At 42.6% G+C, this 72089-nt stretch overlaps 1 protein-coding gene across 1 annotated transcript; it reads left to right on the forward strand.

Annotated features, from left to right (window-relative positions):
- Positions 1–16066: 16066 nt before the first annotated feature.
- LHFPL3 (LHFPL tetraspan subfamily member 3) lies at positions 16067–46264 on the forward strand. Its single transcript, XM_044277168.1, has 3 exons — positions 16067–16599; positions 45756–45992; positions 46257–46264. The coding sequence occupies exons 1-3, from the start codon at positions 16176–16178 to the stop codon at positions 46262–46264; spliced, it is 669 nt and encodes a 222-aa protein (XP_044133103.1). The 5' UTR covers positions 16067–16175.
- Positions 46265–72089: the final 25825 nt, after the last annotated feature.

Below are 72089 nucleotides of genomic sequence, written 5' to 3' on the forward strand. Positions count from 1 at the left end.
GGGATACAGCAAACAGAAAAACACAAATGAATGCACAACACTTATCTTGTAGAAGACTGGGAAGTAGGATCAGCATGCACACACTCCAGGAAGTAATATAAACCGCAAACTGATGCACTATGGGGGGGAATTTAAAGGGATGAAATCAGTACAACTACATGACAGCTGAGAGAGGCTAACGAGATGAGGAACTGAAAGCAAAACAAAGGAAGCTCAAGGAGGAGGTTCTGAAAGGCATCTGTCAGAGCTTCTCAGATGTCTGGTGGTGACAGATATGTACCTGTGCTCTCTCGGCTGACTGGCTGAAATTGTAAAGCCATCTCCTACTGGGCGTCATTCTATTGCCTTAATAAAGAAGGAGCCTGGAGCCGATTGGGGGAGGGCACAGCAAAACTGAACATGTTAATACCTTTGTCTGTGTCGTGAAGAGATTTACCTTTTCTTTACTTACCTCTACAAAGTCTGATGAAAGCGAATTTCTACTACAAATATCTCTAATACAATGGGCGCTGTTTTAAACTATAGTAATCCTCTGCAGCACAGAGAAATCCATGTAGTACGGTACTCACTTGAAACTCCTGTAGGCAGGCTGGGCGGGCGGCGCCAGCATAATGTCATTCACTACGTCACATACCTGCTTCATTCATAAAGTAGGAGGAGCAGGCGCGTGACGTAGTGAATGACGTTAAGCTGCCGCCACCCCCATCCACAGACCACCATTAGATCAAAACCCACCAAAAGCACACCTTTTGGTTCAAATTTTTTTTTTTCTTATTGTCCTCCTCTAAAACCTAGGTGCGCCTTATGAGCCGGGGCGTCATATAGGGCGAAATCGCAGCTGCCGATATCACAGAAGAGTCCAACCCAGTACAGGAAGGTATAGACGAGAAAGCTTTGTCTTCATTATTTTTTGAACAGTGAGATACAACACCAACTCGATGCTAAATTTCTGGAACTATACATCACAAAAGGTCTCATTTCGAGAGGTTTGCACCTTCGCTTCAAACACTCGTTTGATGCAGAAAAGGACTTTAGCAATGATTGGGACGATCATTTTATAGAATGCGCTAGGGGCATGATGTCCAGACTCCAGACTACTTACAATAAGGAAAACTGCAGCATCGGACCTAGGGTCTAAAATCATCAAGTGTATAACAATATGCTTATATACAGGGATGGGAACACATTGCTTTCCTCAAATTTGACCGTTTAACCACACGAGTTATATCACATGAAAAAGACATACTAAATAAAAAAGCGGGTAAATTTTCCAGAGACAGGGCTGATTTTAACACTGGTAATATCAAATTTTGGCTCAAGGAATGTGTTAACCCAAAGCCTACAGATCTATAAGGATCTACCAGTACCCCACTAGAACATACTTTTGGCTCTCACACTCCATCAGCCATTCACAATAAGCTGCATCGGCCTGCACGCCTCACTCAGCCCAGACCCTGACATAGAGTCACTTTCACACACAGTAGCCGGCGTGGCCCTGGCAAATCCTATCCACCTGCAATTCCCATCGACAAGCCCACATACAACCAACATCCAGACCCAGCAAGAACCCCCCCCCCCCCCGCCCCACACACATTAGCCATTCGTCATCCACCTGACACACCGGAAGCCCATTTCTTCACTCCTGTCACCAGCTCCAGCGACTTCCATTGGGGGGTCTCAGCCCAACTCTCCACGTCATGGATTCACTCATAGCAAACCACCACCAGTTTTGACAATAGACCTCTTTGGCCAAGAGGTCCTTTCCAACTGTGCCCTTCTCAAACTGCCACCCACTGTTTTTCCTTCTACCTCATCCAATACTCACTGTAAACCTTCCATTGGACCCACTCCAGGTTCCCTCATCTACTCCTGTCGATCTTGAACTCTACTCGCTTATCACTCTCCATAGTGGCACCCCCCCATTCTCCAATTACCCCCTCCACTCCTACACACGCATGCCTCACCCTACATGCCAATCCAGGTCTGGAAGATAGTTCCAATATCACACTACCCACCAACAATGGTCCGTCATCTTTTTTATCCCTACCTCCTATTCTAAACCCATTAACGTCGTATCCAGTACTGAAAAGTCCTGGGATGGTATTGATCACAAATTACCAGACCTACAAAAAGAAAAAATTCTGAAGAGGATGTAGAGGGGGCAAGAATAAAGCGAAAAATATAAGACCACTAAAAATACAGGACAAAGAAATTAAAATATTCAACCTTTCCACTTATTGCCTTATTGCTTGAATTCAGATGAAATTACAGTTCTATTGTAAGGTCTCTCCTTTTGCCCGACTAATGAGGCCACTTCTGCCCCTGTGACACCGCATTTTTCCACTGATCTAAAACCATGTTTCCATTTCTATCCCTTACATCATAGGGGTAACTTTATAGAGACTTTCTACCATCTGGTTATGGAAGGTTTTCGTACTATTCATCAGAAACCAGTGCCTAATCACAATCTTAGTGCCAAAGAAAGAATAGCAATCAAACAATTACAAGTAAATATGGATCTAATAATTCGGAACGCTGATAAAGGAGGTGGAATTGTGCTACAGAATAGGGGCGACTACATCAAAGAGGCACTCCGCATTCTATCTGACACTGAGTATTATCAGTTATTGGAGGAAAACCCCATGGCAGAACAGAAGTTAGCATTTAAGACACTTATCGAATTCGGCATCCCATATCCTCAGCAAGAAGAAACAAGAATATATTCTTATCAAAGACCCAGTTAATGCTGTCTTTTACCATTTATCAAAAATTCACAAAGACACTTCCAACCCACTGGGTCCACCTATCATTTCAGGAATACCGTCTCTTGCTTGCAATCTGTCTCATTATGTTGAAATTTTTCTTGAGAAACATGTGGCCCAACTTCCATTGTACCTGAAGGATTTGACAACCCTGATATAGTCACTAAAAAATACCCCATGGAAAGACACATACCATTGGTTGACTCTGGACGTAACAGCTCTTTATTCAAATATCCAGCATGCCTGCGGTCTTGGTGTTGTTAATCACAGGTGAGGGCTATAGTATGTTGCCTCACCTGTGGTTGCTGCTGGCAACATTTTGTATGTGGCAGCAGAGCAGCCTGAGCGGTGCTAGGCAGCTTGCTGCAGTAGACATGCGGTTGCACCTGGCAACCTCTCTTTATAGGTGTGCCTTTTATCGGTGTGCACAGGGTGTTATATGTGTTGTGTGCACCACCCCTTTAAGTTGATGTCTTCCCTTCCCTGGTGTTGGAAGGGTTAACTTCCTTCCTAGTGTGTGTGTCTCACTGTGGGTGTGGCTACTTGGCCCTATAAAGCCTCAGTGAATAGCAGTAGTCAGTGGGGGTTCTTCAGCCATGCTTGCAGGAGACATCCTCCTGGTTACTTACCATCTGCCAGTGAGGGCCACCGTGGCGGTCATAAACGTTATGTCTGGTGTTAGTTTATGGTTTATCTGTTATTGCAGCATATGGTTTACTGGGTTCCCGTGTGATGTCTGTTGTGTGCTGTGTCCTTTGTGTTGGTTGTGGATAGCAGCACTTGCACGAGGGTTCCAGGTTGTGTGTCTGTGGCAGGTAAGTGTGGTACTAGTCTCATTTACCTGTCATTGCCATATGTCTGTTTATGTTCCCCTTTCTATGTAGCTTGGCCAGTGAGACTCCTGTTCCTCCGTGTCTAGGAGGAACGGGTCGTCTTACCCTGCCTAGTCCAGGGCCACCCTGAGGGCGAGCAGGAATATCAGGTTACGGAGTCTGAGCCCTCCTACCTTCAAGGTTGGCTCATACGGATAGGAGACAGGGTCAGAATTAGGGATGTGTAGGAGGTGACCTTCTCCCTTATTCCTGTCCTGGCCATGCTCTGATCACCCATCTGCTGATACCGCACGGCTGAGGGTTTTCCCCATCCGCAGCCGTGACACATGATTTAGGTATCAGTTGCACTAAACGCTTTCTTGACAGTGACATCTCCATGCCAGAAGAACAGAGATCCTTCATCCTCAGATGTATTCACTTCATCATCACCCATAATGTCTTCAAGTTTGAAGATTGGCTGTACCTGCAGACCAAAGGTACCACTATGCGTACACGATTCGCACCCAGTTTCGTGAATCTGTTAATAGGGGCATTCGAGGACACTTACATTTACAATTCTGGGTACTGGACCAACAATAAAGTATTTTACCATTGATACATTGACAATTTGATCTTTATATGGGATGGTGATACTATGTCCATTGATGAGTTCACAAAATACCTTAATAACAACGACTGGGGCATAATGCTCTCGGGAACCCACAATAATTCTACTGCCAAATATCTGGACTTAGAACTGAATATAGTGAGCGGTAGAATAACCACCCGCACCTATTTCAAGAAAGTGGATTATAATAGCTATTCAGATTTCTCCACTGAACATTACAAAAAGTGGAAGACGAGCATTCCCTTTAGTAAGTTTAAGCATGTAAGACGAAATTGCTCTGAAGACTTTTATAGCTCAGAGTGAAATAATCCGTACCAGGTTTGTACAAAAGGGTCTCCACCCTGTGCTAATAGAGGCAGCCTTCAACAAAGCCGGCGCACTTACGCAAGAAGACTGCCTACCAAAAGAGAAGAATGTAACCACTAAGAAAAGATGCTTCTGGGAAACAATACAGTACTAACTTCATAACCACTTATAACAGCAATCACAATATGATCAAATAAATTATTTCCAAACACTGGTTCATCCTGAAGCGGGACCCCTTCCTAAACAAGATCCTGCCAAATAAACCTTGTCTTACATTTAGGAGAGCCCAGACTCTAAAAAATCTACTGGCACCCAGTAAACTTAAACAGCATTTAGGTCAAGTAGCGCAATCAGGCGACACTGGACCAGTAGGGAGCTTTAAATGCAACCAGCTAAAGTGCCTATGTTGTAAGTGCATAAATACTGTCACCTCGTTCCACAGCCCTAACAGAGACACTTTTCCCATTAAGGAACACTTAAATTGCGGCTCTATGAACATCATCTACCTGCTCGAGTGCCCATACAGCCTCCAGTATATAGGACGGACGATCCAGACCCTCCGGAACAGATTAAACAAGCACAGATCCAACGTCAAAAAGAGATTTTTACAACAGCACAGTGTCTCTAGGCATGCTATGGACCACCAGCATGGCTCATTCCTTGGGTTCACCATCACCCCAATTGAGAGGATCAAATCCAACACTTAGAACACCATCAAAATTTTGCAGAGGCGCGAAATGTTCTGGATTTACAAGATGAAATGTTTGAACCTACGCGGCCTGAATGAGGCATTTGAGATCAATCTCTAGACCCGTGCTCTGACCCTTTGAGCATCCACCAACAACCCCGGGTCAGGGTACCAGCAAGAACTCTCACCTACTAACGGGGCCAAACAAACCACCGGTAGTCTACTCCGAACATGGGTGCACTTGAGTTTTGCACTTGTGACTATATAATGACGAATAGTTTTCACCTATAATATATAATGAGGATCCTTTTATTCTGTTCAATATATTTTACACTACACAACATATTGTACACATCCCTTGAACCTTAGCACATCAGCGTGCCTATATACACTCTAGGTAGCGCTATTTGTGCAAACTTATATTAATACTTTATGTGTGTCTACACAAAGTATTTTAGATCATCTTTTTGTACAAAGCTCTCCCTATTGTTTTTTCATTTATGTACATTATGATTGTATGTTTGATTACATGTCCTCCCAATATTTTTTATTCAATGCATTTAATTATTTATTTATATTTATTGATTCATCAATATAATTTTTTTTATTTCCACATGCATTTTTGCATTCATGTATTTATTATTTCATTTTTTTTAACTCCATAGTCTGTTTTGCTCAACATTCCATGATTTATGAGAGCCATGTCCTATCATATTATTTCCCTTTTTATCCTTCTCTCTGCCAATAGTGGGCACCTTGACCCTCAAGTGCCTTACTTTTCTGTATTTGACACTACAGTAGCTCCATCATCTCCTTGACCCTCTTATCAGCTACCCTCCACCTTCACCCAGTGTATTCCATTACCCTATCATGCTCACATACAGTTCTTTAGATCGCTACATCTCCTGTGTAGTCGGCGCGCTCCTGCCTCCCGCTTGCCCATACATTCTAACTGGGCTCTGCTCTTAGCGTCCTGTTGCTAGGATGCCGAGCAATGACGTGACCAGACCTCAGGTCACATAATCGCACTGTTTACAGCGATGCTTCTGGCTTCTGCTAACCAGCCGGTCATCGCTGCACCAATTATATAATTTGATGTTTCAGTATAGTTTCTATATTCAACCACTTGTACCACCAATATTTATGTATTAGAAACATTTTACTGTATGTTTTAAATTAATTTGGACCTCCCCCTCACTCCATTTTGAGCCTTTTGGTGTTTTTTTTTATGTATTTAAGAATGTGTTTAGTGTTCTTTTAAGTATAAGCAATCTGTACCTGATGAAGGGGGCTGTTTGCCCTGAAACGCGTTGTACCAGCTGCTATAATGATAAACCAAGTTCCTGTTGACAGCAAAGGCTGGTTCTTTGCGCCGTGGGATTTCTTTATCCTTTAGATATAAGACCGTATAACACCAAACAGTGGGATTTCCTAGTTTACAATTGTGTCAGAGTGGACTTGCACAGAGAACCCAGGGGCTTTTGGGTAGCCATAGTTACATAGTTAATATGGTTAAAAAAAAAAAAAGATATAAATCCATCAAGTTAAACCAAGGGATAGGTGGATATGTGAATTTTAGAAAAAGGGGACTACAAAAAGGAAACTGCTCACCTCCTAAATCTGAACCATGGGTGCACATCGATCCAAAGGTGTCTGTGGAGGCAGAACTCCTTTCCAGGGATCAGGATGGGGTATGGAACCATGGGGTGCAAAGGATCTGAAAACTTCTGTGAAGTCAGACACACCATCCTGGGATCAGGATGGGACATGACCACTACAGACAATAAAAAAGGAATCTGGTGAATGGGCTGTGGAAGGTCTTATAAAGATTTTTTTAAAAAGCTAAATGTTTAAATCTGGCTAGGTTGAAACAGTTTAGAGACAGTAATGGTACTTGGATTAACCCCTTCAACCCCGGGCCTGTTTTCACCTTCCTGCCCAGGCCATTTTTTGACAATCTGACTTGATGTGGTGATAACTTTAAAACGCTTTTACTTATCCAGGCCATTCTGAGATTGTTTTATTGTCATATATCGTACTTCATGACAGTGGTAAAAATGAGTAAAAAAAAATTATTTATTTTTAAAATACCAAATTTACCAAAAAGTTTTAAAAATTTGCAAATTTCCACATTTCAATTTCTCTACTTTTATAATAGATAGTAATATCTTAAAAAATAGTAATTACTTTACATTCCCCATATGTCTACTTCATGTCTGGATCATTTTGAAAATTACATTTTATTTTTTGGGGACGTTAGAAGGCTTTGAAAGCAAATCTTGAAATTTTTCGGAAAATTTCCAAAACCCACTTTTTATGGACCAGTTCAGGTCTGAAGTCACTTTGTGATGCTTACATAATAGAAACCACCCAAAAATGACACCCCTCAAGGTATACAAAACAGATTTTACAAACTTTGTTTACCCTTTAGGTGTTTAATGGAAAATGGAGATGAAATTTCAGAATTTCACATTTTTGGCAGATTTTACATTTTAATCCATTTTTTCCAGTAGCAAAGCAAGGGTTAACAGCCAAATAAAACTCAATATTTAATATCCTGATTCTGCGGTTTACAGAAACACCCCACAGTACGGGCACACGGCAGGGCACAGTAGGAAAGGAACGCCATATAGTTTTTGGAAGGCAAATTTAGCTGAACTGGTTTTTAGATGCCATGTCCCATTTGAAGCCCCCCTGATGCACCCCTACAGTACAAACTCAAAAAAGTGACCACATTTTGGAAACTACAGGGTAAGGTGCCAGTTTTATTGGTACTATTTTGGGGTACATATGATTTTTAATTGCTCTATATTACAGTCAGGTCCATAAATATTGGGACATCGACACAATTCTAACATTTTTGGCTCTATACACTTCCACAATGGATTTGAAATGAAACGAACTAGATGTGCTTTAACTGCTTTGAGGGTATTTACATCCAAATCTGGTGAACGGTGTAGGAATTACAACAGTTTGCATATGTGCCTCCCACTTGTTAAGGGACCAAAAGTAATGGGACAGAATAATAATCATAAATCAAACTTTCACTTTTTAATACTTGGTTGCAAATCCTTTGCAGTCAATTACAGCCTGAAGTCTGGATATGTGCCTCCCAGTTTGCATATGTGCCTCCCAGTTGTTAAGGGACCCAAAGTAATGGGATGATTGGCTTCTCGGCTGTTCCATGGCCAGGTGTGTGTTATTCCCTCATTATCCCAATTACAATGAGCAGATAAAAGGTCCAGAGTTCATTTCAAGTGTACTATTTGCATTTGGAATCTGTTGCTGTCAACTCTCAAGATAAGATTCAAAGAGCTGTCACTATCAGTGAAGCAAGCCATCATTAGGTTGAAAAAAAAAAAAACATCAGAGAAATAGCAAAAACATTAGGTGTGGCCAAAACAACTGTTTGGAACATTCTTAAAAAGAAGGAACGCACCGTTGAGCTCAGCAACACCAAAAGACCCGGAAGACCACGGAAAGCAACTGTGGTGGATGACCGAAGAATTCTTTCCCAGGTGAAGAAAACACCCTTCACAACAGTTGGCCAGATCAAGAACACTCTCCAGGAGGTAGGTGTATGTGTGTCAAAGTCAACAATCAAGAGAAGATTTCACCAGACTGAATACAGAGGGTTCACCACAAGATGTAAACCATTGGTGAGCCTCAAAAACAGGAAGGCCAGATTAGAGTTTGCCAAACGACATCTAAAAAAAGCCTTCACAGTTCTGAAACAACATCCTATGGACAGATGAGACCAAGATCAACTTGTACCAGAGCGATGGGAAGAGAAGAGTATGGAGAAGGAAAGGAACTGCTCATGATCCTAAGCATGCCATCTCATCAGTGAAACATGGTGGTGGTAATGTCATGGTGTGGGCATGTATGGCTGCCAATATAACTGGTTCTCTTGTATTTATTGATGATGTGATTGCTGAAAAAAGCAGCTGGATGAATTCTGAAGTGTTTCGGGCAATATTATCTGCTCATATTCAGCCAAATGCTTCAGAACTCATTGGACGGCGCTTAATAGTGCAGATGGACAATGACCCAAAGCATACTGCAAAAGCAACCAAAGAGTTTTTTAAGGAAAATAAGTGGAATGTTATGCAATGTCCAAGTCAATCACCTGACCTGAATCCGATTGAGCATGCTTTTTACTTGCTGAAGACAAAACTGAAGGGAAAATGCCCCAAGAACAAGCAGGAACTGAATACAGTTGCAGTAGAGGCCTGGCAGAGCATCACCAGGGATGAACCCCAGCGTCTGGTGATGTCTATGCTTTCCAGACTTCAGGCTGTAATTGACTGCAAAGGATTTGCAACCAAGTATTAAAAAGTGAAAGTTTGATTTATGATTATTATTCTGTCCCATTACTTTTGGTCCCTTAACAAGTGGGAGGCACATATGCAAACTGTTGTAATTCCTACACCGTTCACCAGATTTGGATGTAAATACCCTCAAAGCAGTTAAAGCACATCTAGTTTGTTTCATTTCAAATCCATTGTGGTGGTGTATAGAGCCAAAAATGTTAGAATTGTGTCGATGTCCCAATATTTATGGACCTTACTGTACGTTTTTTGTGAGGCAAGGTAACAAAAAAAATTATGTTTTGGCACCGTTTTTATTTTTACAGCATTTACCTAAGGGATTAGGTCATGTGACTTTTTTATAGAGCAGATCGTTACGCACGTGGCAATACCTAATATGTTTACTTTTTCTTATTTATTTAGGTTTTACACAATAATAGAATTTTTGAAACCGAAATAATGGTATTTTAGTGTCTCCGTAGTCTGAGAGCCATAGCTTTTTTATTTTTTGACCGATTCACTTAGGCAGGGTCTAATTTTTTAAAGGGTTTCTACCACTTTGTTTTCACATAATTAGCTTTCAGACACTAGCGATCCGCTAGTGTCTGCTCTGCCAAACAATCCTGCTATAATAGCTTTTGGGGGAGCCGTTTACCTAAAATGACGTCATTTACCTAAAATGACGTCATTTACCTAAAATGACGTCATTAGGCAGGGTCTCATTTTTTTAAAGGATTTCTACCACTTTGTTTTCACATAATTAGCTTTCAGACACTAGCGATCCGCTAGTGTCTGCTCTGCCAAACAATCCTGCTATAATAGCTTTTGGGGCAGCCGTTTACCTAAAATGACGTCATCGGCGCAGGCGCAGTGGAGATGTCTGAGCAGGGAAGCGGTCGGACATTCACTGCGCATGCGCAGAATACAGCCGCGCACGGCGCATGCGCGTGAAGTCGTCCGTTTGATCGAATTCTGGAGGAGATGGGCGGGCTGGAGGGACGCGCTGGGCGGTGGCATCTTGTGAAGGTAGACCGATCCTCTAGGTGCTAATGACGCCCCCATAGCACCTAGAGGGTCATTAGCATATCAATATAAGTTCTTTTTTTAGGTAAACGGCTGCCCCAAAGGCTATTATAGCAGGATTGTTTGGCAGAGCAGACACTAGCGGATCGCTAGTGTCTGACACCTAATTATGTGAAAACAAAGTGCTAGAAACCCTTTAAGGGATGAGGGGACTGTCTGATTGGTACTATTTTGGGGGGCATACGTCTTTTTGATCACTTGCTGTTGCAATTTTTGTGATATAATGTGACAAAAATGGCTTCTTTTTACACAGTTTTTTTTTTTTTTACAGTGTTCACCTGAGTGGTTAGGTCATGTGATATTTTTATAGAGCTGGTTGTTACGGACGTGGCTATACCTAATATGTATACTTTTTTTTATTTGTTTCACTTTAGCACAATAATAGCAGTTTTGAAGCAAAAAATAATCATATTTTAGTGTCTCCATTGTCTGAGAGTGATAGCTTTTTTATTTTTTGACCGATTCTCTTAGGTACGGTCTCATTTTTTGCGGGATGAGGTGATGGTCTTATTGGTACTATTTTGGGGGGCATACACCTGATGTAATGTGACAAAAATAGCTTTTTTTTTTACATACAGTGTTCACTTGAGGGGTTAGGTCATGTGATATTTTTATACAGGTGATTTTACGGACGTGGCGATACCTAATATGTATTTTTTTTATGTATTTCATTTTAGCACAATAATAGCAGTTTTGAAACAAAAAAAATGATGTTTTAGTGTCTCCATGTTCTGAGAGCTATAGTTTATTTATTTTTTAGGGCGATTGTCTTAGGTAGGGGGTCATTTTTTGCGGGATGAGGTGATGGTTTTATTGATACCATTTTGTGGGACATACATCTTTTTGATCGCTTGGTGTTGCACTTTTTGTGATGTAAGGTGAAGAAAATTGCTTTTTTTTACACTTTTTTTTAATGGTGTTTATCGGACTGGGTGGATCATGTGATATATTTATGGAGCCGGTCATTATGGACGCGGCGATACCTAATATGTGTGGGTTTTGTTTGTTTTTTCAGTTTTTTATTATAAAATAAGGGGAAAGGGGTGTTTTTTTTTCTTTTTTACTTTATTAATTTTATTACTTTATTAATATTTTTTTCTTACTTTTTTTTCTTTACTTTATTTATGATGTTCACTTTTGGGGGGTTGAGCCCCTCTGCAATGCATTACAATATATCTGTACTGTATTGCATTGCCTGTTAGTGCATGACACTGAGTCATAGACTAACAGGTTGCCTAGGAGACCCAGCCTGAGGCTGGATCTTCTCGGCACCCGTAGAAGGCAGTTCCCGAAGCTGTGCATCGGGTCCCCGCCACAGCAGCGCGGGGACTCGATGAGCTCACTCACCCGACAGAAACCTGTTCTATGTCGCGGTCAGCGCGGACCACGACATAGAAGGGGACAATCCACCGGCATTGGCTTTTACAGCGATGCCGGCGGATACAGCAGGGACCCGGCTACCACGGACTGCCGGGCCCCTGCCCGACTATTACGTCAAATTGCAGGAACGCAGTGGTTCCCATGACGTAGTACGTCATAGGTCGGGAAGGGGTTAAAGATAAGCAAATTGATTTGTATGAGCCAATTTGTCTCATCAACAAGAGTTTTTCACCTGTGAGGGGCTGTACTCACTAGGGAATATGCTCCCCCGCTGACTAATAGGGCTCGGCGAGATGTCACTACTAAAACGAGGCGAGAGAAGTGCTCGCATATCGTGCTCTTTCTCCTCGCTAGAGAGCATGTAATCGAGATGGGCCCATAAACTTGCTATTGAGCTTGTGTCCTAGAGCGAGGAGAGTGGGCACTATCTGGGCACTTCTTTGACTGGTGGGGGGTCTCAGCATTCAGACCCCCATTGGGTTCCCCAGGAATGATTTACAATAGGCGCAAGCAACCTGTCCTAGAATGTGAGCAGGACTGGTTACCTCCGTCTGAAGCGCTGCCTATCGGTGTGAGGAGCGAGCTTCCTCTCTATTTTAGACTGTGAATATCAAAACAGCCAAGTGAGTGCACACAATGTTCTTTGTCCAGCTGATTCCCGGCATATTTCCCAGGTAGTAGCCGGATGCCCACCGGATGCCATTATAGTCAATGGGGCCAACGGGCATGTGGTAATATCTACTTATGCCAGATCCAGACAGCTCCGGCAGGATGTTCTCTGCCGGAACAGCCTGTTAGAGAGCTCATCACGCAAATGTCTTAAAGGGAACCTGTCACCCAAAAATCGCCTATTAAGCTGTTTACAGTACCTTATAGTGCTGTATAGTCGTTTCCTGATGCACTTTTTGTTAGTTTTGCAGCATGTATGCTCAGTCAGAAATCGATGTTATATTCAGCTGCTGCCCCGTGCTTCAAGTCAGGCTTGAAGTCACGGGGGCAGCGGCCTCGGCGTCTTACATTGTCCTCTCCCCGCCCCCTGCCTCTGTGACTGACAGCCGAAATCCGATTCCGGGACCGCGCTCAACGGCTGCATGCGCAGTAAAAGGCGGCAGGAGCGCGGTCCCGGCTGCCGCGCGTACTACGCGCCGTCTTACTTTCGCCGCACTGCGCATGCGCCCGACATCCTGTATCAAACGCGCCCGCGCCCGGCATCTGGGCGCGGGCGCGTTTGATACAGGATGTCGGGCGCATGCGCAGTGCGGCGAAAGTAAGACGGCGCGTAGTACGCGCGGCAGCCGGGACCGCGCTCCTGCCGCCCTTTACTGCGCATGCGGCCGTTGAGCGCGGTCCCGGAATCGGATTTCGGCTGTCAGTCACAGAGGCAGGGGGCGGGGAGAGGGCCATGTAAGACGCCGAGGCCGCTGCCCCCGTGACTTCAAGCCTGACTTGAAGCACGGGGCAGCAGCTGAATATAACATCGATTTCTGACTGAGCATACATGCTGCAAAACTAACAAAAAGTGCATCAGGAAACGACTATACAGCACTATAAGGTACTGTAAACAGCTTAATAGGCGATTTTTGGGTGACAGGTTCCCTTTAACTGCTTCGTCCTTTCCTTCATGATCCTCAGCTTGCTTTTTTAATCTGCACTACTGCAATCACCGGCTGACTTCACTGGTGATGTGTTGCTTGGGGACACATCACCACTTAAAGGGCATCAGTCAGAAAATTTGTACCTATGAAACTGGCTGACCTATTGCATGTATGCTTGGCAGCTAAAGAAATCTATGCTGGACCAACACAGATATCTTCAACTGCCAAGTGCACATACAACAGGTCAGCCAGTTTCATAGGTCCAAATCGGCTGACAGATGCCTTTAAGTAAGTCACCGGCTGCAGCAGCACACATAACCATGGCCACACTGGAAGAAAACAAGCTGAGGACTGGAAGATAGAGGAACGTAAACCAGTGCGCAGGACCAACACAGTTTGAATCTTTTATGCTACAGGGCATAGGTAAGATTAATATGATCACCAGAAAACCCCTTTAAATTATACTGAGTGTCCACTTCTATGGATCTTCCCTGCTGGGTCTGATCTGTATAACTTGGAAGAAGGTGGTCCTATTCTACTGATGGTGGGGGGCCTAGCTGTAAGACCTACTGTTATAGCCTATAGATACGTCAGAAACATTTAGGATGGGACTACCAGTGGCAGACCACGCCACATCTGAACTTCTTCTTTGTCTTCTAGCTATAAAATCATTACATTTTTCTGCAGCCACCACTAGGGGGTGCTCAGCGCCAGCGGATTATTACCGCTTCTAATTCCACTCAATTGTAAACTCCTGTGTACTGGGGTCCCCCTTGCGGTGGCTGCAGTCAGACAGCTTTGTATGTAATACAGTAGAAGGGAACCAGACTTATCAACCGCCAGTCCTCTGGTGTGAATACATTGAGAAATGTGGCGTTCAGAATAAGCACCATATTTATGGAGAACCTATTCTACCTTTTCTGACAGAAATTGGATAAAGTGGGTGAGGCCAGGTGTCTTTTATATGATAATTTTTTTTTTTTTCATTAAAGGGTTTCTACCACCAGATTTGGTCCTATTTAGCTGACTGACACTAGCGATGTGCTAGTGTCAGCAGCCCATAACAGTGTTCTTATCATCTGTCTGCTGCCGTTCACCTTAAAAACATACTTTTTATAGATATGCTAATGAGCCCCTAGGTGCTATGTGGGCGTCATTAGCACCTAGAGGGCTCCGTCCACTAACCATTTCAGCCGCCCATCACGTCCCTCCAGTCCGCTCCGCTCCTGTTGATTGACTTGAAACTGAAACTACTCAGTATCTCATACCAATTCCCGCGCCTGCGCTGTGCGCTTCTGTATTCGGCGCAGTGAGTGAATGCCGCGCTCCTGGTGCCGGCTTCCTCACTGTAACGTAGTTGGCGCAGGCGCAGTGAGGAAGCCGGTGCCGGGAGAATACAGAAGCGCACGGCGCAGGCGCGGGAATTGTTACTCGATACTGAGAAGTTTCACGTCATTCAACAGGAGCGGAGCGGGCTGGAGGGACGCGATGGGCGGCTGAAATGGTTAGTGGACGGAGCCCTCTAGGTGCTAATGACTCCCACATAGCACCTAGAGGCTCATTAGCATATCTATAAAAGTACGTTTTTAAGGTGAACGGCAGCAGACAGATGATAAGTAAGAACACTGTTATGGACTGCTGACACTAACACATCGCTAGTGTCAGTCAGCTAAATAGGACCAAATCTGGTGGTAGAAACCCTTTAAAATTTCTACCACCTAATAAAAACAAAAAAGTAATCTGGCTGGATAGTTTTCCTATCAGATGTCTGTCCTAACCTGGAAAGGACCTCCTCACCACTGGATAGCAAATTCCATTATCACCATTTTCTGACTGGAAGGTATGTAGCAAGGGTCGGAGGATTGGCCATAGACCTTATAGTGAAATTTCCCGGTGGGCCGATGCCCAAAGGGCCACCTGAGCCCTCCTGACGGCCGGCGGAAGTTTTGGGGGGATGCATTTTGTGCTGGTGGCAGTATTTTGTGATGCACTCTGGTATTTGGCTCTTTTGAGGCGGTATAATGTGCCACAATATGGTATTGCTGGCTCAACCTTCCATTCATTTGGACCATACCACTTTTAGTCATTTTTCCAGGGCTCCCAGTCGCCCCTGGTAGGTAGGTACTGTAGGTCTGATTGGTTCAGCCCTTTGCCACACACTATAACTGAGAGCCAGAGCTGCAGCTATATTTAGAGGCAGCCCATCTCCTCACCTCACACTTCCCGCGCCCCCTCGTCACCAGCACGTGCCCTGGGCTCGCTCACACGCTGCACCAATAGGGGGGATGAGGAGGGATGTCACGTGCACGCCGCGATTGGTACCCTCCTGTCATCTCTGCTCAGACACCCAGCATACGTTCCTGCCTTGGCCGCTCCCCTCCCCTCTCGTCGTGGTACCTTCTGCTCCTGACACATTAGGATGCAGCTCTGCTGCGGGTCGCAGTGACCGTTAACGGTCTGCAGAGCTAGTTCAGAGGACGGGTCTGCTGTGTGTGTGGATAGGGAGTCTCCATGACGGGCTGTGTCTCGCAGCATCAGTCTCTCTCCTCCATGCCGCCGCTGCTGTGATTTGTCTCGTCAGTCAGCAGTGTCCCCCTCCGCGACGTCCAGGATGCCAGACCAAAGCTTAGCGATGCTGTCCCCCCAGGAGGCGGCCAAGATCTACCACGCCAATTACATCCGCAACTCCCGGGCCATCGGGGTGCTGTGGGCGATCTTCACCATCCTCTTCGCCATCGTCAACATCGTTTGCTTCATCCAGCCCTACTGGATAGGGGACGGCGTGGACACCCCTCAGGCCGGCTATTTCGGACTCTTCCACTATTGCATCGGTAGCGGCTTCTCCAAAGAGCTCACCTGCACCGGCAGCTTCACTGATTTCTCCTCCATTCCCTCCGGAGCCTTCAAAGCCGCCTCCTTCTTCATCGGCCTGTCCATGACGCTCATCATCGCCTGCATCGTGTCCTTCGTCCTGTTCTTCTTCTGTAACACGGCCACCGTGTATAAGATCTGCGCCTGGATGCAGCTTTCCTCAGGTGAGTTGCTGGCCTCAAGAGGGAAGTCCATGTGGCGATCAGCTGCCCTCACCTGGCTGATCTCTGCTTGCCTGGCACTGCCCAGTGGGTGAGTATCTGGATTCTTGATCTTTCCATACATTCCATAACTTTGAGGAGAAATTAGTAGCAAGTTTACCTCCTAAAACCCATGTAGACTACAAGAATGCCAGTGTCCCCCCCCCCCCTCCATTGTAGGCCTACCATAGTGAAGAACAATGGGCCTGGTGCCCAAAAACTAGGGCAGGACTGGCAACCAATCAGATCCCATTTTTCATCTTGCTAACCACCATAGGAAAATGATAGCTGGAATCTGATTGGCTGCTGTGGTCAACACTGGCCCTTTCTGTTTGCACTAGTTTCCATGTATTCTGGGTGCTGGAATTTAGGCCATGTTCACATCAGCGCTCGCAGTTTCCATTATACTGGTCCGTTAAAAGGGCAGAAGAGCAAAAATAACATAAGTGCTGTATTTTTGGGTGCACTTTTTGGTGGAACATCAAGCGCAGATGTGAACGAGCCCTTATAAGTGAAAACAGTAATACGGTAAAACTAGATAGCAAAATATGTAGTCAGAGCTTCCTGTGGATTTCTATACATAGGTGCACAATCTTTGTACTAAGTTGACCCCTTCCCAACATGCACCTTAGGGTCCATTCAGATGTCCGCAACTGTTTTGCTGTCTGCAAATTGCGGATCCGCAAAACACGGATACCGGCGGTGTGCTTTCCACAATTTGTGGACCGCCCTGTGATTAAATACCTATTCTTGTCTGCGATTGTGGGCAAGATTAGGGACATGCCCGAGTTTTTTTTTTTTTTTTTTGCAGGACCGAGGAACAGAAAAACGGATGCATGGTTTTCTGTCCGCGTATTTTGCGGCCCCATTGAAATTAATGGGTCCGCACCCGGCCTGTAAAATTGCGGAACGGATGCGGACCGTGAACTTCAGACGTCTGAATGGACATGTACAGTGCATTGAGAAGTGACTTCCCGCAATCCGCCATACATGATCGGATGGGCACAGAAACTGCTCACTTGATCAGTACAGGGGCCTGGCTTTTACCGACAGCATCCATAACGCACTGCTCTTAAAAAAAAAAATCACATGATCTAACCCGTCAGGTGATTGCTGTGAAAAAAATAAAAACTATGCCAGAACACGCAATTAAAAAATCATATGTACTCCAAGTACAAAAACATGATTTTCTGTTCAGAAAATTATATGTGTAAAATCGGTACCTCTGTAATTGTACTGCCCAGCTGAATAAAGATGACATGCCATTTTTCATACACGGCGTACGCCGCAATATCAAAACCCAAAAAGGAGTGACAGAGTTGCTGCCTTTTCTTCATCCTGGTTCCCAAAAAGCGTTTAGTGGTCCAAAAGTCGTATGTACCTCAAAATAGAACTATTGATGACAACTCATCCTGCAAAAATATAAGCCCTCACACAGCTCCGTCAAGAAAAAATGGCTGTACTGGTATCCCAGAGGCAGTTCAAAAACAACATGGCGCCCATAAACCAACCCGTCAAAATCCACATTTATGGCATTTGCGTACCCAGTAGAACCCGCCTAACAATTAAAGGGTGTGGTGTGTCTTAGATGGGACAAGCTGGGCAAGGCATATTAGGTACTGAAATACCATATACTTGCAATTTTCATTTTCCACAGTCCCATGCTCATTAATTTCTGGGAAACACCCGTGTTGTCAAAATACTCAGCCCTTCATAAATAACTTAAGGGGTGTAGTTTCCAAAATGGGGTTTCCACTGTCTGGGTACCCCTGAGGCTGTGCAAATGTTATGTAGCGCCCAAAAACCATTCCAGCTAAATCCGTGCTCCAGAAGCCAAATGGCGCGCCTTCCCTTCTGAGCTTATACAGCAGCTTACGTTCATATTTATGGCATTTCTGCACCTAGTAGAACCCGCCTATCAATTCAAGAACTGTGGTGTGTCTGAGATGGCACAAGCTGGGCACAATATATTGGGCACTGAAATGCCATATATGTGGAAAACTTGCAATTTTGCATGGTCTGCTGCTCGTTAATTTCTGCAAAATACCTGTGGCATCAAAATGCTCACTCCACCCCTTAATACCTTGAGGGGTGGAGTTTCCATAGCGGTGTAACTTCTCGGGGGTTTCATTTATTATTTCACCCCAGAGCCTCTACAGTTGTCAGCCAATAGCCATTGGAGCTCAAATGCACATGCTGTTTTACTCCTGAGCCCTCTCATACGTTTCACTGGATCACGTGCCGCACAGGTGACAGGTCACCGCTGTGACCAGTGATTGGTTGCAGTGGTCACTTGCAGCCCCGTCAACAGGATATTGATCCCCAAAGACCCGGGACCTGCGGAGCCAACCATGAAGCAATGAAGCTGGAACCCACAAATCAATAGTTTGACTTGGATACTGGAGTTTTTTTTTTTCGTTTTTGTGTTTTCGTTTTTTCTTCCCTGTTTTTTCTTTTTCTGTTCACATATCCATAAGAGGCCTTTTTTTGCGGGACAAATTGTACTTTCTAATGCCACAATTTAATATGACATACAATGTAGTGGGAAGCGGGGAAAAAAAATCCAAATGGGATGGAATTAGAAAAAAAATACAATTCCGCCACAGTTTTATGGGTTTTGTCCCTACAGCGTTCTCTATGTGGAAAAACTGACCTGTTCCCTTCATTATCTGTGCCAGTACGATTACAATACCACATGTGTAAGTTTTTTTTTTTTGTGTTTTAATACTGAAAAAATAATAAACTATGAATTATATTTTTTACATTGCCATATTCTGACATACATACTTTTTTTAGTGATGTCTAATGAGCTGTGTGAGGGCTCATTTTTTTTGCAGGATGATCTGTAGTTTTTACCGATACCAGTTTGGAGTGTGTGTAACTTTTTGATCACATTTTATTCCATTTTTGTGGGTAAGAGAAGCGATGTCCATGATGTATATATTTTTTTATTATTTATGTATGTATTTATTTATTTTTTAGTCTAGGGAAAGGGGATGATTTAAAGTTATATATATATATATATATATATATATAAAACACAAATAGTGCAGCAGCACAGTCAGAGTTAGTGGACTGGGTGCAAATCCCCACAGAGGTAGGCCACTCCTCCACGATATACAAAAGGTGAAATAACGAGGCAGCACTTCCAGCTTTAGGTGTACGGGTGAAGACCCCAAACTTTAATCCAAGCGACGTTTCGGCCTGCTCAATGAGGCCTTTATCAAGCTATATATATATATATACAGTACAGACCAAAAGTTTGGACACACCTTCTCATTCAAAGAGTTTTCTTTATTTTCATGACTATGAAAATTGTAGATTCACACTGAAGGCATCAAAACTATGAATTAACACGTGGAATTATATATATAACAAAAAAGTGTGAAACAACTGAAAATATGTCATATTCTAGGTTCTTCAAAGTAGCCACCTTTTGCTTTGATTACTGCTTTGCACACTCTTGGCATTCTCTTGATGACCTTCAAGAGGTAGTCACCTGAAATGGTCTTCCAACAGTCTTGAAGGAGTTCCCAGTGATGCTTAGCACTTGTTGGCCCTTTTGCCTTTACTCTGCGGTCCAGCTCACCCCAAACCATCTCGATTGGGTTCAGGTCCGGTGACTGTGGAGGCCAGGTCATCTGGCGCAGCACCCCATCACTCTCTTTCATGGTCAAATAGCCCTTACACAGCCTGGAGGTGTGTTTGGGGTCATTGTCCTGTTGGAAAAATAAATGATGGTCCGACTAAACGCAAACCGGATGGAATAGCATGCCGCTGCAAGATGCTGTGGTAGCCATGCTGGTTCAGTATGCCTTCAATTTTGAATAAATCCCCAACAGTGTCACCAGCAAAGCACCCCCACACCTCATCCTCCATTCTTTACGGTGGGAACCAGGCATGTAGAGTCCATCCATTCACCTTTTCTGTGTCGCACAAAGACACAGTGGTTGCAACCAAAGATCTCAAATTTGGACCAAAGCACAGATTTCCACTGGTCTAATGTCCATTCCTTGTGTTCTTTAGCCCAAACAAGTCTCTTCTGCTTGTTGCCTGTCCTTAGCAGTGGTTTCCTAGCAGATATTCTACCATGAAGGCCTGATTCATACAGTCTCCTCTTAACAGTTGTTCTAGAGATGTGTCTGCTGCTAGAACTCTGTGTGGCATTGACCTCGTCTCTAATCTGAGCTGCTGTTAACCTGCGATTTCTGAGGCTGGTGACTCGGATGAACTTATCCTCCGCAGCAGAGGTGACTCTTGGTCATCCTTTCCTGGGGCGGTCCGCATGTGAGCCAGTTTCTTTGTAGAGCTTGATGTTTTTTGTGACTGCACTTGGGGACACTTTCAAAGTTTTCCCAATTTTTTGGACTAACTGACCTTCATTTCATAAAGTAATGATGGCCACTCGTTTTTCTTTACTTAGCTGCTTTTTTCTTGCCATAATACAAATTCTAACAGTCTATTCAGTAGGACTATCAGCTGTTTATGCACCTGACTTCTCCACAACGCAACTGATGGTCCAAACCCCATTTATAATAAGGCAAGAAATCCCACTTATTAAACCTGACAGGGCACACCTGTGAAGTAAAAAACATTTCAGGTGACTACCTCTTGAAGGTCATCAAGAGAATGCCAAGAGTGTGCAAAGCAGTAATCAAAGCAAAAGGTGGCTACTTTGAAGAACTTAGAATATGACATATTTTCAGTTGTTTCACACTTTTTTGTTATGTATATAATTCCACATGTGTTAATGCATAGTTTTGATGCCTTCAGTGTGAATCTACAATTTTCATAGTCATGAAAATAAAGAAAACTCTTTGAATGAGAAGGTGTGTCCAAACTTTTGGTCTGTACTGTATATATATATATATATATATATATACTTTTTTTATGTTTTAACATTTATTAAAAATACCTCCTCTTAGTGCCCCCTGTAGAGCCAATGTCCCCTTAGTACCCTCATAATGTGTGCCAATGCCCCTTACTGTGTGCCCCAAAAAACTTGTAGTGCCCCTAGTTGAGACAAGGTCCCCATAGTGCCCTATAATTTGCACCAGTATAAAATACTCCTATATTGTGCCCCAATAGTGCGGCTCCCCTTATCCCCATGGTGCCTGACAATGTGCCAGTATAAAAGGCCCCCATAATGTGTGCCAGTAAAATTTCCCTATATAATGACCCCAATAGTGCTCCTCTCCTCCCTTCTCCATAGTGCCCCCATGTGTGCCAGTATATAAGATAGGGTCCCCAGTAGATGCCTCCATAGTGCTCCCCCTTCTCCATAGTGCCCCCCATGTGTGCTAGTATATAAGATAGGGCCCCAGAAGATGCCCCCATAGTGCTCCTTTCCCCCCTTCTCCATAGTGCCCCCCATGTGTGCCAGTATATAAGATAGGGTCCCCATAGTGCTCCTCCCTCTCCATAGTGCCCCCCCATGTGTTCCAGTATATAAGATAGGGCCCCCATATTGCTCCCTCCCTCCATAGTGCCCCCCATGTGTGCCAGTATACAAGATAGGGCCCCCCATAGTGCTCCTCCGTAGTGCCCCCCATGTCTGCCAGTATATAAAACAGTTATTTTGCATATTACAGTATATAAAATAGGCAGCCCCCCCCCCCCCCACCCATATGTCACTTGATCAGATAGGCCCCCATATCTGTTGCTCAGGACCCCCCTATCAGATGCCCATTCAGCACCCATATAAGTTGCTCAGACCCCCCCCCCCCTCCCCCATATGCCAGTTGCCCAGGACCCCCCCCCATATCAGTTACTCAGGAGGACCCCCCCCAATATCAGTTGTTTATTTATTCAGCCCCCCCCCATATGTCAGTTGCCCAGGAAATCCCCCCCATATCAGTTACTCAGGAGAACCCCCCAATATCAGTTGTTTTTTTATTCAGCCCCCCATATGTCAGTTGCTCAGCCCCCCCCTAATATCAGTTATTTATTTATTCAGCCCCCCCATATGTCAGTTGCTCAGCCCCCCATATGCTCATTCAGGCCCCCCCCCCCCCTTGCTTAGTAAGGAGTCGGACCCCAGAATCAGCCACCTCCATATGCTTATTTCAGGCCCCCCATGATGTGACAGACCCCAGGGCCCCATGATATCAGACCTCAGATCAGACTAAAATAAATAATTAAAACTTACCTCTCCTGCTCTCCCTGTCCTGTCTCCAACAGCCTGTGCTGCACACGTGACCTGACTGCGTACAGCATCAGGTCATAGTGCGTGCTGTACACAGTCAGGCTGGAGGAGACGGAGGGGTAAGTAAGCAAGCGCCGATCTCTTGCTTACTAGTGAGCGCTTCTGGATGCACTTACTAGTATGATACTAGTGACCACTTCCAGAAGCGCTCACTAGTATGAATGGGCCCACTCACACGCCGGGCCCCTATGCAGCTGAACAGGCTGCATCGGCGATATGTCCGCCCCTGATAAGTAGAGATAGGAGAACAGAATATCTTTTTCTATGTGTGCTGTGTATGGGCGACATCTTATAACAGCTAGACTCCACCCCCTCAGGCTAGGTCATTAATATCAGATCGGCGGGGGGTTCTTCTCCCGAGGTCCCTGCCAATCAGCTGAAGAGGCGGCAGAGCTCCAGTATGCCTTGCAGTCTCTTTACAGCTTACCTAGCACAGCTCTGTACATCACTTGAATGGGACTGAGCTGCACCTAGGCCACAAGAATGATGTATGGTGACGTCACTAGCCTAGGAGTGTTGCAACGTCTTTGAACAGCTGGGGCCGGTGTGGGTCCTAGGCGTCGAATTCCCACCAATCTTATATGGATGACATATCCTGAGGATAGGTAATTAATATCAAATTCACATTCAATGATCTCCTCCACATTATGGGGAGGAGTGATCAGCAATGCCATAGCTCGTCCCTGTACAGAATCATTATTTGCTGGCAGCAGAGTGTGTTTAGACAGAATGATCTGCCGCCAGCAAATAACGATTTAGGTGACCACACCAACGATCCCATTACCCGATGAACGAGCGTAATCGTCAGCACCATTACACCGGCAGATTATCACTAACGAGCGTTCCTACAAACACTTGTTAGCGATAATCTGCCCAAACATCGAGCAGTGTAAAGGGGCATTTATAGACACAGCTGACCTCCTGGAACACAGACATTTCTCAGTTATAATTGTAATATGGGACAGAATCGGATCAAAGGGAAGGAATGAGGAAATGAACAGAGGAAGTGCTGGGATAGTTTAAATTTTTGTGAATTTTTCATGTTAAGTATTCTTTTACGGTATAACTATGGATGCGCATATACGTACCTCTTTGCAGTCCAAGTTGATAAGTAAAAACCTATTACAGAGCCCCTGTCATGAAACAACATACTGGCATCTTATTGTAGATGCCTTTATTTGTAAGATTTAACGTGATGTATGAAAAAATAGTCACAAAAAGATCCAGCTACCATAAAAAAAGACACATTTATTGTAGCAAGTTGATAACACCTGATATACAAGGACAGGCGCTGTCTGTCCTTGTATATCGGATTTTATCTACTTCCTGCAAATAAATTCGTCAGTTTTTTATGGAGAATGGATCTTTCCTTGACTTAGGCCTCATGCACATGACCGTTGTTGTGTCCCTCTGTCCGTTGTTCCGTTTTACGTGATTTTCTGCGGACCCATTGACTTTCAATGGGTCCGTGGAAAATTCGGAAGATGCACCGTTTGTCATCCGCGTCCGTGATCCGTGTTTCCAGTCCGTGAAAAAAATATTACCTGTCCTATTTTTTTCACGGACAACGGTTCGCGGACCCATTCAAGTCAATGGGTCCGTGAAAAAACACGGTGGCACACAAGATTGTCATCCGCGTCCGTGATCCGTATCCGTTTTTTTTCTATCATTTGCAAGGCAAATTTGACTTAGATTTTTTTTCTATTTCCTTCATGTCTGGTGATCCTACAAAAATCAAGGAAGACACACAGAAACAAAAACGGACACGGATCACTGAACAACGGAATGCCGTTTTGCGGACCGTTAAAAAAAAATACTGTCGTGTGCATGAGGCCTAAGGCTACATGCACACGAGAGTATGTGTTTTGCGGTCTGCAAATTGCGGATCCGCAAAAAAAAACTATGACATCCGTATGCCATCCTTTTTTATTTTGCAGATCCATTGTAACAATGCCTAAAATGGACAAGAATAGGACATGTTCTATTTTTTTTTGCGAGGCTATGGAACGGACATACTGATGCAGATGGTGTGCTGTACCCATTTTTTGCGGACCCATTGAAATTTTTTTTGTTTATATATTTTAAATGTAAAAATGGGAATGGGGGTGATTTATACTATTTTGGTGTATTTTTTTTTTTTTTTTACAGTTTATTTAATAACTATTTTCCCCCTTAGAACCTGGGATCTTTTAATCCCTTGTCCTGTCCTATTCACCCTAATAGATGTAAGTATATTAGCAAATTGTAATTGTAATTCTTTGCGGTTTGAACCTTGTGTTCCTCCAAAACAGAGGTAGCCTATAAAAATGAAATGAGCCCTGAAAATATTAGACACAAAAATATTTATTCTCCGACCTCTAGGTACATGATTTAATCTGTAGTGAAGGTACCGTAATCTTCTTACCGGTGACTGTATTTGTGATTTATCCCCTCCCTCTGATCCTCAGCTGTGTCATGTGACCAGCACTCTGATCTCCAACTGACACAGGACAGGATGTCAGTTACTTTACTTCTCTATTCTTTCCTATGAGACTGACATTCCACACATAAGATGCTGTGTCAGTTGGAGATCAGCGTGTTGGTCACATGACACAGCTGAGGATCAGAAGGCAAGTTATAACTGACAAATACAGTCACTGGTAATAAGATTACATCATGTACCTTTCTAACAGGCCAGAGAATAATGATTTGTGGGAGTGCTTCTTTTAAGTAGCATTTGTTTATTTTTCAATGTGTCTTCTTAAAAGGGGATCCACCCCAGGAAACAGCCCACCAAGATATGGAATATTTCAAATGAGTAATATTAGCCTTATTTAATTTATCTGACTACCATCAGAATTATTGATTTTGTTTTGGGCTGGGTTAACCTTTAAGTTAATTATTCTTGAATTGATCAGCATGTTAAAGAAGCAAGACATCTGTTACAAGGGGAACCAACAGCCTACTTCAAAAGCGTGAACAGTTGATATCTATTCATTTTTAATAGTTTTATGTTTTGTCTTGGCGTTCATCGTTGTGAACAGATTGTCATCATTCAGAATGTTGTTCCCAGATTCATGGATGCTAGCCTTTATTAGTGGGCTGTGCTTTAAATTCAGAAATTTTTGACTAAGATAATACGGAAAACATTATACACCATAGTTTCACTACCGTACCGTTCAGATTTCTGGGTGTCATGCCGATAACTCTGCGTTATGCATCTCTTCTTCAGATTTATGAATACATTGACAACTGGATGGGGGGAGGGGGTCACTGCACATTGTCATTCTATCGATAAATGCAGACAGTCATACTGTAAATGGGCAGACCCCTTCAGCAAAGTCCCACCCCTTTATCCAGTTGTCAGTCCTCATAAAATTGTTGTATTCTGGTGAATAACAGTATTTACTAAAAATAAATGTCAAGAGAGTTGCCCTATATGTAAATAGGGAAAGACCTGTGAATCAAGCTGGGTGTGGAAAACCATAGGATCTGCCTAGCAGACACTTTTCCGCGTGCCCAGCTCTTTTTACAACTATGGGGGAAATGTTTCAAACTGGTGCAAAGTAAAACAGGCTTAGTTGCCCATAGCAACCTATCATATTCCACCTGTCATTTTTCAGAGCTCCTTTGGAGAATGAAAGGTGGAATCTTATTGGTTGCTATGGGCAACTAAGCCTGTTCTACTTTACACCAGTTTGATAAATGTATGTTTTCTCTGAAAAGCCATCTGCTGACAGTTCCCTTTAAAAGGATTTTCCAGGATTTTTATAATGAAGACCTATTTTCAGGATAAAAAAATAGAAGGGTGCAGCAGCACAACGGTCGCATTTTGTAGTGGTGGTGCCCGCAGTGTCAGGTGCCAGTCTGAAAGCACCCCGTCACAGCTACTGATGGATAAAAGGTATACCACGGCACTCTCAAAACTTCAGCGTCTCAATATCTATTCACCAATTCTCAGCAATGTTTCGACCAGTGTGGTCTTTCTCAAGCAATGCTCGAGAAAGACCACACTGCTCGAAACGTCGCTGAGAATTAGTGAATAAATATTGAAACGCTGACGTTTTGAGGGTGCCGTGGTATACCTTTTATCCATCACTATTCTCAGGATAGGTCATCAGTATCTGATCGGTGGCGGTCCGACACCTGGGACCCCCGCCAATCAGCTCTTTGAGAAGGCGTTGGCGCTCCTGTGAGCACCACTGACTTCTCACAGCTGACCAAGCACAGCGTCGTGCATTGTATGGTGGCTGTGCTTGGTATCGCGCTCAGCCCTATTCACCTGAATGGGGCTGAGCTGCTCCTAGGCCATGTGATCGATGAACGCAACGTCACTAACCTAGGAAAAGTTGTGGGAGGGGGCACAGCGCTCACAGAACTTCTCAAACAGCTGATTGGTGGGGCTCCCTGGTGTCAGGCCCCCACCAATCAGATACTGATGACCTATCCTGAGGAGTAAAAACTCGGAAAACCCCTTTAACTACCCCAATGTATCTGCAAAAGGTCTTGGATTAAAAAAATATAGTTTTGTTTCTGCAGCTCCTATGTGTCTCTGTCAGAAACTCGGTGGTACCTTTCTTCCCCACTTCTTGCTATTCCTACCAAAATTATGTGGAAAACAAATGGAAAGGTCTATAAAAGCAGGATCAGACTACACCGTTTTGCATGTTGCCATGTTGCATTTTCATTTTTTCCTCCCCAGGTTCCAGTAGCCATATCTTTTTTTAATATTCCATTCATATAGCCATATAAGGGCTTATTTTTTGAGGCATAAGTTGTATTTTTTAAGGGCACCATTTATTTTACCATGCCTGTCAGTGGAAAATGGGAAGTAATTCTTTGTGGGGTTACCGGTAAGTCTACTTTCACACTGGCGTTTTGGCTTTCAGGGCTCTCACAAGCGGTCCAAAACGGATCAGTTTTGCCCTAATGCAATCTAAATGGAAAAGGATCCGCTCAGAATGCATCAGTTTAGTCTCCATTCCACTTTGGGGGACGGATCTGTTTTTACTGGCACAATAAAAAACGGATCCATCCTCCATTGACTTTCAATGGTGTTCAAGATTAATCCGTCTTGGCTATGTTACAGATAATTAATACAAACGGATCCGTTCATGACGAATGCATGCAGTTGTATTATTGTAACGGATCCGCACAAAACGCGAGTGTGAAAGTAGCCTAAGGTCCCTTTCACACGAGCGTGATTTCCGCGCGGGTGCCATGCGTGACGTGAACGCATAGCACCCGCACTGAATCCTGACCCATTCATTTCAATGGGTCTGTGTACATGAGCGTTGTTTTTCACGCATCACTTCTGCAATGCTTTGAAATCGCACTGAATCCTGACCCATTCATTTCAATGAGTCTGTGTACATGAGCGTTGTTTTTCACGCATCACTTCTGCAATGCTTTGAAATCGCAGCATGTTCTATATTCTGCGTTTGTAATGCAGGACAGGCCCCATAGAAGTGAATGGGGCCGCGTGAAAAACGCATTGCATCCGCAAGCAAGTGCGGGTGAGATGCGTTTTTCACTGATGGTTGCTAAGAGACGTTGTTTGTAAACCTTTCGTTTTTTATCACGCGCGTGAAAAACGCATCAAAACGCATTGCACCCACGCGGAAAAAACTGAACAACTAACACTGAACACTGACTTGTTTTAGTGCCAAAATCGCAACATTTTCACTGAACGCACCCTGAACGCATCCGGATCAAATCCGTCACGCCCGTGTGAAACCAGCCTAAGGCTACATTCGCAGTGGCGCTTTGGCTTTCCGTTTGTGAGATTCGTTCAGGGCTCTCACAAGCGGTTCAAAATGGATCAGTTTTGCCCTAATGCATTCTGAATAGAAAACGATCCGCTCAGAATGCATCAGTTTGCCGCGTTCCGTCTCTATTGCGCTCTGGTGTCCGTCTGACAAATCTGAGCCAAACTGATCCGTTCTGACACAAAATGTAAGTCAATGAGGACGGATCCATTTTCTATGACACAATCTGGCACAATAGAAAACGGATCCATCCTCCATTGACTTTCAATGATGTTCAAGACGGATCCGTCTTGGCTATGTTAAAGAGAATACAAACTGATCAGTTTGAACGGATGCATGCGGTTGTATTATCTGAACAGATCCGTCTGTGCAGATCCATGATGGATCTGCACCAAATGCAAGTGTGAAAGTAGCCTAAGTTGAAAAAAAAATCCACAATTCCGCCAAGGTTCTTGGGGTTTTGACATCACAATTAAAATGCTAAAAATGACATGACGTACTTATTCTGCGGCTCAATACAAACACGGCAATAACAAACTTGTATATTTTTTTTTTTTTTTTAACTACTTCGCCATTTTCTGACAGCCATAACTTTTTTTGTATTTTTATCCACTGAGGTTTTTTGCTGGATGAACTTTAGTTTTTATTGGTACAATTGGTACAATTCTTGTGGTATGTATGACTTTCTGATCACCGTTATTCAATTTTTTGGAGGGAAGAGGTTACTAAAAATGGTGAATCTTGTGTTTTTCATTTTTTTCCATTATGGTATTCACCGCACAAAAAAAATATTTCTATAGTTCAGACTAGGGATCGACCGATATTGATTTTTTTAGGGCCGATACCGATACCGATAATTTGTGAACTTTCAGGCCGATAGCCGATAATTTATACCGATATTCTGGGAATTTTCATTTTTGAAAAAAAAAAAAAATTCCCACAAATCTGCTGAAAATTAATGTTTATTGTTAATGTGTATTTTTTATTTTTTTTTTTAAATCTTTCTTTTTCATTTATATTTAATATTTTGGTGTTTTTATTATTTTTTTGTAACTTTTTTTTTTTTTACTAACTTTTAGCCCCCTTAGGGACTAGAACCCTTGTCCTATTCACCCTGATAGAGATCTATCAGGGTGAATAGGAGCTCACACTGTCCCTGCTGCTGTGTGCTTTGTGCACACAGCAGCATGGAGCTTATCATGGCAGCCAGGGCTTCAATAGCGTCCTGGCTGCCATGGTAACCGATCGGAGCCCCAGCATTACACTGCTGGGGCTCCGATCGGAGGAGCAAGGGAGAGGGGATCCTGTGGAGGGGCGCACTGCGACTGGGGTGGGGGGGCCCTATGCGCCACCACTGGGGGGGGGGCTTGGGGGGGGGGGGCGCACTGCGCCACCAATGTCTGATACTGGGGGGCTTGGGGGGTCGCACTGCGCCACCAATGAAGCTTAATCCCACATTTATTCATATACAGGAGGCGGGAGCTGGCTGCAGGATCACATAGCCGGCTCCCGACCTCTATGAGCAGTAGCTGCGATCCGCGGCACCTGAGGAGTTAACTACCGCAGATCGCAGCTACAGCTCATAGAGGCCGGGAGCCGGCTATGTGATCCTGCAGCTCCCGCCTCCTGTATATGAATGAATGATAGATTAATCTTCATTGGTGGAGCAGTGGCCATAGCTCCTCCCCTCCTCCTGTCCCCTGTCCTTACATTGGCGGCAGCGGCAGGAGCAGCACAGGGGGAGGAGACACTGCTCCTTCTCCCCTGTGCTGCTAAGGGGAACACGGAGAGCGCTGTCAGCAGCGCGATCTGTGTTCCCCATACACTATCGGAATATCGGCAAAATAGATGCCGATACCGATAGTGTTCAAAATCCTGAATATTGGCCGATAATATCGGTAAATCCGATAATCGGTCGATCCCTAGTTCAGACATTTTCAGACGATACCTGATGTTTATTTTTTTAATTGTTTATATCTTTTATATGTAAAATTGGAAATGGAGTGATTTAATCTTTTAATATTTTAATGTTTTTCGTTTTTTATTTTTTTACTTTTTTTACGTTTATAATAGTAACTTTTAACCTCCCTAGGGCGCTAGAACCTGGGATCTTTTGATCCTTGTCCCATTTACCCTAATGGTGATCTATTAGGGTGAATGGGATTTTGACACATTCCCTGCTGAGCTGTGCCTCGTGCACATCTTACTTACACTGGCAGGCCTGGGAAGCTTCAGAACTTGCATTCACAGATGCTGCGATCAGTGTTGATTGCAGCATCTGCCAAGTATGGAGCCGGCTCACTGCAGCAGCCCGCTCCATACATTAATTACCTCACGTATGTCACAGTGGATGAAGGTGTTGACTTTACTTCTTGTAGATTTTCCAACTACATCTGCTGGAAGTTTGTTACAAGCATCTACTGCTCTATTTTCTCAAATTCCTTCTGGCTAATTACAAATATGTAATTTTTATCTTGGTGTTCATTGGCAATCCCCCACAGCATGGGCTTATGCACACATCTTTGTCTGTATTGCAGTCCTCAAAATACAGATGGCTTCCGTGTACGTTCCAGATTTTTCTCACTCCCATCCATATAAAGGGCTATTCCCATCTGCAAGAATAGGACCTGCTTTATAATTTGCGTAATGGCCACACAGATCCAGTAAAAAATAGGGATGTGTGCGTGGCCCATTGAATTGAATGGATCAGTGTGGTGAAGAAGACTACGTCTGTGTACGTGAGTTCCGTCACAGGAGCTCAATACCGGAAAAAAACTGATCAGTTTTATCCTAATCCATTCTGAATGGAGAGCATTCTGTTCAGGATGCATCAGTTCAGTATGCTGCAGTTTTCTCTCCAGCCAAAAATCCTGAACACTTGCCGGAATGCCGGATACGGCATTAATTTCCATTGAAATGTATTAGTGCCGAATCCGGCATTAAGTGTTCCGGCAAAACGGATCCGGTTTTCCGGTCTGCGCATGCGCAGACCTTTAAAAATGCAAAAAAAAAAAAAACGGATCCATTTTTCCAGATGACACTGGAGAGCTGGATCTGGTATTTCAATGCATTTGTCAGATGGATCCGGATCCGTCTGACAAATGCCATCCGTTTGCGTCCGAACTGCCTGCCGGAATCCTCTGCTGCAAGTGTGAAAGTACCCTTAGCAGTCCTCTCCCGTAAAATAGTTTTGTAATCCTCAACTGTGGGGGAATTTCTGTGAATACAGAAAAAAATGACGTTAGCATCTTGTCACCTATCGGGCCATTACAGGGGTTTGGGGGCATCATTATTAAAGACATCATAAAGTCATGTTTTTTCACTTAAGACATTGTTCAAGTCAAAAGTGAACACTTGACAGTCCTCTTGAATCCATGTGGTTAGTATCTGTGTATAGTCTTACACCATTTTTGTTCTTCTGAGAATAATTACTCTCACCTAACCCGCCCTCTCTCTGTAACGATATACTGACTTCGGGGGCTGGTGTCCACCTTCCAGTCCCTTAAAGGACCATTGCACACTAAAGCGTCCCTGTTTCCAGCCAATATCTACATACCCTAGGCCACATAAGAGTCCTTTCCATGCCACTCTGTCCATGAGCAGTAAGGTCCGTTTGGTTCCAGTCTGTCTGCTTCGGTGCATTTATCTTTGTTTCTTACAGTTTCCACTCAGTTTTTTTTTCTCTAACTTCACGCTCTTGTTTTTTTGTTTTTTTTTACTCGTTTTATTGAAAGAAGAGTAACAAGGCATTCTGTGGTACATTCATGTGAATATGATACAGTGTTACACGACATATCAAATCATGCATTATAAGAATAACATACGTATTCAAGCAATTCGGTACAGGGAGAGCACATCATTTTCTTTTGCATATACAGTAAAAATACAACAAACTGAGTTAGACAGGTATCGCGTGAGACTTTAAATGTTCCCTACCTTTTAAGAGCCAATAGAAACTGCTGATCCCGGTGAAATTTTTAAATGTGACTCGCACCATATACCTCACACTTTCTGGAATTTATCAGGACATTTTCTGTTCACATACAGGTCCTTCTCAAAAAATTAGCATCTTGTGATAAAGTTCATTATTTTCTGTAATGTACTGATAAACATTAGACTTTCATATATTTTAGATTCATTACACACCAACTGAAGTAGTTCAAGCCTTTTATTGTTTTAATATTGATGATTTTGGCATACAGCTCATGAAAACCCAAATTTCCTATCTCAAAAAATTAGCATATTTCATCCGACCAATAAAAGAAAAGTGTTTTTAGTACAAAAAAAGTCAACCTTCAAATAATTATGTTCAGTTATGCACTTAATACTTGGTCGGGAATCCTTTTGCAGAAATCACTGCTTCAATGCGGCGTGGCATGGAGGCAATCAGCCTGTGGCACTGCTGAGGTGTTATGGAGGCCCAGGATGCTTCGATAGAGGCCTTAAGCTCATCCAGAGTGTTGGGTCTTGCGTCTCTCAACTTTCTCTTCCCAATATCCCACAGATTCTCTATGGGGTTCAGGTCAGGAGAGTTGGCAGGCCAATTGAGCACAGTAATACCATGGTCAGTAAACCATTTACCAGTGGTTTTGGCACTGTGAGCAGGTGCCAGGTCGTGCTGAAAAATGAAATCTTCATGTCCATAAAGCTTTTCAGCAGATGGAAGCATGAAGTGCTCCAAAATCTCCTGATAGCTAGCTGCATTGACCCTGCCCTTGATAAAACACAGTGGACCAACACCAGCAGCTGACATGGCAACCCAGACCATCACTGACTGTGGGTACTTGACACTGGACTTCAGGCATTTTGGCATTTCCCTCTCCCCAGTCTTCCTCCAGACTCTGGCACCTTGATTTCCGAATGACATGCAACAGTCCAGTGCTGCTTCTCTGTAGCCCAGGTCAGGCGCTTCTGCCGCTGTTTCTGGTTCAAAAGTGGCTTGACCTGGGGAATGCGGCACCTGTAGCCCATTTCCTGCACACGCCTGTACACGGTGGCTCTGGATGTTTCTACTCCAGACTCAGTCCACTGCTTCCGCAGGTCCCCCAAGGTCTGGAATCGGTCCTTCTCCACAATCTTCCTCAGGGTCCGGTCACCTCTTCTCGTTGTGCAGCGTTTTCTGCCACACTTTTTCCTTCCCACAGACTTCCCACTGAGGTGCCTTGATACAGCACTCTGGGAACAGCCTATTTGTTCAGAAATTTCTTTCTGTGTCTTACCCTCTTGCTTGAGGGTGTCAATGATGGCCTTCTGGACAGCAGTCAGGTCGGCAGTCTTACCCATGATTGCGGTTTTGAGTAATGAACCAGGCTGGGAGTTTTTAAAAGCCTCAGGAATCTTTTGCAGGTGTTTAGAGTTAATTAGTTGATTCCGATGATTAGGTTAATAGCTCGTTTAGAGAACCTTTTCATGATCTGCTAATTTTTTGAGATAGGAAATTTGGGTTTTCATGAGCTGTATGCCAAAATCATCAATATTAAAACAATAAAAGGCTTGAACTACTTCAGTTGGTGTGTAATGAATCTAAAATATGTGAAAGTCTAATGTTTATCAGTACATTACAGAAAATAATGAACTTTATCACAATATGCTAATTTTTTGAGAAGGACCTGTATATCACCTTTTCAAAGGGAATCACCTGCTTAACCAGTCTCTTCCAGATCCCTAATGTTGGTAGATCTTCCGCCATCCATTTAAGAGCAATTACCTTGCGGGCTAGAAATAGAGTTTCGCTCAGAAATATCTTATTGTAGTGGGACCATCCGTCATTGTCTACAATACCCAATAAGCATAACTTGGGGCATAATGGAATTGGGCCTAAGCCCAGTGATAAAAGTATCCCAAGTACTGCCTGCCAATATGATTTAATGTGTGAACAGTCCCACATCATATGCCAAAAACCTGCATTATTATGAGAACATCTCAGGCAGTTGGGGAATTCTCCCCATCTTGTGTAATCTAGTGGGGGTCAGGTAGCTGCGGTGCAACATAAATAGTTGGATTAACCTGTTGTTAATCGAGGGGGATACATTAGTGACCGCCTCCAGCGCCTCTGTCCAGTCCTCTGCTGAGAGATGTGGGATGTTCCCCTTCCACCTGGCCTCAGCTAGTATGGGTTGTGCTGACATGTGATTCTCCAGAAGGTGAGTGTAAAGTACAAATACTATACCTCTAGGTCCCTGTGATTTAATAACCCCAATGAGGGGATAAGAGGAAATGGCCCTATTTCCATCTATAAATTGTTCTTGAAGGGCGTGCCTGATCTGTAGGTATTTAAAAAACTGAGTGCGTGCTATCCCAAATCGTTCTTGGATTTGTGAGAAGGAGCGTAAGATACCTTAATTATATAAATCTCTCAGTGTAACAATCCTGGACGCTTCCCCGATATGCGTTCCCTCTATTCCCTGTAATTGGGGGAATAGCGGGTTGTCCCATAAAGGTATGATGTCGGCCCAATCCTGATATTGCCTTAATTTGGCGTCTCTCCAAACCTGCTGCGCTAACTTGTGTACCTGCAGCAATTGTCTCGATAGGGATCCAACCCTCTCAAGTACTGGCCATAAGTTGGATATACCCAGGTGCTGCTGTAAATAATACTCCATGTTCTGCAGGGGTTTCCCATTGACCCAGCTAACTAAGAACCTCAGTTGTCCTGCAAGAAAATACAAGTGAAAATTTGGCAGCGACGCTCCACCCTGCACCTTCGATCTCTGCAGCGTATTCATAGCGAGTTTGTGCCTGGCCTTTCCCCAAATAAATTGAGCCATTAAAGAATGGAGGCGATCAAAGAAACTCTGTGATATTGGGGTGCAAGCGTGTTCCAGTATATATAACCCTTTGGGCAATAGGATCATTTTAATTAAGTTGATCCTGCCCATGATGGACAGAGGAAGGGTTTTCCACACCTTAAACTTGTCGCTGAATATGGATTCTAAAGGGGCAACATTTCTGGAATATGAGTCTTTCGGCTCTCTGGTGATAACAATTCCCAGATATTTAAAGTGATCTACCACTCTAAGGTTAGGATAGACCTCGGGCCAGTCGGATCGCCATAGCGGCATCAAGGCCGACTTGGCCCAGTTAATGTGTAATCCGGAGAAGTGCCCAAGTTGTTCTATAATCGTGAACGCTTGTGGCAAAGAAATGTCCATCTCGCTCATATACAGTATAAGATCATCCGCATATAGGCCTACTCTGTCCTCTCTCCCCCCTATCCCAACCCCTCTAAATGTCAAGTCTTGGCGAATATGTAAAGCCAGATGTTCAATGGCAATCGCAAACAACAGGGGGGAGAGAGGACAACCCTGCCTCGTGCCCCTCTGCAGAGTAAAAGAGGGGGAGGCCATGCCATTAACTAAGATTCTAGCTCTTGCATTTCTGTATATTATCCAAATCCATTGTAGAAACCTAGGACCAAAGCCAAATTTTCTTAATGCTCTCATCAGGTACGGCCACTCCAACGAATCGAAGGCTTTGGCCGTGTCTAATGAAGCCATCGCCCACTGTCTATGATGGTGGGTTCCAATTTGAGCTATGATTTGCGCTCTGCGAATGTTATTGGAGGTCGATCTACCTGGTATAAACCCAGTTTGATCACAGTGTATTAAGCTAGTTATTATTTTGTTCAACCTATTGGCCAAGATTTTTGTCAGGATTTTGTAATCTAAGTTTAGTAAGGATATTGGCCGATAAGAGGCACAATCCATCGGATCCTTGTCCGGTTTAAGAATTACTACTATGGATGCTTCATATAAGGATTCCGGGAGTTTGCCCAGACAACACGCCTCCTTGAACATCTCCTTCAATTGAGGTCCAAGGATATCAACATACTTGGAGTATACCTCTAGTGGCAGCCTGTTAGGACCTGGAGATTTCCCATTCGCTAATCCGTTATTTTCATCCTGTATCTCCTCTAAAGTTATATCTTCCTCCAGTGATTTGCTGTGATCCATCGAGAGTGTTGGGCAGGTTATCTCATCTAAATAGTGCTCAAGTTCCAACTCCGAGTATTTCACTCGTGTTTGATATAGCTCTCGATAGAAATCAGCAAAGCTCGCTACTATATCCGGGACGGATTCCTTGACCTCCCCACTCGGGACCCGGATGCGCAGAACTGGTGGGGCAGAAGTATTTCTATGGACTATGTGGGCCAGTAGTCTTCCTGCCTTATCCCCTAGCTCAAAAGCCTGCTGTTTGTAAAAGAATAGCTTTTGATTACTCTTTTCATGCAAGTGAACCAGATACATCCTTCCCTTCCGTAACCAGTCCTGCCTATTTGCCTCAGAGGGATCCAGCACAAATCTAGCTTCAGCTTCCTTGACACAAACAGTAAGGGAGTCCTCTTTTTTCCGGGGGTCTTTCTTAATATAAGAAATTGATGATTTAAGGCATACCCTTAAATATGCCTTCAACGTGTCCCACAGAAGCAGGGCACTCGTGTCAGCGTCATGTACTTCTAGAAACATTTGCAGTTGATCTGGGATCCTATCTTGTTCTTTTAGAAGGGTGAGCCAAAATGGATGTATTTTCGTTTTTAGTCGGGGACTTAACTCCTGCGAAACATTAAACTGTGCTATCAGGGGTGCATGGTCAGAGACACTCTGAGGGCCATGAGAAACAGTGGACAGCTCCAGGTAAGTATCAGGGGACCCAAACATGTAGTCAATTCTGGACAAGGCTCCTTGAGATGGAGTGAAGCAAGAATATTCAACTACATCTGGGTGTTTTTCTCTCCAGAAATCTAACCATCCGACCTCCTTGGTCCAGGCCGACAACAAAGTGGGTAGGCTGTGGGTCAAGGAAGCCGGGTGAGCACAAAATCGATCCATCCGTGGATCCATGACCATGTTAATGTCCCCTACACATAGCAGCCTCGCTTGCGAGTACTGAGCTGCGAATATGGCCCCAGTTTGCAGAAGTGCCAAGTCAGCAGGAGGGGGACAGTAAATGTTCAGAATCACAAAAGGAGTACCATTCACATGTGCATAAACAAAAACGTATCTTCCCTCCGGGTCACTTTCAATCGTATGTAACTCCCATCTAACAGAGCGGTTGATTAACAGAGATACTCCCCTGGAATGTGATGTACCGTACGAGTGATATGCACACTGAACCCATGATTTCTGAAGTCTACCGGCTGTTAAGTGAGTTTCTTGCAAACTGAGTATGTGAGGGGCATACCTGCGGACATGTGTAAAAACAGACATCCTCTTTCCCGTATCTCCTAGCCCTCTCACATTCCAGGACATTAGCACTAAGTTGGCCATATTATTCGCATCTCATATCTAAATGCAAGTCTGCACTTCTGCTGCAAATTCGAATAGCTTCCTCCCAACGAATTACCCCTTACATTCACATATCTGTCTATAGTTAATGATCTACCACACAATGCCCAAACAAGGTATACAAGCTTAAGGCAAAACGAAACATGCCATAAACAAACACTGAAATAAAGTGAATATTGCCCAATACGGGAAATTGACTTCCTTGTGGCTGTAAAGTCAGGGACCTGCATATTACAAGGTGGTAAAAAGTTATGCAGGTATCTGACCAGCTCTCATCATACATAGTATAGCATACTGACAGTTAACTAATGGCGTACGCACAAAACAGTGAAACTCGCTCTGAAGTGGCTGTATGCAATCATTACAGAGTCCAAAGCTGCATACTTTCGCATAATGCAAATGACGAATCTCCACCGCCAGTGTTAATAGAATGTCCCATCGGTAAAGTCCTCGGACAAAAGATGAGACAAAGATGCAAAGCTGCTTCTCAAGATGGCGCCACTCTACGCGATTTCCTGACTACCAACTTATCCGCCTCTTTAGGGTCAGTGAAGAAATTTGACTTTTCTCCATCCACCACCCGCAGCCTGGCGGGGTATGCCATGGAATATGGTAAGTTCATGTCCCGAAGCCTTCTCTTTACAGAAACAAAGGTCGCCCTTTTCTTCTGAAGCTCGGCGGAAAAAAATCGGGAAACTAGGACACTTTGGCATTTTCATGCATGATGGTCTTCTTCTTCCTCGCCTGTGTAAGGATAAGGTCGCGATCCTTCCAATTCAGCATGCGTGCTAATAGCGGCCTAGGTGGAGCACCAGGTGGTGGTGGGCGAGCTGGAAGCCTGTGGGCTCGTTCCACCGCGTATGCCATAGAAAAGGCTGCCTCAGGAAAGGTAGATCTGAACCAGGTTTCCAGGAAGGCGGCAGGATCCGACCCTTCCGTTCTCTCTGGGAGGCCCAAAATGCGCAAATTATTCCTCCTGGCCCTGTTTTCCAAGTCATCACACTTTTGCCTCCACAGGGAGACTGACTCTTCCACGGCATGGATCTTGGCAGGCATGGGACGAGTGAGGTCCTCTAGTTCTGAGATACTCTCTTCCGCTCCCCTCACCCGCTCTCTGAGTTGCTGAACGTCTTGTCTAAGGAGGCCTACATCCACACGTACCTCGTCAATCTTGGTAGTGAGGGAAGTTTGACAGGCCAAGATTGCTGACAAGAGTTGTTCATGCGCTTCTTTCGGTGATAGCTCTGGCACCTCCGGTTCATCACTGACTACTTGCTGAGCCGCCTGGCCGCGGGTATGTTGAGTACGGGGTGTACTAGTTGTTGCGGCGCCATGTTGGTTATCTTGGCGCGCAAATTCTTTCAGGCGTTCAGCCGCTGCTTGAGCTTTGCTAGGTCCCATCTTTAGGATCCGTGGGCTCGTGATGTTGTACATCTTTTCTATTGTCAGATTGATCGTGTCAGTGCTCAGGATTGATCAGGATCATAAACGAGAGCCGGAGCTCAGATCAGATGCGGCCGCTCATGTCGGCAGTTATCCACGCCCCCTTCACGCTCTTGTTTGCTGCCTGCACTGGCCTCTCTTTTTGCCTTAGGGCTCATGCACACAAACGTATTTTCTTTCCGCCTCCGTTCCGTTTTCTTTGCAGACCCCGTATGCATAACCATTCACTTCAATGGGTTCATAAAAACAACAGAAGGTACTCCGTGTGCATTCCGTTTCCGTTCCGCATAAAAGTAGTGCATGTCCTATTGTCCGCAAATCACGGTCCAAGGCCCCATTCAAGTCAATGGGTCTGCAAAAAATACGGAACGCACACGGAACACATCCGTATTTTGCGGATCCATACTGTAGAAATGCTATGCCCAGCCCTTATTTCTCATGTGTTTGGTGATTAAGTTACTGTTTCTGTTTCCGATCCGCAAAAAACGGATCACATACGGATATGTTTTGTGGAACAACGGAACTGAAGAGGACTTAAATTATAGCCGCAAAACAACAACGGTCGTATGCATGAGCCCTTTAAACTTATGACTGAACTTTGCTTGGCTGGACTAATCCATTTGACCACGATTCCAGTCTCTGTACTACGATTTGGGAACTGTATTGCTATATCAGCCCATATTTCCAGTCTGCCATTCCCCATACTTCTGATATGCAGTATCCCCAATATACAGCTCTCACCACAGTCACCAATTATCCCCAACATATACCCCTCACCAGAGCAATCAGACATACTGGGACCACAGCAGGCTTTATACTTTAAATTACTGGCTGGCATTCTGGGATATTCTGATTGTGATATTCATTATGATGGCACCGACTCAATTTGCCGGCCGGCACCTTGAGTTTGTCCCAATCGTGATGGTCCAATTAAGCTGTCCAGCCTGGTGCCTGAGGACACCAAGACATGGACCAGCAGCTTAGGTCCTCCTCACTACCATCCTTTACCATTACCATTTAATTATATATTTATTCTCACTATTTAAGGGAATAATAGACCCCTATCCGCTGGTCACACTGAGATTATCCGGATAGGTATTAGTCAATTACACTTAATTGACAGAGATCTCCACCACGTTTAAATTTGTATATCATTTTTTTTATTTCTATTGCTCATAATATTTGCATCATATAAACCATCCGTCAAACCTTTATTCAAGGCAACAACTTATATTGCTGCTAGACCTGCCATAATAGCCCCAATAAGTGCTATCTCACTGACCGTGGCAATATAGCAACCGGGTCAGAGACACGCTTTACCTGAACGGAGAAGCTGGACTGCTTCATTACTATTCACTCTTCGGGGAATCCCGGGGCGTGGTTATGCCCACATGCACCAGGGAATACCTCCCCATCCCTGCCCATTCACTCCCTATACAGCGATGATGTAATGAGTAAGGGGAGATATCAGCACCACCTACCATAGGCATAGGGATACCACTCCACACACTCGGGGGAAGGGAGTAACACATCCCGCAATCTTAAAGCTCCTCATGGGATGCTAAAACTGTAAGTACCATACGCGCTACAGCCCTCCTCCTCGGCTGCATGCATCATTGTGCTAGGAGGCACGTGTACAGCCAAGTTCCTGGCTACCAGGACTTTACTTTCACTTTACTTCCCCAAAAGGGAAAAAACGCGTTGGGACACAGCTGGACATTGATAATTATATTGCTGGTTATCCCTTGTTTTGATCCATACACGGAGCTGGGATCTTTTTATCAGGGCACAGCAGGGAGTCCTAGGAAGAAACAGGGATGGCTCAGAAGGATTGATTGCCCTTATCAGGGCGAGTGCTCTGCTACCTGAGCATGAAGCACAGCTCAGGTCAAGTAGGGGTACTTTAGGGAACGCTACCTGGTTCTGTGTGTGGGCGACCTACCCTACATCCTTTACCGCTTGCTTTAATAGAACGGGCATACAAGAAGGGGTTAAGAGCGTTCCTTTTTAATGAGTGCATTGGTATTACGTTTGCACAGCTCTATATTGTACATATGTTATATCGATCTAACAATTTTGGGGGTTTATCTTTTAATGTTCCTCAACTCCAATCCTTAGGGCCTACCTGCCGGTCATGTTTTCAGGATTTCCTTAGTACTTACTAGGGATCGACCGATATTGATTTTTTAGGGCCGATACCGATAATTTGTGAACTTTCAGGCCGATAGCCGATAATTTATACCGATATTCTGGGAATTTTCATTTTTGAAAAAAAAATTAAAATTCCCACAAATCTGCTGAAAATTTATGTTTATTGTTAATGTGTATTTTTATTTTTTTGTAAATCTTTCTTTTTCATTTATATTTAATATTTGTGTTTTTATTTTTATTACTTTTTTTTTTTTTTTAACTAACTTTTAGCCCCCTTAGGGACTAGAACCCTTGTCCTATTCACCCTGATAGAGCTCTATCAGGGTGAATAGGAGCTCACACTGTCCCTGCTGCTCTGTGCTTTGTGCACACAGCAGCATGGAGCTTATCATGGCAGCCAGGGCTTCAATAGCGTCCTGGCTGCCATGGTAACCGATCGGAGCCCCAGCATTACACTGCTGGGGCTCCGATCGGAGGAGCAGGGGAGAGTGAATCCTGTGAGGGGCGCACTGCGACTGGGGGGAGGGCGCACCACTGCTTAATACTGGGGGGGAGGGGGGGCGCACTGCGCCACCAATGCTTAATACTGGGGGGGCTTGGGGGGGGGGCGCACTGCGCCACCAATGCCTAATATTGGGGGGGAGGGGGGGCGCACTGCGCCACCAATGTCTGATACTGGGGGGCTTGGGGGGGCGCACTGCGCCACCAATGAAGCTTAATCTCTAATTGATTCATATACAGGAGGCGGGAGCTGGCTGCAGGATCACATAGCCGGCTCCCGGCCTCTATGAGCTGTAGCTGCGATCCGCGGCACCTGAGGAGTTAACTACCGCAGATCGCAGCTACAGCTCATAGAGGCCGGGAGCCGGCTATGTGATCCTGCAGCTCCCACCTCCTGTATATGAATTAATGTGAGATTAAGCTTCATTGGTGGCGCAGTGGCCATAGCTCCTCCCCTCCTCTTGTCCCCTGTCCTCCCATTGGCTGGAGCGGCAGCAGCAGCACAGGGGGAGGAGACACTGCTCCTTCTCCCCTGTGCTGCTGCTGAGGGAACACGGAGAGCGCTGACAGCAGCGCGATCTGTGTTCCCCATACACTATCGGAATATCGGCAAAATAAATGCCGATACCGATAACGTTCAAAATCCTGAATATCGGCCGATAATATCGGTAAATCCGATAATCGGTCGATCCCTAGTACTTACTGATAAAAGAATTAGTGTCAATGCATCTAGACGTATTCATTCTGTGGGATGTTCCCTCCACTCCCTGTTTAGCCCTATGCCAAATCCAATCCCTGTGCCTTAGTGGGTCCACATCTCGTCAGAGATTGTTTCACTCAAATCACTCTCATCATAAGATAATTTGTTATTGGGACATAGCTGTAGGAGAAGAAAGGTAAGTTTTGAGGGGTTTAACAAATAAATATAGCTTTTTTTATTATGCATACTGAGATATACCCTGAACAGATTTATTTTCTTCATATGCCTGGAAATATACTTTAGGCGTTTTTTTCTGCCTATGTTTTTTAGTTGATAAAATAATTTAGAAATGTTTTATATTTGGACATTAATGCAATGTACCTGGAGGTTTAATTAACACTCTTTAGCTTATCCTTTGAGGCATTTTCACAAACGGAATATGTCCCTTTTGCTTGGGCGTCATTTTTTCTGTTTATCATTCCAATCGAGTTTGCTGTAAAATGCTGATAATACACACATTCCATGAGGCGGTAAATCTCAATCTTTCAGTGGCTTGCAGAATGAATCCAATTACCTTTTTAAAGTTAAGCTGTTGGTTTAAAATGCAATCAAATCCAAACCATGAATGATAATTTGAGAGCAAGGACTTTGTTAGATGAGGGTTGTCGAAAATTAGTCCACAAAATTTTAACCATGTCTGGACCATGGAACTTTACAATCAGACATCTCAATTTTTAATGCAGAAGAGGATGACTCATAGGAAATAAGTGCATTATATGATATATAATCATAATCCAGATTCTTAGGGGGGAACCTCTGGGCTACTTTTAATATTACTTGATTAAAGCCTCATGCACACGGCTGTTGCCCAGCCGTGGCCGTATTGCAGCCCGCAAAAAAATGTTTTTATCCAGTGAGCCGTGGCCGTATTGCAGCCCGCAAAAAAATGTTTTTATCCAGTGACCGCCTAATGTTCCTCCAGCCACATAATCACAAGTTCTTTTCAGTAGGTGAATGCCTAATATATGGGGCCTCTACTCCAGTGGCCTAATGTATGGGGCTTCCGTGGTGTTTCTGTCCGTGCCTCCGCACCGCCAAAAAATTCATATATTTTTTTTTTTGCGGTGCAGATGGATCACGGACCCATTCAAGTTGCCCGTGCATTGGGGACCGCAAATTGCACAATATATATATCAATGGGGGGTGAAACTGGCATGATTGCACTGAAAGATGAAGTTTTTTTATGGAATTATTTTTTCTAGGTTGTATGTAAATAACGTTTAAGGAGGCAAACCTTTTCAAAAAGTGATCCCTGCTCCTGGCGCCACCAGAAAACCGCAGATTTTTTCTGGGGAAAGCTGCAGCCAGCCAGGCAGGGGCCACTACAGGGGAAATAAATGGCTGTCTATGTAATACAAGAAAGGTTCAAGTTCCCCAGAACAAATGTCCCTCGTGCTTAGCAGCTCTAAGTTCTGACTCTTAGAGGGAGTCCCGGGTGGGGGACCTTCCTCTATGATGTCCATATGTTCTAACTGGGAATATGGAATGGGGTTGTTTTCATGAGAGGCTATGGACACCTTTGAGGGCACTGTTAAATTATTGCATTCCACTTAATTTGGGTTAAAAAAAAAAATTCAGTTGGTCTTTATTCAACATTTTCAGCCACTTTCTGGTATAACAGTGTAATCTGTGTATTTGTAGTGCAGCAGGGTTCCGAGTCAAATCCCATCATCTGACAGCTCCTGTAAATACCTTATCTGTGATCTCTTGAAACTCATAAACATTTAAGCTATATTCTTATCTGTGTTACAAGAATTGAGATGTAAGGAGTATTTAGGGGCTGACAAGAGTTAAAAGAACAGGGCAACAGACTGAACAGGGAGCTCTGCTGGATGACTGGACTTGAGATACCTTAAATAGTTCTGACAATCTACAGATACATGCTCAACTACCCCCTGTAAGTACAAGAACTTCTGGGGGGAAAAAATTATAAACGCCAACTGAAAAAAAATATTTAAGCCCAAAATGAATAGAATGCAATAATTTAAAAATATGGGCCCTGCTTTCTCACACAGGCAGTCCTGCAGTGTCAATAATAGGATGGATTCCATGGCCAGGAATCTGACAGTGGCCATTTTAACTCCTCCACTGATTGTGTCCTAGACAAAATGAGCCATTATAAATAATTAAAAGAATTTAACAGTTTATTTATAATAACATGTTTTTCAGTATTTTCAAAAAAATTTTTTCTTTCTTTTCTTCAGGCAGCTTTTTATATAGCAGGAGAAGCTGAGCATATTAATATATAGTTTTATGGAAAAAGATTCAGTAAAACTTGTAATTTATACATTTTATATTCCTGCTCATTCTGGGCACTGAAGTCAAGAAGTCGGTCCTATCGGTGACTGACAGCCTGCCCTCTATGGCTGTGTATACACAGATAGCTGTCAATCACTGATAGGACCACCTCCTGGACTTCAAAGCCCAGACTAAGCAGGAATTTAGGTGAATAAAAAACAAGTTATACTAAATCTTTTCCCATAAAACTTTATAATCAGTCTGCTGAGCCCTTCTTCTCTATAATCTGCTACCTGCAGCTCAGACACCATGTTAAATGTGACAGATTCCCTCTAAGGTCACTTTCAGATAGCCACAATACAGATGCATTTTGAGCATCTGTATTACAGTCACTGTAGCTCTCATGGTTCTACTGAACCAGCCTTAAATCACCATAGGATCCTTTGTATTTTATGTCACACCATTCTAAATGGCTTTTTTTTTTCATATTTCCCCACTGAATCCAAAAATCTTTTTATGTTTGTTTATGGTGGCATCACTCAAAAGTGTAGTTAAACATCTGATCCGTCATCCAGCTGTGGGCCACCTCCAAGCTTGCACACACAATTATTACTTTTGTTTTAAATGTGAATGGAGACAATAATAGTATAATTCGCACCACTACAGAAGAGGCAAAGTCACGTTGTTAACGCAGAAAGCAGTAAGCTGCAAGTTTTAAACATTTGAATATATTTAGCGTTATATTTTCACTTGCTTCTTACCTTATTAATGTGTATTTCTTTTGCCCCCAGCTGCTTGCCTTGTACTTGGTTGTATGATATTTCCTGATGGTTGGGATGCAGACGAAGTCAAGCGTATGTGTGGGGAAAAGACCGACAAGTATTCCCTTGGTGCATGTTCAATGCGTTGGGCATACATTTTGGCAATCATTGGAATTTTGGACGCTCTGATCTTATCTTTTCTGGCCTTTGTGCTAGGCAACAGATTGGACACCTTAATGGCTGAGCAGCTCAAACTTGAAACAAAAGGTAAGAAGATTCTAATATGCTAATATATTACTACAGTGGCTCACCCTTCCTAGGCTTATGGAGTAAGATGCTCTGTTCTCAGGGCACCCACTGCCGAATTAATATCTGAAATGTTATTAATTTAATTTAATGACAGGCGCTCTGTCCTTTGGTATAGCATGGAAAAGTAGTCTATATTATTTTAATTTGATAAAAACAATTGAAATAAAATCACAAATATTAAATAAATAATCTGTACGTTATAATCAAAATATATTTCCCTAGCTATCTAGATTAGTCCCAAAGATTGCCATTAAAGAATCATGATTCATATATCAATAACCAATTACTATACACCATGATTATATCTCTACCAATTTCATAGTTAATTACACAAGTGTAATTACAGAATTAGATATATACTGGACCCTCCTTTAAATATTTTTTTATAATAATAGATCAAAAATACATAGTATAAAAATATAAAGTATAACAATAAATAAATAAATAAGAACCCGTCCTTCTTGTAAATAGTTCTTGTAACAACAGTATATAATTCCATGATGATTAATAAGTGGATAGATAGGCAGATCCTTATTCATTTTCTTTTTTCAAGATGAAATCCTCTTCTGTAACAAGAAAAAGAAAAGAACAATAGAAAAAAAGAGAAAAAGAAAATGAAGCAAATATACTGTATAAAGCACAGGTCCTTTATGCATGAATTTACTAGACATTTTAACTCAATTTAGGCCTAAAAACTACTCCAATAGATAAGAAGAACCCTTTTCCCCCCAAAAAACATAGAAAACGTACATGCGTTTTTTAAGCTTATGGCCTTTTCTTAGTTTATGCCTTTTATTCTTATTCTTTATTTCTTATTTTTTATCATTTTACCATTTGATAGTGAAATTATATATATATATATATATATATATATATACAGGTCCTTCTAAAAAAATTAGCATATTGTGATAAAGTTCATTATTTTCTGTAATGTACTGATAAACATTAGACTTTCATATATTTTAGATTCATTACACACCAACTGAAGTAGTTCAAGCCTTTTATTGTTTTAATATTGATGATTTTGGCATACAGCTCATGAAAACCCAAAATTCCTATCTCAAAAAATTAGCATATCATGAAAAGGTTCTCTAAACGAGCTATTAACCTAATCATCTGAATCAACTAATTAACTCTAAACACCTGCAAAAGATTCCTGAGGCTTTTAAAAACTCCCAGCCTGGTTCATTACTCAAAACCGCAATCATGGGTAAGACTGCTGACCTGACTGCTGTCCAGAAGGCCATCATTGACACCCTCAAGCAAGAGGGTAAGACACAGAAAGAAATTTCTGAATGAATAGGCTGTTCCCAGAGTGCTGTATCAAGGCACCTCAGTGGGAAGTCTGTGGGAAGGAAAAAGTGTGGCAGAAAACGCTGCACAACAAGAAGAGGTGACCGGACCCTGAGGAAGATTGTGGAGAAGGACCGATTCCAGACCTTGGGGGACCTGCGGAAGCAGTGGACTGAGTCTGGAGTAGAAACATCCAGAGCCACCGTGTACAGGCGTGTGCAGGAAATGGTCTACAGGTGCCGCATTCCCCAGGTCAAGCCACTTTTGAACCAGAAACAGCGGCAGAAGCGCCTGACCTGGGCTACAGAGAAGCAGCACTGGACTGTTGCATGTCATTCGGAAATCAAGGTGCCAGAGTCTGAAGGAAGACTGGGGAGAGGGAAATGCCAAAATGCCTGAAGTCCAGTGTCGAGTACCCACAGTCAGTGATGGTCTGGGTGCCATGTCAGCTGCTGGTGTTGGTACACTGTGTTTTATCAAGGGCAGGGTCAATGCAGCTAGCTATCAGGAGATTTTGGAGCACTTTATGCTTCCATCTGCTGAAAACCTTTATGGAGATGAAGATGTCATTTTTCAGCACGACCTGGCACCTGCTCACAGTGCCAAAACCACTGGTAAATGGTTTACTGACCATGGTATTACTGTGCTCAATTGGCCTGCCAACTCTCCTGACCTGAACCCCATAGAGAATCTTTGGGATATTGGGAAGAGAAAGTTGAGAGACGCAAGACCCAACACTCTGGATGAGCTTAAGGCCGCTATGGAAGCATCCTGGGCCTCCATAACACCTCAGCAGTGCCACAGGCTGATTGCCTCCATGCCACGCCGCATTGAAGCAGTCATTTCAGCAAAAGGATTCCCGACCAAGTATTGAGTGCATAACTGAACATAATTATTTGAAGGTTGACTTTTTTTGTATTAAAAACACTTTTCTTTTATTGGTCGGATGAAATATGCTAATTTTTTGAGATAGGAAATTTGGGTTTTCATGAGCTGTATGCCAAAATCATCAATATTAAAACAATAAAAGGCTTGAAATACTTCAGTTGGTGTGTAATGAATCTAAAATATATGAAAGTCTAATGTTTATCAGTACATTACAGAAAATAATGAACTTTATCACAATATGCTAATTTTTTGAGAATGACCTGTATATATATATATATGTAGTAAGAGATAACACTTTACTAGAAGGGATGTTTTAATATGTAGACTATCTCCAATTTTTATCTTATTGGCTATCTACATAAGGATTATATTCCAGTCCAGGTATTTGAAATGATATAAGTCGAAGTAAATACTGCCCTTTTAATTAAGGACATCATATTAAAAAAACAGATTGAGTGAATTTTTACCCATAACCACTGAAGAAGGAGCATGTCAGCTCTGAAACGCATTTAGTGTAAAGAATCTGGCAATATGATGATATAACAGTGATACCATCTCTAATGTAAATACATTTTACCAATATCACCCTCGCTTTCAATCACCACCACTCTCGCTACAAGTGCACGCTGAGGCCCTTCACATGCACCAAAGCTATAGCGGACTGCTCACCAAGCAGAAGAACTGGAGCAAGAAGGAGCGAGAAACAGTTCGGTGCTTATACTATAAAGATTTCCCTCAGGGTGGTAATGTAGTAATATTTTAATAAGTTCTATTAACGAATAATCTATGAATGGAAACATAACTGTTATATAACTGAAGCAAATACATTGGTTACTATTGGTCTATCAATTTATTAATTTACCACTACAGAACATAAGCACTCTATATATAGAAACCATTCACAAGAAGGACGTGTCCTTATTCATTAATTGGTTACTAACACATTACTATTGAAGAGACATCTGCCTATCCACTTAATAATTCATCATCACGGAATTATATACTGTTACATGAACAATTTACAAGGACGGGTTCTTATTTATTATTATATTTTTCTTTTTTTAAAGGAGGGTCCAGTATATATCTAATCTTGTAATTATACTTGGGTAATTAATTATTAAATTGGTAGAGATATAATCATGGTGTTGTATAGTAATTGGTTATTGATATATGAATCATGATTCTTTAATGGTAGTCTTTGGGACTAATCTAGATAGCTAGGGAAATATTTTTGGATTATAACGTACAGATTATTTATTTAATATTTGTGATTTTATTTAAATTATTTTTATCAAATTAAAATGGTACATTGACTAAAATAATATAGACTACTTTTCCATGCTATACCAGAGGACAGAACGCCTGTCATTAAATTAATTTATAACATTTCAAAGGGTAAAAAGAATTTCCTTGCACTATAGTCAACATTTACCAACAAGGGATGCTTTTTTTCCACACCTGATTGTTTTTCTTTTCTTTTTACACATCTATTAAGTGATACGTATTCCCTATATCACTCCAGGTTTACACTTGCGCTAGCTTAAAGGGGTATTCCAGTTACTATAAATATAACTTATGTTTTAGACTAATTTCATCATCAATAATTACCTAATATAATATAAATTTCACATTTACCATTCAGTAGTTATAAAAGTAGTTAAATTCCTCTGCTACCCACTGTGTTTCCTCAAATTACCACGGCATCGACCTGTAGTTCTGAGCCTTTGTTAGGTCGAGCATGCTCAGTGTGTTGCTATCAGTTCTCTAGCTAAATGTCATGTGAAACAAAGGGCGTGTCAGTGTGCTGGTGATTACTGAGTAGGGGGGCGTGGCCGGACTATATATCAGGCAGCCATTTATCATGTAGAGAAAGGAGGCACTATGGATAATAACAATACATTACTAAGTGCCTCGTATTAACTTTCTCTACATGGAAAATGCCATTTGATGAAGTGAGACATCCCCTTTAATTGAACTGAATTGCAAAAGTGATGCATTTCTGGCATCAATAATTTATTTGTAATGCAAAAGAGTAAAATGTAAAAGAACAAGAATGAATTTAACTGTGACTTTGTGCTAGATATTTGATGGGCTTGTCTGCTTTGGACAAACCCTGTTCATCTTAAAGGCACTTGAGAATAAGTTGAGCATAACGTTATAGCTGAGGTAAGCGGCCAGCTAGTCTTCATTTCCTCTGCAATGACATAATGCTCATTCCATTCAAGGTGAGAGCTGCTATCTGTACTGACTGCTCTAGATAACAGAAGGCAAGTGATATTATCTTCTATACCAGTGATGGCGAACCTATGGCACGGGTGCCAGAGGCGGCACTCAGAGCCCTCTCTGTGGGCACCCACACCCTGGAAAACGTCTATGTTGTACCAATATGCCTTAGACCTCTCCTGTCAGTCTTTAGCGCAGGGCGCACCATGAACAGCACAGGCAGCGCACTGAATGTAGGCAGGCTACTATAGATGAATAATAAAGGACATGGAAGATATTCTATATTGGACTGTAGTATTCAAGGTAAATTTCTGTGTTGGCACTTTGCAATAAATAAGTGGGTTTATGTTGCCGTTTGGGCACTCGGTCTGTAACGGTTCGCCATCACTGTTCTATTCAGTACTATAGCATTTAGAATGGTTGTTGCATAAAATGGCTTAGAGGGGAATTCCCAGGGTGTGATATTCCATCACTGTATAAAATCTGAGATTTACGATTAAGACCAGCCTCTAGAGATGAAAAACTGTTATTTCAGGCTTGTGGAGTTATTGATAAATTCGTTATTTTTTTCTCTTCTATCCTCTTGATTCAAGTTATAGAAGGAGTGGGTGGGGGTGGTGGTTGAGAGGGAAAGAAAAGGTTATACAGTCATGTGAAAAAATTAGGACACCCTTTGAAAGCATGTGGTTTTTTGTAACATTTTTAATAAAAGGTTATTTCATCTCCGTTTCAACAATACAGAGAGATTAAAGTAATCCAACTAAACAAAGAAAACTGAAGAAAAGTATTTTCAAGATCTTCTGTAAATGTCATTCTACAAAAATGCCTATTCTAACTGAGGAAAAAGATAGGACACCCTCACATGTATTCCCTCTTAAATTGGCTCAGATCTCACACAGGTATATCACACCAGGTGCACATAATTAGTAGATCGTTACTCTGCATGTTGAATGAGGCTTGCCCTATTTAAACCTCAGACATTTAGTTTGGTGTGCTCCTGACTGTTGAAGTGAGAGTGAGCACCATGGTGAGAGCAAAAGAGCTGTCAGAGGACTTCAGAAAAAAGATTGTAGCAGCCTATGAGTCTGGGAAGGGATTTAAAAAGATCTCAAAAGATTTTGAAATCAGCCATTCCACTGTCCGGAAGATAGTCTACAAGTGGAGGGCTTTCAAAACAACTGCCAACATGCCCAGGACTGGTCGCCCCAGCAAGTTCACCCCAAGAGCAGACCGCAAGATGCTAAAAGAGGTCTCCAAAAACCCTAAAGTGTCATCTCGAGAACTACAGCAGGCTCTGGCTACTGTTGATGTAGAAGTACATGCCTCTACAATCAGAAAGAGACTGTACAAGTTTAACTTGCATGGGAGGTGTGCAAGGAGGAAACCTTTGCTTTCCAAGAGAAACATCGAGGCCAGACTGACATTTGCCAGAGATAAAGTTGACAAAGACCAGGACTTCTGGAATAATGTTCTTTGGACAGATGAGTCCAAAATTGAATTATTTGGACACAACAGCAGAGGACATGTTTGGCGTAAACCAAACACAGCATTCCAAGAAAAGAACCTCATACCAACTGTGAAGCATGGAGGTGGAAGTGTCATGGTTTGGGGCTGCTTTGCTGCAGCAGGACCTGGTCAGCTCACCATCATAGAATCCACGATGAATTCTACTGTGTATCAGAAGGTGCTTGAAGAACATGTGAGACCATCAGTTAGAAAATTAAAGCTGAAGCGGAACTGGACCATGCAACATGACAATGACCCAAAACATACTAGTAAATCAACCAAAGATTGGCTGAAAAAGAAGAAATGGAGAGTCCTGGAATGGCCAAGTCAAAGTCCAGATTTGAATCCCATTGAGATGCTGTGGGGTGACTTGAAAAGGGCTGTACGTGCAAGAAACCCCTCAAACATCTCACAGCTGAAAAAGTTCTGCATTGAGGAGTGGGGTAAAATTTCCTCAGACCGATGTCGAAGACTGGTAGATGGCTACAAGAACCGTCTCACTGCAGTTATTTCAGCCAAAGGAGGTAACACTCGCTATTAGGGGCAAGGGTGTCCTATCTTTTTCCTCAGTTAGAATAGGCATTTTTGTAGAATGACATTTACAGAAGATCTTGAAAAGACTTTTCTTCAGTTTTCTTTGTTTAGTTGGATTACTTTAATCTCTCTGTATTGTTGAAACGGAGATGAAATAACCTTTTATTAAAAATGTTACAAAAAACCACATGCTTTCAAAGGGTGTCCTAATTTTTTCACATGACTGTATATATATTATAATAGACTATGATCTGTGGTGGTCCGACCTCTCAAGGCACCCCACTGTATAAGGGAACTGCAGCACAGCTCCATTCACGTATAGATCTGGCTGCAATTTCCTACACAGCCGAATAGCTGGAGAAACCACTGTTTAGGGAAATACAGTGATGGGGTCTTTGTGACCTCATCATTCTCAGGATGTGCCTCAGTGTGCCTTCCCCACCCAGTCATAAAGTGATGGCATATATCTAGCAATTTGTCATCAGATAATGAGCTGGGAATACCTCTTTAACCACTTCAGCCCCGCTAGGTGAAACCCCCTTCATGACCAGAGCACTTTTTACACTTCGGCACTACACTCCTTTCACCGTTTATCGCTCGGTCATGCAACTTACCACCCAAATGAATTTTACCTCCTTTTCTTCTTACTAATGGAGCTTTCATTTGGTGGTATTTTATTGCTGCTGACATTTTTACTTTTTTTGTTATTAATCAAAATGTAACGATTTTTTTGCAAAAAAATGACATTTTTCACTTTCAGCTGTAAAATTTTGCAAAAAAAACGACATCCATATATAAATTTTTCGCCAAATTTATTGTTCTACATGTCTTTGATAAAAAAAAAATGTTTGGGCAAAAAAAAAATGGTTTGGGTAAAAGTTATAGCATTTACAAACTATGGTACAAAAATGTGAATTTCCGCTTTTTGAAACAGCTCTGACTTTCTGAGCACCTGTCATGATTCCTGAGGTTCTACAATGCCCAAACAGTAGAAAACCCCCACAAATGACCCCATTTCGGAAAGTAGACACCCTAAGGTATTCGCTGATGGGCATAGTGAGTTCATAGAACTTTTTATTTTTTGTCACAAGTTAGCGGAAAATGATGATGATTTTATTTTTTTATTTTTTTCTTACAAAGTCTCATATTCCACTAACTTGCGACAAAAAATAAAAAATTCTAGGAACTCGCCATGCCCCTCACGGAATACCTTGGGGTGTCTTCTTTCCAAAATGGGGTCACTTGTGGCGTAGTTATACTGCCCTGGCAATTTAGGGGCCCAAATGTGTGAGAAGAACTTTGCAATCAAAATGTGTAAAAAATGACCGGTGAAATCCAAAAGGTGCACTTTGGAATATGTGCCCCTTTGCGCATCTAGGCTGCAAAAAAGTGTCACACATGTGGTATCGCCGTACTCAGGAGAAGTTGGGGAATGTGTTTTGGGGTGTCATTTTACATATACCCATGCTGGGTGAGAAAAATATCTTGGTCAAATGCCAACTTTGTATAAAAAAATGGGAAAAGTTGTCTTTTGCCAAGATATTTCTCTCATCCAGCATGGGTATATGTAAAATGACACCCCAAAACACATTCCCCAACTTCTCCTGAGTACGGCGATACCAGATGTGTCACACTTTTTTGCTGCCAAGGTGGGCAAAGGGGCACATATTCCAAAGTGCACCTTTCAGATTTTGCAGGCCATTTTTTACACATTTTGATTGCAAGGTACTTCTCACACATTTGGGCCCCTAAATTGCCAGGGCAGTATAACTACGCCACAAGTGACCCCATTTTGGAAAGAAGACACCCCAAGGTATTCTGTGAGGGGCATGGCGAGTTCCTAGAATTTTTTATTTTTTGTCACAAGTTAGCGGAAAATGATGATTTTTTTTCTCTCTTTTTTCCTTACAAAGTCTCATATTCCACTAACTTGCGACAAAAAATAAAAAATTCTAGGAACTCGCCATGCCCCTCACGGAATACCTTGGGGTGTCTTCTTTCCAAAATGGGGTCACTTGTGGCGTAGTTATACTGCCCTGGCAATTTAGGGGCCCAAATGTGTGAGAAGTACTTTGCAATCAAAATCTGTAAAAAATGACCGGTGAAATCCGAAAGGTGCACTTTGGAATATGTGCCCCTTTGCCCACCTTGGCTGCAAAAAAGTGTCACACATGTGGTATCGCCGTACTCAGGAGAAGTTGGGTAATGTGTTTTGGGGGGTCATTTTACATATACCCATGCTGGGTGAGAGAAATATCTTGGCAAAAGACAACTTTTCCCATTTTTTTTATACAAAGTTGGCATTTGACCAAGATATTTTTCTCACCCAGCATGGGTATATGTAAAATGACACCCCAAAACACATTCCCCAACTTCTCCTGAGTACGGCGATACCACATGTGTGACACTTTTTTGCAGCCTAGATGCGCAAAGGGGCCCAAATTCCTTTTAGGAGGGCATTTTTAGACATTTGGATCCCAGACTTCTTCTCACACTTTCGGGCCCCTAAAAAGCCAGGGCAGTATAAATACCCCACATGTGACCCCACTTTGGAAAGAAGACACCCCAAGGTATTCAGTGAGGGGCATGGCGAGTTCCTAGATTTTTTTTTTTTTTGCATAAGTTAGTGATTTTTTTTTGTTTTTTTCTCCCAAAGTCTCACTTTCCGCTAACTTAGGACAAAAATTTCAATCTTTCATGGACTCAATATGCCCCTCACGGAATACCTTGGGGTGTCTTCTTTCCGAAATGGGGTCACATGTGGGGTATTTATACTGCCCTGGCTTTTTAGGGGCCCTAAAGCGTGAGAAGAAGTCTGGAATATAAATGTCTAAAAATGTTTACGCATTTGGATTCCGTGAGGGGTATGGTGCGTCCATGTGAGATTTTATTTTTTGACACAAGTTAGTAGAATATGAGACTTAGTAAGAAAAAACAAAAACAAACAAAAAATTTCCGCTAACTTGTGCCAAAAAAAATGTCTGAATGGAGCCTTACAGGGGGGGGGGGGGGGGGTGATCAATGACAGGGGGGTGATCACCCATATAGACTCCCTGATCACCCCCCCTGTAAGGCTCCATTCAGACATCCGCATGATTTTTTACGGATCCATGGATACATGGATCGGATCCACAGAACGCATGCGGACGTCTGAATGGAGCCTTACAGGGGGGTTATCAATGACAGGGGGTGATCAGGGTAATCACCCCCCTGTCACTGATCACCCCCCCTGTAAGGCTCCATTCAGACGTCCGTATGATTTTTACGGATCCACGGATACATGGATCGGATCCGCAAAAAGCATACGGACAGGGGGGTGATCAATGACAGGGCGGTGGGGGGTGATCAATGACAGGGCGGTGATCAATGACAGGGGGGTGATCAGGGAGTTTATATGGGGTGATCATGGGTGATCAGGGGTTTATAAGGGGTTAATAAGTGACGGGGGGGGGGTGTAGTGTAGTGTGGAGTTTGGTGCAACTGTACTTACCTACCTGAGTCCTCTGGTGGTCGATCCTAACAAAAGGGACCACCAGAGGACCAGGTAGGAGGTATATTAGACGCTGTTATGAAAACAGCGTCTAATATACCTGTTAGGGGTTAAAAAATTCGGATCTCCAGCCTGCCAGCGAGCGATCGCCGCTGGCAGGCTGGAGATCCACTCGCTTACCTTCCGTTCCTGTGAGCGCGCGCGCCTGTGCGCGCGCGTTCACAGGAAATCTCGGCTCTCGCGGGTGGACGCGTATATGCGTCCACCCAGAAGAGCAGGACCGCCGGCAGGACGCAATCCTGCGTATGGCGGTCCTGAGGTGGTTAAAATATATACTTACTAATTTAGCATTTTTATTCTATATTACATTACGCAAAGTCCACATTTGTATTAATATCAAAGGAATCCTTGTAATTGTATTATATTTTAAAGAAAGAGTTTGAAATATACTGAGCCCACAATCCATCCCTAAGTCAGGAAAAAGGGGGCAGAATAAAAAAAAAAAAATAAGGTTTTTCATCAAGGGCATTTGACCATTTTATTTATGGCCACATAACTCATTAAATTATCAAACCTTTTCTTATCAGATATTTTCATTATCCTGTTGAATCCACTGCCGTTGTGCAGAAGGTACTGGATAACCAGTTTTTCCAATGCTTCTGCTATAGCAGGTTCACTCATTCCCTATTGTTAGGGGTAAAATCCACCCCTACACACATTTAAAGCATTTAGGGGGTCATTTACGAACAGATATACACTGCTTTTGTGGTACATATATATGGCGCAGATTCTGTCACACGCCATGTTGCAGCATAATCAGCGATTTCTTCCCCACCCACTCCAGGTCTGAAGAAGGGGGCATGGCGTGGGTGGGGAAGATGAAAGGCCCGCAGGCCCCTTTTCATTCATCATTTTCTACGCCTGGTTTAGGCGTAGAAAATGGTCTAAATGTAGGACAGCAAGGAAGCTGTCTTACATTTAGAATCGGCGGTAGAGCCGCCGAAGGTATGTACAGGCTGGTGCAGGGCCTTATTAAAGAGGCTCTGTCAGTATGATCAGCCCTATTACCCCAAATATACTGGCTGGTAGGGCTCACCATGCTGATTTAAAACTATACCTTTCTTTTGTCTGTATGATGAACAGGTGCAGAGAAATATGTGTTTTTGTTCAAATGTGAATTTTGAGCACCAAGAGGCGGGGCTGAATCATTTGAGCACTGCTTTGTAGGGAACCCTATGCTCTGAACACTCCTCCTAGCCCTTGATTAACAGGGTTAGACATGCTGAGCATAGAGCTGTGTCCAAGTAGGCACATATCATTTCCACTATGTACTATAGCTTCACCACACTGAGATCTGCTCAGAAAGCTTATCTACATATTGCTTTATCCACGGACACAAAATATGATTATAAATACACCAATGATATGTTTTGGCTTATAAGCATGGGAAAAACACACATGTGAGGTAATGTTATGGCTTGGTGGTTAAATTATTAGTTAGCATTTATAGATTCCAGGTATGAATCTTGGGAGAGGTGTCAAAAACATTTTCTTCAGATTTTATTTTCTTCCACATTTATCCCATCAGAAAAGTCTTATGTCCTCACCTTATTGAGAATAATGTTTTTTTTTTTAGAAAGCTAATAAATATTACTGGTTTCTTTATAATCGTACATTGTGCCTCTAAATAAACCAGTTACAGGTTTTAGCAACAAAAAACAAACAAACACATATTAAGGCATTTTTATTATTATATGATTATACTGTATATTTTTTTATTATAGTATAGCCTTTTAATATGGTTTTAAATAAAAGAGATAAAAAAAAATACCAGAAAGAAAACTTATATCTCTCCATGGTAAACCACAATATCACTAAGCATTAGCATTATCACATAGATATGTAAAAAAGCTTCGATTGTCAGAGAGCAGAATCCGAAATTAAAGCTGTGCTGTGATTGGTTGCTATGGGCAACAGACAGTTTCCCCCTTGTGCCTTTTAAATAACTGTGTATGTTTAAAAATGGAGACTTTACATTTTCTGCCCATACAAACATATTCATTATTTGAATTCATTATTAAAAGGGTATTTCAGCATAAAAAAAATGTTTGCAATGGGCTGCAAATGCTTTAGAAATATAATAGAGCCTCACCAATGCCTTGCTGCCGCTGTTAAAATGGTGCCTGGGTTCCGACTGCACAGCGCTTTCTGCTTCTGTTCTGATTGGCTGAGTGCCATTCACAGCCATTTCTTGCCATGTCGGGACAGGAACAGGAAGTGGCGCCCCATGCATCGGTTGAACAGCAGCAGTGTGGGATCCGTGAGTAGAGTATAAGCTTTGTTATGTTTTTGAAGCATTTGCAGGCCATAGCAAAGCTTTTTCATTCTGCTGGAATAACCCGGTAAGGATTCTTTCATAAGTAGTATACATCAAGGTGAAATAGATTTTTTTATTTTTTTTTATGAAAAGGCTTTATATCAAAGAGCATTTGAGATATTCTCCACCGAAATGCGTTTACTAAGATGGTAAGCGATAGATGCAGTTCTGCCAAGCTTCCTCATTTTTTCTTAACCCTCAGTTCTTTTTCAGTATTGCCTTGAACAGAAGAAGAAAAAAAAGTAATTGTCCGTAGTTACACAATGACGTTATTTTTCCCAGTCTGTGGTACTATTAAGAATTTGGCTGTTGCACACAAGCATATTGCAATTCCATACAGCCAAGTGATTAAGAGCCTTAATATCCCCCCCCCCCCCACCCTTACGCACACATTGATTATCCTGAGCTGAAGTGTTTAGTGAATATATTTTAAAAAACGGAATGATTGTTATGGCCAAATCGGCGTGGACGTAGTAGGTCTGCATTCCAGGGATGTTGTGACGCATCGTGAAGAATGTGCGTCAGTTTGGTTGCTTCAGGTGAATTGTGTTTCATTTTATGATATGTGGTCCCTATTTCCCTATAAATACTCTGTCATTTTAATAGGCAATCGCCTATTGACAAAGCCAAAGGGTGGTGAAGCACACTTTGAAGAGCTGCGCCCCGGCCAGTTAGCGCTACACTATATCTAGGGCTATGTAACTGTTCAGCGTGTACAGATTTTGGTATTTCATATTTAACCACGTTATTTGGACCCCTTAGGGGTAATGGTAATGGGCAGCATGGTGACTCAGTGGTTAGTACTGGTGCCTTGTAGTACTGGAGTCCTTGATTCAAATCCAACAAGGATAACATCTGCATGGAGTTTGTATGTTCTCCCCGTGTTTGTGTGGGTTTCCTCCGGGTACTCCGGTTTCTTCCCCAACTCCAAAGACATAATGATAGGGAGTCTAGATTGTGAGCCCCACTGATATTGTGATAATGCCTGTAAATCCCTGCGGAATATGTCAGCGCTATACAAGTAAATAAAATAAATATGCTGCCTTTATTGTTACATGAGAGTATCATAGATGGTGGTTATTATAATACTATGCAAGTCTATTACGACCTCTATTATTGGGTTTGTTGTCATTTATATATATATATGACTTGTTTATAGGTATGCTATACAGTTACTGTCTATGATATTTCATGTCCTGTAGAGTTTATTGACTGGATTTGTTATAACTGGTATTATCTAGTCAATTGTTCTATTTCTTATCATTGGATTTTTATATCTAATTATTGTGCATGGCCAGGTGTGTTTCTTTACATGTGGGGTTTTAGTACCTTGTGCGGCTTCTTTCATGTTTTTTTTTTTATATAATCTTTGGATTTGTCTTATGTCTGTTTAAAAACTGAGATTTTATTTGTGCTTGGACCCATTTTCACCTTTTTTTCTTTTTTGGTCATAAAAAAACTATGGAAAAAAAGGAGGTGGATCCAGAGAGTAAAATCATATCTTCTTATCTGGTCTACAGATTATGATGTCCGTTTTTTCATGTGAACAGTTGTCAATAAAGAAGATATTATTTTAGCCACTGGATCCACCTCCTTTTCTTCCAAGCTTCTTCAGGGTGTGGACACCCTTAGGATCCGAGCTTTAAGTCTACAAGCTATTCTCTTGGGAGCTGGACATCCACCACATGTGAATAAAAACAAATGCCAGGATAGATTTTTTCTGTACATCTATACTTCCAAAAATGGGAATTTTGTACTCAGCTGTAAAATCATTTTCATGCTTTGTTCATTGGGGTCACAGAAGACTTCCACTAGGAGGGCGACACTAAAAAAGTGTTATTTCCCCCTATCAGCTATACCACTCCTTCAAACACTGAGCTAATGAGTTTGTACCCAAGCAGTAGGAGCAGCCAGGAGAAGCCAACACAAGATAAAGCAGAGAAAACTATGGATCAGAACCTTGAACAGTGGGACACATCCTACAAATCTGAAAAACAACTGGTGGGAGAAGTGTCTCTTGAGTGAACTTAGCAGAAAAAAAAGGATTTTACAGGTGAGTATAAAAAACTAATTTTCTAGCTTGTGTCAATGCTAGAATGTCAATGGGGGAGACAGAAGGAAAAACTGTTTTGCAGAACCCATCCAAAGGGGACAACCCATAAAAAAGTACAGGTAGTGGACCGAGCAGCCTTGAGCTTTCATGGAAGAGTAAAGAAGTACAGCTAAAGAAAGCTGAAAAACCAAGGGGTCTGGGAAGAGAATGAATACAACTCGCCCTAGGAAAAATAAAAGCCTAACAAACTACCCCGAAAGGCACCTGTCAAATGTAAGAGACAAAACAAGCAGGTTACCAACTAGAGAAACACTTTAGTACAGACTGCAAAGAGACCTAGATCGCCTAGGCCTCAGAGAAGAATCCATCCTCCAAGGGGGAAAACTTGCGGTAAGAACCCCAGGATTAACCTGCCACTTAAAGCGTTAATGTTGTTTCATTCATTTATTTATTATTGCTAATGCGTAGGGGCAGTGACAGGGAACATTTTTTGTAATATACTTTATTTAGGGAAAATGTTTATTTTTAGTATAAAACCACACATATATGTTTCCCCTAAATAAAGTATATTACAAAAATGTTCCTTGTCACTGTCCCTAGACATTAGCAAAAAAGAGTATGAAAACGGCAGTTACGCTTTAATAAAATATATGGACCTGTAATAAATAGAATACAAATTAGATCTTCCGAGCACTAGGAAGGTGAACATAAGGATGAACAGAAATATGGAAATAAGGATTATCCAGTGGAGACCCCAGGGAAAGGATCCTGCATGGGACCTGAGTCCCCTTTTGAGGAAACAATCACCAAGCAGGACTCTACAGGTAGGAGTGCTGAAGATAACAACACCATTCTGGTGCCCGAAAGCTCCAATAACAGAGCTCCGTACAGTACAGAGCTTTGTTATTAGGGAGGAGGCTGCTGATTTGTCAGTATCAGCATGATGCTATGCCATAGGCTGCTCCTCTCACACCCCCCTTCTCCTGCACGCTGAACACAGCAGCAGCAGCAGCTTGCTTTTCAGTTATTATGAAAATGGGGAGTGAGCTTCATCTTGATTGACGTCTCCTCCCGGCCGGGCCGCGCGCTGGACTGAATGCGCATGCCGCCGCACATGCGCCATGGTGACTTGTCCCTGGCTAGCATAGTACAGAGCTGGCGTGCGCGTTTGCAGCTCTGTACTATTCTGGCCAGGAAGAAGTCACAATGGCGCATGCGCGGTGGCGTGCGCGTTCAGGACAGCTAGCGGCCCGGCCGGGAGAAAAGGAGTCTTCTGGAGAAGAGCGGTGGCTGTAACCAGGGGAGACTGAATGACAAAAATGATGTAAGTGGGGATGAATTTTCTCCTAAAGGGTGGGAATTGGTTAATCAAATATATTTACAAAAATGATCACTGTCAAATGATTAACAGATTTAACAGTGATCGTTATGATGGGAATACCCCTTTAAAGAAAGGTAAGAATTCAGTCTTCTGAGAGACAAATTAAAAATGGTCAAAATTTGCTATTTATCCATGGAAGGCTTTGTAGAGAAGACTAGAAATGGTTTCCCTGCGTATTATATGAATAGCTGCAATTTTCATACTCCTCGGCTAAAAATACTCCTCAAAAATGGTAAGAGGAGTATTTTTACTCTTACAGAAATAATTTAGTGTGACCTCTGACTCTTAGATTGAATAGCACTGTGCACAGTAAAACAGGAATGTTAGTGGAAAAAACAGTTTAATCCATCATCCAGAAATGAAAAACTGCAAACCTACCAAGATATGGATGTCCATCTTACCTGACAGCCCAGCGAAGGAGACCACTAATTAAAGGGAGTCTGTCACCTCCATATGGCCATATACAGTGTGGCCATATACAGTGCTTACATGGCTCTGTAGCACACCTATACAGGATTGTAACGGCACCTTTGTTATCTTTAGACTTGCACCAACAGTAAAAACAAAGTTGAATTCATATGAAAATGAGCACTCGCAAGTGCCCAGGGGCGGCGTTCAGTGTGTAGGTGCCCAGGCTGCTCTGCCTTCTTTTCACTTTACTCCTCCCCAGCCTCTTTCTTTGCCCGCCCTCCAAGTCCGGACCTATTGATGAGGGAAGAGATTTGGAGTGCGGGCAAAGGCAGTGACTGGGGAGGAGTAAAGTGAAAAGAAGGCAGAGCAGCCTGGGAACCTACACACTGAACGCCGCCCCATGGCACTTGAGAGTGCTAATTTGCATATGAATTAAACTTCATTTTTCCTGCTGGTGCAAGTCTAAAGAAAAGAACAACGGTACCGTTACAATCCTGTATAGATGTGCTACAGAGCCATGTAAGCACTGTATATGGCCATATGGAGGTGACAACTCCCTTTAAAGAAGTAGTCAAAAGGCCCATGGTCACTCTGGAGGTTGGACGCTACAGCCCTCTTTGAAGGTAGGGACTGTGAAGCAGCTGAAGGCAGAGAGCATTTCACAGTGAAGCACCACCTCCTGGGTACTTTTCAGAGCAGTGCCTGGCAGAAAAAAACATCATATTCACACTACTACAGATAATAACACTCCACAAAAAGTATGCTTTTCCTGCTGTGTCTCTAACTCATGCTATCAGCAGTTTTACATGGTCAAAACTGCTGACAGACACCCTTTAAAACAATGCTACCACCCAGATGTCAAAATCACATAATAAGACTTTTGGATAAATAACAGAATCCAATGCAAGATATTCCTACCCCCTCCTGACATTTACATTACCCAATACTAATGTACAGTACAGACCAAAAGTTTGGACACACCTTCTCATTCAAAGAGTTTTCTTTATTTTCATGACTATGAAAATTGTAGTTTCACACTGAAGACATCAAAACGATGAATTAACACATGTGGAATTATATACATAACAAAAAAGTGTGAAACAACTGAAAATATGTCATATTCTAGGTTCTTCAAAGTAGCCACCTTTTGCTTTGATTACTGGTTTGCACACTCTTGGCATTCTCTTGATGAGCTTCAAGAGGTAGTCACCTGAAATGGTCTTCCAACAGTCTTGAAGGAGTTCCCAGAGATGCTTAGCACTTGTTGGCCCTTTTGCCTTCACTCTGCGGTCCAGCTCACCCCAAACCATCTCGGTTAGGTTCAGGTCCGGTGACTGTGGAGGCCAGGTCATCTGGCGCAGCACCCCATCACTCTCCTTCATGGTCAAATAGCCCTTACACAGCCTGGAGGTGTGTTTGGGGTCATTGTCCTGTTGAAAAATAAATGATGGTCCAACTAAATGCAAACCGGATGGAATAGCATGCCGCTGCAAGATGCTGTGGTAGCCATGCTGGTTCAGTATGCCTTCAATTTTGAATAAATCCCCAACAGTGTCACCAGCAAAGCACCTCCACACCATCACACCTCCTCCTCCATGCTTCACGGTGGGAACCAGGCATGTAGAGTCCATCCGTTCACCTTTTCTGCATCGCACAAAAACACGGTGGTTGGGACCAAAGATCTCAAATTTGGACTCATCAGACCAAAGCACAGATTTCCACTGGTCTAATGTCCATTCCTTGTGTTCTTTAGCCCAAACAAGTCTCTTCTGCTTGTTGCCTGTCCTTAGCAGTGGTTTCCTAGCAGATATTCTACCATGAAGGCCTGATTCACACAGTCTCCTCTTAACAGTTGTTCTAGAGATGTGTCTGCTGCTAGAACTCTGTGTGGCATTGACCTCGTCTCTAATCTGAGCTGCTGTTAACCTGCAATTTCTGAGGCTGGTGACTCGGATGAACTTATCCTCCGCAGCAGAGGTGACTCTTGGTCTTCCTTTTCCTGGGGCAGTCCGCATGTGAGTCAGTTTCTTTGTAGCGCTTGATGGTTTTTGTGACTGCACTTGGGGACACTTTCAAAGTTTTCCCAATTTTTCGAACTGACTGACCTTAATTTCTTAAAGTAATGATGGCCACTCGTTTTTCTTTACTTAGCTGCTTTTTTCTTGCCATAATACAAATTCTAACTGTCTATTCAGTAGGACTATCAGCTGTGTATCCACCTGACTTCTCCACAACGCAACTGATGGTCCCAAACCCATTTATAAGGCAAGAAATCCCACTTATTAAACCTGACAGGGCACACCTGTGAAGTGAAAACCATTTCAGATCCTGGGAAAGATCCCAAATTTCCAGAATCGTATAGACCAATTTCGCTTCTTACGGCTGATGTGAAGCTCCTGGCTAAGGTGTTGGCGAACAGGTTGTCCAGGGTGATTCTGTCTATTGTACATCCTGACCAGACAGGTTTTATGCCTGGGAAGTCGACGGCTATCAACATCAGGAGGCTGTATGCTGGTCTGAATGTCCCGGCTGACAACTGCGGGGATAGGGCCTTGCTTTCCTTAGATGCCGCTAAGGCATTCGACAGTGTGGAGTGGACGTACCTGTGGGGTGTTCTGAGAGTTATGGGGTTTGGGGACCGGTTTGTGCGGTGGGTGCAGGTTTTGTATTCCTGTCCCAGAGCCCGTATTAGAGCGAATGGAGGGTTGTCGGACAGTTTTAAATTGGCAAGAGGCACCAGACAGGGATGCCCATTGTCGCCCCTATTATTTGCTCTGGCCATTGAGCCACTAGCTGCTTTGATACGCCTGTCTCCTCATATTGTGGGGTTTAGATACGGTAATGTCCAGAATAAGGTGGCTCTTTACGCCGATGATACCTTGCTTTTTCTGGGCGATACTGGGTCATCCTTGGATGGTGCCATGTCACTGATAGATAGCTTTGGGAGCTTCTCCGGTCTTAGGATTAATTGGCAAAAATCTGCTTTGATGCCTGTGGATGGACAGTGTGTGCCTGAGGTGCGAGAGGATGATAGAATTCCTTGGGTGACGAAGTTTAAATATTTAGGATTGTACATAACGCCTAGACTGATGGATTTTGAGGATCTTAATCTAACCCCTCTGCTGGTAGCTTTCAGGCTGAAGGTGAGAATTTGGTGTAAGCTCTTTTTGTCGGTAGTGGGTAGAGTGAACCTTTTAAAAATGGTAATGATGCCGCAGTTACTCTATGTGCTTAATAATGCCCCTGTCTGGATTCCGCGAGATAGGTTTAGGAAAATACACTCCATTTTTAGAGATCTTATTTGGAAGTATGGCCAAGCAAGGATTAAATTGGAGACGCTGCAGTACTCTAAGACGGAGGGCGGTTTGGCTGTACCTAATGCTTGGTTGTATTTCCTGGCGGCTCAGTGTCAGCATTTTAAGGGCTGGATTGACTTTCAGGCCGTGGATGTGACGGGAAAGATATTACAGCATTGGGTGGGTAGTAGGGACCTTATGTGCATTTTGGAGGGGGCGGGCATGCATGGGGGGAAAGATAGGGTCCTAGTAATTGATCTTATGAAGAAAGTGTGGGCGACGGTGAAGCAAATTAGGCGTGTGGGAGGAGTGGGGGAGCTTTCCCCAATATGGGACAACTGTCTGTTGCCAGAATTCATGTCACTGTCGGGACTTAGGAACTGGGAGTCTAGGGAAGTCATGAGGATAGGTCAATTACTTGATGGCACGGTATTCAAATCTTTTCAGGGTCTGCAACAAGAGTTTGATGTCCCCAAGAATTGGTTCTATCAGTATCTGCAATTGCGGCATGCATATGAGGTCACGGTGAGAAAAGGGTGTCGTATAGCTACAATGGATGTGGTGCAGAAACTTATCCTTCCGAAGGGCGGGAAGAGAGGACTGATTTCTCAGGTGTATACGGTGTTATTGGATAGCTTTCTGGAGGGATTCCCCCGGTCAAGGATGATGAAGTGGGAAGGGGACTTAGGTGCAGTTTCGAAGGATCAGTGGGATGATATATTGGAGGCGGTTCCCAGAGTGTCTCTCAGCGAGCAGGCAAAATTATCACAACTTTTTATCATTCACAGAGTGTATAAGACACCAGTGTTTTTACGGAAAATTGGGGTCAGGACCGATGATAGGTGTCCGAAATGTATGGTGGAAGGAGCGGATCTGGTGCATATGTTGTGGTCGTGCTCGGTTATAAGTGGATATTGGGAAAGGGTGATGAATAGGATTAACCGGAACATGGGGCTGAGATTGCAAAGAGATCCTAAGATGTGTGTGCTGGGATATGTAGCTGAGATTGGAGAGAGTGAGTTGGTTAAGGTGGCGGTGGGAAGACTGCTTTATGTGGCTAGGAAACTGGTGGCGCAGAGGTGGATCCAGGGGAGTCCGCCAACTATAGAAGAGTTTGAAAGGAAGGTGAATGACATGTTGATCTTGGAAAAGAGTGTGTTTGTAAAGCGTGGCTGCCCTCAGAAGTTTGAAAAACTGTGGAATGAATGGTTGTCTCATACTCATCTCATGTTATAAAATGGGTTTGAAGGTTTAATACTCCTTTTTCTTTGTTGGGGGGGAGGGGAAGAGGGGGGAGGGGGGGGGGAGATGTCCTGTTGGTCAAGGGAAAGTTGACCTGTTTAGGGATATGGTAGATTTTGGGGGATGTTTACTCTCTGCGATTTCATGTACTCAAGTGTGAGTATGCTGTGCTATGGTAATAATTATTATGCTTGTTGCTGTGAGCCATGATGGAATTTTATTCTGTTATTCATTTTGTCATATTGTGATTGTGAACCCTGAAAATGTCTTTTTTGGAAAAAAGAAAACAGAAATTTCAATTTCAATAAAAATGATTTGATTTAAAAAAAAGAAAACCATTTCAGATGACTACCTCTTGAAGCTCATCAAGAGAATGCCAAGAGTGTGCAAATCAGTAATCAAAGCAAAAGGTGGCTACTTTGAAGAACCTAGAATATGACATATTTTCAGTTGTTTCACACTTTTTTGTTATGTATATAATTCCGCATGTGTTAATTCATAGTTTTGATGCCTTCAGTGTGACTCTACAATTTTCATAGTCATGAAAATAAAGAAAACTTTTTGAATGAGAAGGTGTGTCCAAACTTTTGGTCTGTACTGTACATCTAAGTGGGAGGTAATGCCTGCATTTGACGTATGTGCACATCACTGTGATCATGTGTACATATGTATGACTACAGTGTTGCTTGAATGTTTATGAACCCTTCAGAATTCTCTATATTTCTGCATAAATTTGACTTAAAGCTACATAAAATTTTCACTCAAGTCTTAAGAGTAAATAAAGATCAAACAAATGAGTCAAAAATATTAGAATTGGTCGTTTATTGAGGCAAATGGTCCAATATCACATATCTAAAATTGAGGAAAATGGTCCAATATCACATATCTGAAATTGAGGAAAATGGTCCAATATCATATATCTGAAATTAGAGTCGGGTGTTTTCAATCAATGGGATGACAATAGGGTAGGTGGAAGACCTGTTTTATTTAAAGAACAGGGATCTATCAAAGTCTGATCTTGACAACACATTTGAGGAAGTATATCATGGCACGAACAAAAGAGATTTCTGAGGACCTTAGAAGAGGAGTTGTCGATGCTCAAGCGGCTGGAAAAGGTTTCAAAACAGTCTCTAAATTACAGTTGGGACATACCAATCTCCAGTCAGACAAATATTTAAGGCCATTATTACCCTCCCCAAGAGTACCTGACCTTTCTTACATTTTTTAAGTTAATGTTTATGAGTCCATCATTTAACAACAATGGTAGGTGCACGTGCAGCTACTACTCTCTAAAAACAACATTGTTGCCAGTCTGCAGTTTGATAAAGATAACATGGACAAGCCAGAAGGCTATTGGAACAATGTTTTGTAGCTGGATGAGACCAAAATAGAACATTTTGTTTTAAATGAAAAGCTTTATATTGGTGAAAGGAAAACACTGCATTCCAGCATAAAAGACTCATTCCATCTGTGAAACACGGTGCTGGTATTATCATAGTTTAAGCCTGTTTTACTGCATCTGGGCCAGGATAGCTTGCCATCATAGATGGAAAAAAGAATTCTGAATTATACAGGCAAATTCTCAAGTCATGCTACCAAAGAATGGCTTTGGAATGACCAAGTCAAAGTCTTGACCTTAATCCAATAGAAATGTTGCGGAAGGACTTCAAGTGAGCAGTTCTTGTTCATGGTAGGAAACCCACTAACGTAACAATTAAAGGGTTATCATGTGATTCAGTAATACTGTTGAAAGCATTCCTACCGGGCCAGTACTGCACTTCCTGGATCACATACTGTATAGGGGGAGGGGGACCATAAAAAAAAAAGTTGCAATGATATTTTGTACAAAGAAATTGACCAAAGTGTGTAGGACTAATCCAAAATTACCAGAAATGTTTAGTTGCAGTTATTGCTGCACAAGGCGGTCACAACAGACACAGAAAGCAAAGATTCATATAGTTTTGCCACTCACAGATGTAATATTGGATGATTTCCTCAATGAACCAATGACCAAGTCTAATATTTTGACTCATTTGTTTGATTTGGTTATCTACTTTTAGGATTTGTATGAAAATCTGATGTAATTTAAGTCAAATTTCACAAACCTTAAAGCACCTATGTATATATTATACACATAAAGTCATACATCTGCATAATATTCACGCAACTTTGCATACATCAATGCTACATGCGTATATAAATAACAATATATCTTAGAGAAAAATGCCTTGTTCTCTAGTTATCAAAGCTGTTTTATTATCCCTCTTTCCTAAACTAACGTTTTCAATGAAATGTATAATAAATCCATCTTTTTCACCCTTTCCCATCATAAACTATTTTTTTGCTTTTGTTTTTCCACTTCCTGCCTTCCAAAAGCCACAAATGTTCGTTCTTTCGTGTATGAGGGTTTGTTTTTATGAGACAAATTGTACTTTCAAATGGCACCATACGATATATTAGGAAGCTGGAAAAAAATATGGTATTGATGGTGCGGATTGAAAGAAAAAAAAACACAGTTGCGCCATTGTTTTATGAGTTTTTACTGAATTTATTGTATGGTAAAAATGACACAATACCTTTATTCTTCGATTACAGTAATTCCAAATTTATGTACACTCATTGACAAAAACCAAGGAGTTGTTGAAATCAAGTGACTCTTTATATGTATGAATGTAATTAAAATATATGTAAGTGATTACAATATTAGAGTGAATGGATACGTTTATTGGGTAAAACTGTACAACTGAAAGGAGGATGTAGTACCCTGTTTAGCTCCCTCTAGCCTAGATACAAGGTGCAATACAGTTGGTAATGGAAGCATACAGGTTCGGTATGATATCCTGTAACATGTTTGCCTACAGATGTTGCTGCCTGTAGATCCAGCACACTCGTAGGTTGCCAAAGCTGGTCTCCCAGATGGTCCCATAAATGCTCAATTGGTGATTAATCTGGTGATCGGAGAGGCTAAAGAAATGTTGCTGTCTGGCATAGACATTCCTGGGAAACCCATGCTTTGTGAAGGCAAGCATTATTCTGCTTAACAATGCCAGTTGGAATCCCGACCATGAGATGCAACACATGTGGCTGCAGGATGTCTTGCATAGTTCATTGAGCTATTAGTGTTTCTTGTATCACTACTAAGGGTAACTGTTGTATGCAATGGCTCCCCAGATTATCATAGCAGCATTGTATCACAGCAAAGGTAGGATTGAAGCACTCACAATAAGGCCTCCATAAGTCAAACCTGACCACCATGACAGATGATGCGGTTTCAGTCTGTAGCAGACCAGGTGTCTGGATGGTGGACAGTAAAACTGTGGGAGCAGCTCAACAATACTCTCTACTAGTGGTCTGTCTGGGCCATACAGAGCCAGTTTACTGTGTGTGTACTCTTATGCAACCACTGCTCCCAACACCTAACAGCTAGGTCAGAATGACCATTTTGCTTCTCTCAGTCCAATGATGTGCTTCCTCTCAATTTTGTCAACTGGGCAAAATGTTTGAGTGCATTGTAGAGGCATGTCTAGCAGTTAATGATTTCTCACACTACCAAAAAATAAGCTTCTGAGAGCCTTTTTATAGGAGGGGGCACTTTTATCCCTTTTTGTGGCAAGACCCAATGTTTCATCAGACCACACCTGTAATCATTTACATAACTTAATTCTGAGTTTTGCAGCGATCCAACATTTTTATCCTTGTGGGTTATTTATTTTATTTTTTCAATTAGTGTCGGTTTTGTTATGTTTTAAATAAATAAAATAAAAAATTTAAAGACCAAACATCTGCTGTACATGTCGGGAAAGGGCTATAACCAAGATCGACTGTGTGTCTACTCAAGAATCAGATTACATCATCCCATAGAAGTCTATGGAGATTGGATAGATAGAAGTAGTGAGCAGCACAGTGAGACAGACAAGCATAGGCTAATATGAGACAGGTGCATTCATAGGCTAATAGTAAGTGTTGTATGTCAAACCAAATGCTTTATTCATATCTATACTGCTCAGTACTTTTCTATAATGTGCTATATGGTGATTCTGAGTGAGAGTTAAAGAGCAGAATCTGATGTCTCCATATGTAGTATATGGGGAGACACGATGAACAGCTAATCTCTAGTTATGTGAACAAACCCTTATTCTCAAAAGTTATCTGAAATGATAGGTAAGGCTTTGAATTTCTAACTAATGACACAAATGAAAAACAACAAAAACATTTTTTCTTAAATAATTTTTTTTATAAAGATGCCTAAACACCAAAAGACATACATGCTTGTAACAAATGGCATAATAAAGTTATGCCTATTAAAGAGGCTGTCTATGATTATTTTCACTAAAGTTCTTTAAAGAGGACCTTTCACCGATTATGACACTGTGAACTAAGTATACAGACATGGAGAGCGGTGCCCGGGGATCTCACTACACTTACTATTATCCCTGGGGGCTGCTCTGTTCTCCTGCTATGCCCTTCGGTATCTTCGGTCACTAAGTTATAGTAGGCGGAGATTTCAGTCACTAAGTTATGGTAGGCGGAGTCTACCCTTGTTCTGCTCTAGTGCTGGCCAATTGCAGCACAGAGCTCACAGCCTGGGAGGTTATTTTCTCCCAGGCTGTGAACTCTGCAATGCGATTGGCCAGCTTTACAGAAGAACAAGGGCAGACTCCGCCTACCATAACTTTGTGACCAGAGATACCGGAGAGCATAGCAGGAGAACGGAGCGGCGCCCAGGGATAATAGTAAGTGCAGTGAGATCCCCGGGTGCTGCTCTCCATGTCTGTATTCTTAGTTCACAGTGTCATAATCGGTGAAAGGTCCTCTTTAAACAGTATTATAAGGCCTCCTTCACACATACAGTACATTTTTGGGGGCTTGTAAAAAAATACCATAGGCATACGTTTCTTACAAGTACTTCTTTGGTGGTGTTTTTTTTAGCCTGAAAAAACCATACCCAGCAAATGTTGCAAATTTTAAAGCTATCCAATTGACCCAAAAATGCACCTGAAGTAAAGAAAAACTATTGCATATTTGTAGTTTTTCATAATTCCCATAGACTTACAGCTAACAGCTGGTGGCAGCACTTTATAGCCTTATTAGAAAAAAAAAAACTTGCAAAAATAAATAAATTCAAAACTGAAAAATGCAGCAAACTGAACTTTCCACATTTCTTCACATTATACCCATAAACTTAAACCATTCAATTTTAGCTCTGGCTGTGTGTTTAGGGTCATTGTCCTGCTGGAAGGTGAACCTCCACCCAAGTCTCAAGTCTTTTTCAGCCTTTACCAGTTTTTCCTCCAGGATTGCCCTGTATTTAGCTCCATCCATCGTCTCATCAACTCTGTCCAGCTGCCCTGTCCCTGCTGA

The sequence above is a fragment of the Bufo gargarizans genome, chromosome 2, assembly GCF_014858855.1.
Source record: "Bufo gargarizans isolate SCDJY-AF-19 chromosome 2, ASM1485885v1, whole genome shotgun sequence".
In the NCBI taxonomy this organism is placed as follows: domain Eukaryota; kingdom Metazoa; phylum Chordata; class Amphibia; order Anura; family Bufonidae; genus Bufo; species Bufo gargarizans.

Excerpts from the sequence above, each read along its gene's own strand:
- LHFPL3 (XM_044277168.1), top strand. The coding sequence starts at position 16,176 with ATGCCAGACCAAAGCTTAGCGATGCTGTCCCCCCAGGAGGCGGCCAAG. Across the intron at positions 16,600-45,755 it reads CTGGATGCAGCTTTCCTCAG|CTGCTTGCCTTGTACTTGGT; the intron begins GTGAGTTGCTGG and ends TTTTGCCCCCAG.